The sequence below is a fragment of the Castanea sativa genome, chromosome 8 (assembly GCF_040712315.1).
Source record: "Castanea sativa cultivar Marrone di Chiusa Pesio chromosome 8, ASM4071231v1".
In the NCBI taxonomy this organism is placed as follows: Eukaryota; Viridiplantae; Streptophyta; class Magnoliopsida; order Fagales; family Fagaceae; genus Castanea; species Castanea sativa.
This window is the reverse complement of record NC_134020.1, coordinates 50,632,979-50,705,067: the sequence shown is the minus strand read 5'-3', so window position 1 is coordinate 50,705,067 and position 72,089 is coordinate 50,632,979. Positions and strand designations below refer to the sequence as shown.

General features: G+C 33.8%; 4 protein-coding genes across 6 annotated transcripts; 1 reads left to right on the top strand and 3 right to left on the bottom strand.

The window, feature by feature from the left end:
* Positions 1-5,971: 5,971 nt before the first annotated feature.
* Positions 5,972-14,445, bottom strand: LOC142606617 (dehydrogenase FPY6). Of its 2 annotated transcripts, none has more exons than XM_075777933.1 (12): positions 14,080-14,445; positions 13,240-13,380; positions 12,377-12,425; positions 12,136-12,153; positions 9,907-10,022; positions 9,720-9,833; positions 8,863-8,913; positions 7,346-7,434; positions 7,161-7,221; positions 7,005-7,082; positions 6,713-6,823; positions 5,972-6,335 (listed from the first exon to the last, which is right to left on the bottom strand). In XM_075777933.1, the coding sequence occupies exons 1-12, from the start codon at positions 14,221-14,223 to the stop codon at positions 6,207-6,209; spliced, it is 1,101 nt and encodes a 366-aa protein (XP_075634048.1). In that variant the 5' UTR covers positions 14,224-14,445; the 3' UTR covers positions 5,972-6,206. The 2 variants fall into 2 exon arrangements, with proteins under 2 accessions (XP_075634048.1, XP_075634049.1); XM_075777934.1 differs by having other exon boundaries at positions 5,972-6,332.
* A 5,222-nt stretch (positions 14,446-19,667) lies between these two features.
* Positions 19,668-22,449, bottom strand: LOC142607192 (pentatricopeptide repeat-containing protein At5g66520-like). Its single transcript, XM_075778619.1, has one exon. The coding sequence runs from the start codon at positions 22,140-22,142 to the stop codon at positions 20,268-20,270; it is 1,875 nt and encodes a 624-aa protein (XP_075634734.1). The 5' UTR covers positions 22,143-22,449; the 3' UTR covers positions 19,668-20,267.
* A 1,500-nt stretch (positions 22,450-23,949) lies between these two features.
* On the bottom strand, positions 23,950-33,489 carry LOC142608453 (DNA topoisomerase 6 subunit B). The gene is made up of 19 exons (XM_075780237.1): positions 33,103-33,489; positions 32,957-33,009; positions 32,764-32,861; positions 32,552-32,657; positions 32,282-32,419; positions 32,095-32,146; positions 31,887-31,951; positions 31,168-31,274; positions 30,876-30,978; positions 30,631-30,716; positions 30,317-30,513; positions 28,390-28,505; positions 27,974-28,059; positions 27,660-27,732; positions 26,070-26,161; positions 25,795-25,933; positions 25,628-25,722; positions 25,187-25,361; positions 23,950-24,471 (listed from the first exon to the last, which is right to left on the bottom strand). The coding sequence occupies exons 1-19, from the start codon at positions 33,200-33,202 to the stop codon at positions 24,325-24,327; spliced, it is 2,028 nt and encodes a 675-aa protein (XP_075636352.1). The 5' UTR covers positions 33,203-33,489; the 3' UTR covers positions 23,950-24,324.
* A 15,388-nt stretch (positions 33,490-48,877) lies between these two features.
* On the top strand, positions 48,878-59,841 carry LOC142606818 (linoleate 13S-lipoxygenase 2-1, chloroplastic-like). Of its 2 annotated transcripts, none has more exons than XM_075778167.1 (9): positions 48,878-49,368; positions 51,018-51,286; positions 55,049-55,289; positions 56,110-56,436; positions 56,530-56,615; positions 57,086-57,196; positions 57,274-57,575; positions 58,037-58,303; positions 58,706-59,841. In XM_075778167.1, exons 1-9 carry the CDS (start codon positions 48,993-48,995, stop codon positions 59,463-59,465), a joined length of 2,739 nt encoding a protein of 912 aa, XP_075634282.1. In that variant the 5' UTR covers positions 48,878-48,992; the 3' UTR covers positions 59,466-59,841. The 2 variants fall into 2 exon arrangements, with proteins under 2 accessions (XP_075634282.1, XP_075634283.1); XM_075778168.1 differs by having other exon boundaries at positions 48,880-49,368; positions 55,052-55,289.
* Positions 59,842-72,089: the final 12,248 nt, after the last annotated feature.

Genomic DNA, 72,089 nt, shown 5'->3' with positions numbered 1-72,089 from the left:
TTCTTTTTTAGCTCAAAATAATTTTTTTTTGTTGAAGCACATAAAATTATTTCTGGCCAAGAGCTTTTTTTTTTTTTTTTTTTTTCTCACCCCAACCTCTTTTATTGTGTGGAGACGTGCAAATTAAAGCTCCATGATGTAGAGGAAGCAATTGATTTCATTATGTAGCTAAGTACTTCTGGTCCATATATACCCAAAAATCACTATCATATGGAAGGGGGTGTTTCATGGGGGCCAATATCGAAAACAGCATGTAACTTCTTGTATACAAGTACCATCAATGGCATTCATTCATTGATAGGAAAATAGCAACACTTAGGCCCAGATATAATTAGAAAGAATTGGTGTTAGGTATGGTTGGTTTGGAACCAAGTCATCATCTTTTTCTCCTCCAATCAAAGCCCTACTATATTACTATCATTTAGTCTTAGAGTAACATGGTTTTATGCAATTCAGTGGCTTTAAAGAAACCTAAAAATTTGGCTATAAATAGTTGTACTAAAAAAAAACACCCTTCACCCAAAGATAGAATCCATTAGCTGAAAGGAAAAGACAGTTTCAGGTTTTGTAGGTTCTTTCATTGAATTGTGAATAAGAACTTGAATTAATCTCTCTCCTAAACTTCAAAACTAAGCAATACCATTCCTTAACTATTGATAATAAGTATCTAGTCACATTCTATTAAGAACTCTATTAAATTTAACGAAGAATTCAAATTTATATCAAACAAGCTTAAAAAAAATGTTTTTTTGGAATAAATTTAACAAAAATCCTAACAATCTTAATACAAAATAAAATGCTAATTATCAATAGTTAAGGGTAGCACTATTTAGTTTTGAAATGTATAAGAGCATCCACACCAATTTGTTTAAATTTTTCTGTCTATTTTACACTAAAAACCTATTTTACACTAAATTTTTCTATTTTACACCAGCACTTTTACAATATACTTACATTAGTTTATCTATTATACGCACTTTTTATTAAAATAATATTTGTCCTCCTTTTTTTTTTATAATTATTTCCCACCTAAATCAGAAAGTATCTTCCTCACTTTCCCCCTTCCCACTCACTCCACTCATGTGACTATTCTAGAGTCTTCATTTTCACTCCTCTCTAAAACTCCTCTCTATTCCAAACTCTTCTCTGAAATTTCGATCCAAGCAGGAAGCACGGCGAGAAGAACACTGATCCAAGCGATCCAAGCAAGGAGCACGGTGAGAAGAACACTGATCCAAGCATGGCGAGAAGCACGCCGATCCAAGCACTCTGATCTGAAACTCCCATCCAAGCACGATGAGAAGAACGCCGATCCAAGCACGGCGAGAAGCACGCCGATCCAAACACTCTAATCCTAGCACTCCGATTTGAAACTCCGATCCAAGCACGGCCAAAAGAATGCCGATCCAAGCACGACGAGAAGAACGCCAATCCAAGCACGCCGATCCACCACAAGTGCCGATCCACTCTCTCTATCTCCATTGGTGTGTTCGTCTGTGGGTGTATTTGGTTTTGTGGTGTCTGTGGTTGATTTTTGATTTTGTCTATGAGAGTATGTATCAGAGGAAGAAGCAAATCATGAGAGAGTTGGTTTTGCAGTTGGAGAAGAGAGAAGAAAAAAAAAAAAAACGAAATTAGAAATTATTAAAATAATGTATAAAAGAGCTACAGTAAATATATATATATATATATATATGGTTACTGTAACTCATGGAAATATTTACACAATTTTACACAGCTTTACACCCATTGATATGGATATTTTTTTGCCTAAAATATGTAAAATGTGAAAATTTTTGTATTTTAGAAAAGTTTCTATCAACTGATATAAATGCTCTAAGACATTACAATTGTATCATAATTACTTAATTAGTGGAGAAAGTCCAAGTATCTTTTTTTTTTTTTTTCCAAAATTTGATTGAGATTAGTATGTCACATCAAAGAAAATGTTGGATGGGTTTCGAGAGAAAGTTGTTCAGAGGACATATTTCTAAAGAAATAATAAATATATAAAACTAGCCGTATTTAGTACGAAATCCAGGATATTAAGTATCTTTTCGTAGACCAATCATTTTGACCAGAGATTGTTGCAGCATAAAATGTTTTTTTTTTCTTTTTCTTTTTCGGTGAATTGAAATGTGATTAAAAGTTTCTCGTTTCAGTCGGTAGTTCTTAATATGAATTTTATTAATGTGTGTTCTAAAGACACACAATAATATATTATTTTTTAATAAAATTTTATTAATTATAAAATATTTTTAAAAATAAATGATTTAATGCGTACCTTTAAGAGCATACATTAACCAAACCATCCTAATATTGATGTGAAAATTCTCAAGATGTAAATAATTGGGTTGAAAGCAATGTACCAGACATGGCACATGCATATTATCCATGCGAAGTGAATGAGTCCTAAATTACATCACTGAAAATTCTTACTGGCTCTACCTATTTTTATGAACTATTATTCTCGTAAAGTTTATTGAAAACCCCTATCAATACAATATGCTTTGTTCTTTTTCTATTTTTTGGGTGTGACTTTCTTCAGTTCTTGATTAAGCAACAAAGCACTAAATTCTTCTTCAAAACATATATATATATATATATATATATAAAGTTGACCAAATCAAAACACGGTAAAAAAAGCTATTCGCTTTATTTTTTTATATAACTAATTAATGTCCCGTACGATACGTGGATACTTTACAATTTTATTAGAAAATAATTTTTATGTTTTTAGTTTAAGAATCATATATAATATTCATTTTATTGTATATAGTATTTATGTTTTCCCAAACTATTGTCAAATGCTTTAAAGCTCCCTTTTCATATTCTAGAAGTAGTTTCAAACCTTTTTTACACCATAACATGTATTTCTATTTTTTACACATTTTTTCATCTACACGTATTTTTATAAAACTTAAACAATGTTACTAAAAATCTTTTAACAAACGAGCCTTGTCTGAAGCTTACACAACATGTATAGAATGACATGTATTATAGTAAATGATGAAGTAATTCACCAGCACCCAAAAAAAAAAAATGGTATACAATGTATGGGAGATTGTGTTTGTTCTTAATCCTAAGCTTTGCGTAGAAATGTATGTGATTCCACATTAATCAATGTGCAGAAAAGTAGTTTTGTATAACCACGTGACGTCCTACCCTGTTCTCCTTTGTCATTTTGTATGGTAGTTCAACTGAAACTCACCAATCTCAAAATTATTCACCAGAATTTAGGTCAAGGTGAAGGTTGTGACTTGTTACCTACATAGCACGACTTTACCACTTGTTTACAGCCAAGTGATCGGTAAGATTAACACGAGGCAAACTTTAGCCTACCCTTTTGTTTTGGCTAATTGATACTTTGATAGAATACCAATTTTCTCAAAACTTTAAATGGTTAACAAATACTGAATTTAATCATTAAATTATTATTGCAGAATTTTAGCATTAGTTATGTCAATCTCTGTCATTTTGATTATTCTTCAGATGTGTAGTTTCTCGTCTCACACATCTCAAGTAATTATTAAAAACAAATCCTTATGAATAATTTCAATAATGTTGACTAGATGCTTTGAATTTAATATTAGGTCACATTAACAGGTGCTTTTAAGATAATTGTTAATAAACTATATTGAAAAAGTATCGATATCATTTTCATGAGAAATATAAAAAATTGTCAAAAAAATTAATCATTTTATCATTTGTTTCATTAAATATTTCTAAACCAATATTTTTAGAGCATTCATTAACGTTTCTTGTATCATGAACATCATAAAAGGATCAGTAATACCACCCTTGGGGTTATCAATCTCTAGCTCTCTTCTTTCTCAAAAAAAAAAAAAAAAAAAAGCTCTAGCTCTTGGGAACATGCACTTAATGCACCATTCATTTAATTTAATTTAGCATTTGTAAAGATTTCCTTTTAAAAAAAAAAGCATTTGTAAATTGTAATGATTTATCTTCCTAGGATTTACATAATATATTTTTTTCTATGGGGGATATATATAATATTTAATTGTTATGACGTTAGGAAATCGAATTCTTATTCATGTTTTGTGATTTTTGTCACTACGCGCAAACAAAATTCGAGTAACCGACAGCAAAGTTTGATTGAAATTGCTGCAACCTGCAAGCAAGTTCTGAGTTGCAATTATTCTACAAGTGTAATGATGTATGATGCATCACTTACCTTTTTATGAGGCACCATTCAACAATTTAAATTTAATGCTTGTCATTAAAATGGCCCATACACATGCAATTGGTCCTGTCAGAAAAATTTGTGGGGTCCCCAAGTTTAGCTAAGATTCACATGCTTTTACTACTACTTCTTGTTATCATATTTATTTAAGAGGTAAGTAAGAATGGTCAAATTTATAAAAATGAAAGGAGTGGAATTGGGAGCAAAGTACGCTCTATACACACTTTAGGCATCTAAGTGGGTAGATGATTAGATCATAAAATAGAACTGTAACAAGGATTTTAACTGAAATTGAGCTTAGAATTTCAAGGTCTCACACTACTTAAGGGAACTGAAATTGGTTGGAGGCACTCTGAATGTGAAGTCAATGAAAGAAGTGACAATAGAGACCATGAGAAAATTGTAAAGCAGCAATAGTAAAGTGTGCTACATTTTCCCATGAAGTCGGCCGAAGGGATGTGATCATGGCTATCTAGGAATCGGCTGAGGGGATGTGATCATAGCTATTTAAGGCACCATCCCAACATTGTATAGAGAAGGCCCATATCATGCTACAATAAATGCAAAACAACAATAGGTGAGTTATAATAGATATGAATGTGATGAGTGATGGACTGATGGTCCACTGTAGGTACTCCTTTTTAGTAAAAGGTCATCAATGAAGGGATATGAAGGGAGAGGAGACTAAAAAAAAAAAAAACAGACCTTTGGAATATACCAAAATTTAGTACATTCTCTTCATTTCTATTTTTCTCTCCCCTCGTTTCCCTCTCTCTTAACATAGGGTTAGTTCAAGATGGGTTGCCTCAAGACTTTAGTTCAACCTCTTTAAGACACTGCTTGTTATGTTTGACTATCCTATCAAGAGCTTGTGCACAGTTTGAGGAGTTTGAGGTAAAACCACTTTCCCATGTGACAGAAGTAGGCCTTTTTTGCTTTAGACAAGAAGTCCGTCTCTCCCACCTTGGTTGGTCATTAGTGTCAGTGCCTCTAGCTTGACTGCTTAAACTCAAAAGTATTTCGGAGAAAACGTTTTCTGACCAATGCGGATATGCCCAGTAAGTTGAATGCCGGTTGTTCCTTTTTTTTTTTTTTTGTGGTAAATAAGAGGATAATATTAAGAATTAAGCAAGAAAACCAGATGTTGGAGGACGAATTCTCTCGTAGTACATGCCAATTTGGTTATAATACAAAAGCATAACAATATCCACAAGTGGACTATCATAAATAACAAGGTCTTGCTAAGTGACCAGGCCTTTTCTAACTAACGCATCCGCACACTTATTAGCTTCGCAGAAACAGTGCATCATCCACAGTTGAGGCACTTGAGGGCCCTGCAGTCCATAATAAGAGGAGAGTGGTTCAGATTACAGCTATGCTCATTTGATATCCACTCCAGAGTGGTTGTACCCTTTTAGCCATATAGGATGGTGGTTTGTCAAAAGGCCTTAAGAGTTAAGACAGTGACCACAGCAGACAACAAATTGAGTATTTGGCTAAACTATACTGAGATTCTTAAATTCAATATTCAGCGCAGAACACAACTCAAAGCCCTTCTAATTTTATTCACTTGAAATTGCTTCTTTTTTTTTTCTTTTTTCTTCATGTATCCAACTTCAAATGGTTGCAAATTCATAATTTCTTTTCTTTCTCCTTTCCATCAAGCAAAGCATACAATGATTCTAAACTGACCATAAATGAACCACACAAACCTCAAACACAACCTAAAATGCCAAATTATAAGATGCCATAGACCACCCCCAACCATTATGAAGAATAGTTTTCTTAAATTTGGCACAACTTTATTGATAAATCTCAAAGTTGCAAAGGAACCGACTGCTCCTTAGATCCCTTTGAATATTGCTGACTGTTTCATTTGAACTTAAACCTGTTTTTAAGTAAAAAAAAATGTGAAAATCATAAAGCATCTCAATTCTCAAATATATTTATATATACCAAGCTGTTACAATCATGTTGGTAATGAATAAATCCCATCAGTAAGCTAAAATTTTTTCACTTGAACTAGGGCCCCTTGCTTTGATCCAGATTCAAGCATTGCATCTAGAATAGCAACATCTCTGGCACCTTCCAGAAAAGATAGGCGATGCTCAACTTCATAGCCACTCCCCTTCTGCAACATAATAAATATGATCAGTGGACCATTCCCTGAATCGCAATGGATTTTATTATTTTTTTTAGTAACACAGGTTTATCAAATAAAGTTAAAGATCCAAGTAATTGAAGTAAATGATTTAAAATGAAAGAATTAGAGAGAATTTTGCAAAAGAAATCCACGAAAATGCTGTCAAGCTAGAATAACGCAGAAGTCTGATGCTATCACCACAGTCAAGAACAAAAGTTAAAAATTAGAAGATGTTGTAGCAAATCAAATACCACTAAAATAGAGGAGGAAACCCCACTTAGTACACTAAAGGCAAAATATCACCATGCATATGATAGAAAATTGAAATCATGTATAAATGCATGAAAATTAACATCTTCAACTACCTTACGCGTAGCCTGTGATACGTCATGTATAAAAGTTTTTAATTCTGCATCCACTCCACTAAATGGGTAGAAGGAGCTTTTCCGCTGCCCATCAGCACTAAAAAATAATACCTGTGATGCATCATGAAATATCATAAGTACTGAATTTTATTACAAGTTAATCTAAAAGAAAAATACAAGTCTTGATTAGAATTGAGTATTTTAAGTCTTTAAAATTAAATATCTATAAAAATAGGAAACTATGGACTTCAAAATTATACATATTCCTAAATAAAAGTTGATTCTCAAATACCAGGTAACCATGTTGTCCATCAATATGTCCACGCTCAATTTGCACTGTTCCCTTTAAGCCAACAACGCGCCAGAGTATCTAAACACAGCTAATACTATGATTAAAGAATCTTTGTAAGTTCAAAATAATACAGTAAATATATCATTTATCACATACCTGAGGGGATCTGGATGAAACAACCATCACAAAAACTCCAGAACATCCATTCTCCAGTTGACTAAGGCAAGGAAATTCCAAATATGCACCTTCAGTCTTTCGATTGTTAGGAATGAAAATTTAAAAAAAGAAAGAAAAGGAACTTCAAATTCTTGGAAAGTAAAGTCCATGCAATTGAAACTTACAAGAGAGAGGATAAGTTATCTGGTGGGGGTAAGTCTGGATCCACATGAGTTGTCATAGCTGAGACAGAGACTACCTCACATCCTACAAGCTGTTCACACGAAAACAGGAAAATCACATTTCCACTTACAATACGATTTTTGTACCAGAAATGACAAATTTCATTTAATAAGGAATTTGTTGAGTTAAACTACAATTTTTATCACAAATGCTCGTTTTGATTGTTTGAGGGGGTTTCCCACAAAAGAAAAAAGAAGGCAGCTGCTTCAATCATAAGATAGTCTGTACAGTTTAAACCAAATTAAGCACCATCATATTTTCATCCTTATCCTTTAAGAAAAAGGACTGAGGTGAAACTTTTTGAAAGCATCAACAACTTTTAGGATGTTCAAAGTACAGCATTTAAACAATCTGTGAAAGAAATACCAGCAGATGGCATAAGGAAGAAAACAAGGAGTTTGCTAATGCAAGATTATTAGATTAGTGACTGCAGTGTCGGAAAAATGAAAACATTTTCCCTTCTAGATAACAGATGGAAAATCACTGGAAAAAACTTTTGGCAAGCTGCATTAAAAAGTAAAAACTATTCTTGAAGAATTTCTTGAACTTCCTTATTCAAGATATGTCAACAAGTAGTTATCTAGGTTGTGTAAAACACAGGCCATTAACCCCTACAACAGTTCAAAAAAAAGATGCTCACAAAAAGAATACAAGAACTTGAGATGAATCATGCATTTATTTCTGCTTTCAGAATCAAAATTGGGCAGTGTTACAGTGATCACTAAAGAGCATTTAGGCTGCTTCCACGGTTCTAAGTTCTGACATAAGATTCTTCATTTCTATTCCCTACACTCCCCCCCCCCCCCCTCCCTCCCCCTTTCCCCCCCAAACTTTTTGTCCACATGCAGGAACAATTATAATTGGTTTATTTGTGGTCCAATCCCAAATCATATGATAAATAATATCACTCCTAAAATCTGTTTTCAGAACTACCTGGTTCATAATATATCAGTAGCCAAGTCAGCACTTACTTAGGTTATTCTGGCTTCTAGATGCTGATTTAGTAAAAGTGCTACGATATAGCGAAAGTATCTAAATTTCAAAATTTTAATCCTCTTCATCATTTTTTCTAAAAAAATCTAATTGAACTTTGAGAAGCCCTAGTCCATAGTCCAAAATTTCACATAACAAAGTATTTGTCAGAGATGAAAAGGAGGTTCAAAAGGGACTCTAAAGATGAAGAGTCACTGACATTGAAATTAGCATGACTATAAATAACATGAAATTCCTTTTGTTTTATTCTAACTTATTAGAGAAGAAAACAAAGGGTAGGGTGGGAAGGGGGGGAAGAAAAGGGTTGTGGCCCAAGCACACGGGTAGAGGATTTAGACGTATGACATTCAAATAATCAAATTCTTTGAATTGATATAGTATACTTCACAACAAACAGTGGACATGGTAGCAAAGCAACCAAAGCCATAAGTTATCTTCCATTTGTTATTAAAAGGTTTGAGATTACCATCCTCAATCCTGCAATGAAATGTACTCCCATATCCAGAATGAATCCCCCCTGGAATAAGAAATAAACTTGTTAAAATAAGACATATAAGAAATAGTTCAGGTATGATAATACGGGAAGATATCTGACTATGTTAACAATCAATCAGGGCATCCCTGAAAATCCAGAATTCATGAAATGAGTACATCCTTCACACTTTCAAGAAGGAATGAGAATGTGAACAATATAGTTGCCACAATTAAAATGTGAGAAGAATGAAGTCTTTATTCTATTCGCCAAAATTATGGTTAAATGATTTAATTCACCATTCCTAATTGCTTAATTTTTTGGGTAATCAGTAATTTAACATGGTATCAAAGCGGGAGATCTCAAGTTCAATTCTTGGCTTTAATTTACCTACCATTTAAAATGTTAAAAATCTTGTGTTGGGCTCCACTAATTAAAGGGGATTTTAGGTCCACACGTGAGGGGGAGTGTTAGAATTATGGTTAAATGTTTAAATTCACAATTTTTCAATAACTTAAGTTTTTGGGACAATCAGTAATTAACACTATTTGATGTTGCATCATATTGTAGTCACTTGAGAATGTTCTCAAACATAACATAATGTAGTCACATTGCAATATGGACTAGATGCTTGAGAATCTTTTGATCTCAAACTCTAAAGGGTTGTGAATCTGTTTTTTTTTTTCTCTTTTTTCTTTTTTTTTTATAATGATAAATTTCTTTCTTTGATGACTAGTGTAATTAGAAGTAGCTTGCACTAAAAGTGATCCAAAGCATATGTTTGATGGCATATCCTCTTGCGAACAAGAGAAATTGATGTATATTATTCAGCGTTATAGTAAAACACATACAGTATAGTTGCGCCTCCAAGTGCTTGAGAAGTATGGGTTTGAACTATTCATTGATCCTTCAACAATAACTTGAACGCTCATCATATCCCCAATCTCAGCAATTAGTTTCTTGCTCTGTGGAAACAACAATGAGTATCTGGCAAGCCAGAGTAATAGGAACTATTTCAAATATGGCAGAAACAAGCACCTCAACAAAAGCAGGCTCAAATCGGTAGTTTTCTGCCACAGCCCAAATGGGTTGGTCAGAAAGATTTGCACAAATAGCTTTGTAGCGTGCAAGTGCAGTTTCCAATTCACTTGCAGCTGCATTATTGAACCAATATTAAATTCTTCATAATCAAAATTTCATAATTACATTGTAGATTTCAAGTTCCATTGAAACTGAAATAATTATTTCGACATAACATTAAAGCCAAAAATATATATAAGACCGGATTTTTCAAGTTCATAATGAGAGAGCTTAATCAACACCAAATAAATATTTAAATACAATAATTAACAAAACCTACACATAAGAAATTAATTTATAAATGTGGTTGGACTCGTGGGAGATGAAGCTTCGGCCAGAACATTCTTGAGAGTTAAAGAGGATAATATAGTTAAACACAACATCATTATATGATATCAACCCAAACGAGACTCTTGACTGACAAGGTTGAGATTGGATGGATAATCAGATACAGAGATAGAATTGTTCCCTCCAGCTGAAAGCTGACTTGATTATGCAAAATGATAACTAGTACAAGTAGTTGGCATCACCAAATTTGTCTTTACCTAATAAAGATGACTCCATTTTTATTACCATTCAACCGCCATTGCACTGACACTATCGATAAAGATTCAAAATCTGCCTAAAATGATCAGCAAGTTTTCTGCCAGTTACACAAATTAAATGTTGGGAAAAAAGAGGGCCGGATGTTTTGGAGAACTATTATTTTTCATATGTTTCGGAAGGCAATGAACAACATTTGCTTGAAGATGATGTAACTTGGGCAAGCTTACAGAAGAAGGGGGGAAGCTCCTTTAGGAATGCAGAAAAGATCCACTTATAGCTTCATTTCAGTGTTCTTATATTGAGAACTTTTCTGGAGTCTGGATTTGATTTCATAAAAAGTGAGACTTATTCTTTACATGTAATATTGTCTTGGGCAATATGGTACTGACACACCTTTACTCCAGCTCCTTTCCCTACATTTAAGCTTCTTCTTTCTTATTAAATATTTCATTCAGTGAGTATAAATGTTTTCAACTGGACAGGTTTAACTCTATAAAGAATATTTGGGTTACAGACAAACCATATGGGAGGCATTCTGTTGGCAGCATAAATTTAATTGTTGAGATAAAACATTTATAAAGCTTTAGAAAATCCAAACAAGACTTTTAAAATAAATTAAGAGGGGCTGGAATAAAAACAAGAGATTTATAAGTAATAATTTTGGGCTTTTAGAGGGAGGTAAAAATGCCCAAAAAAATGCTCAAATTTGAGCTGAATATAGTTCAAAGTGCAGGCCCATGGTTGAAGAATTTCTAGCAATAAAGTAAGCTCATTGGGGACACTATTCTAAAAGTGAAGTGGGAAGTAAACTTTAGCACTTAAAAGGTAATAGATTTGGCCCCACCACAATTAGTGCATGTGAAGGATTGTTACTTTTTTAGAGTTGTAATCTGACAAGGAAAAAGTTCCATAGCCTTTGTCAATGGGCTCCACATCTTTTAAAGAAAAAAAATTTTTTTATTTTTTTTGGGTGCAGAAACAGCAAGAGTTTCTGGTGGTCTGCCTAAAAGTCTTGTTGGTTCCCAAAAAGCCTGAGAACAAAAAAAAAAAAAAAAGTATTTGAAGCGTACTCAATAGAAACCTGCAGCTATTATTACTAATCAAAAAAAAGAAACCTGCAGGTGGATTTGAAGGACACGATAAAGAATTGTGGAGACAGTTTGAGAAAAGAGAGAAGCTTTTCTATTTCTGTTATTTGATGTTCTTTTCATTGTATTCCTGAAAGTTGCATTTATAAATCTTATGATCAATGTTTTACAGGAATTTATCAAAATCAATAGAGAATATATTTTATTTAATGTTTTGTATTATGCTTTCATTCTTTTATGTATTGCTTTCTTTTGGAATTGGAGGCTGCCACTAATAATCAAGATTTTTTCTTGATTGCAAGTAGGGTCATGTCTTTATACAACATCTATGGCTGAAATTTGTTTCATTACACTCACTAATGAATATATTTGAAATTTATATCAGATATTGGCATGAGTTGATTTAGGTATGATTGGTCGCATATAAACATATTTAATCAAAAGAAAATACTAGTATGAAATGACCACAATATCCATTTGTACATATCATTGATAAGTTACACAAAAATGTATGATAACATGCTTGATTCAATTGAAAATGCATCATACTTACAAGCTGCCGCCGGTTTCTCTTCAGATACACCAAGTTAGCCAAGCAACACATACGGCATGTCCAAAAGGGAAACTTTAGTACATTGTCCAGAAGAATATATTTTGCAAATCATAAGATATATGGATTCTGTTAAATGAAACACAAAGCACTGGCCCCAAAAGTTCCCCTTTTTTTTTTTTTTCTTTTTTGTTGTCTCAAGAGAATGGTCATCCCTTAGTGGCTATTTTGAAAGATAAATTACCTTGAAGGACATGCTTCCCGGCCTTCAGCAGCCTCAGTGATATATCAACCTGAGCATATTGATTCACAAGTAAGAGTCATGTAACTAATAATTATAAATGCTAGAGCCATTGACTTTCACATCTTGCACAATAAAGAAACTGAGCAGGGGCATTCTAAAGGGTGTGCTGAAATTTTCTCTAAAAAAGGAATTACATTTAAACACTTGCATGGACTCCAATATCCATATTTGACTTAGTGATTTTTTCCCAAGTCAACTAACTTTGCTTCTTACTTTTCTGCTAAGCCATATTTTATCTACTTCATTGAGGATCAGCTTGAGATTTATTTTAGCAATTCAGATGACAGAGGAGAACGATAATACAAGCAATAGTTAAGAATAAAACAAAGGAAAAAGTCAACAGATGCCCTAAAGGCATTAGTTTAGCAAATTTTTTTAGAAATTTTTATGGGGAAAAAAAAAGAATTAACTAATTTGACAGCTTTTTATATTACCAATGAAAGTAGTGTCAAAATTTTCCTAAAATGGGTTTATTATCAATTGCCCTAAGGGCACCCATTAACATGACCCTAAAACAAATTTATTATATTTTGCATGTACCAAAAATGTTGTAACGCTCATAAAAGCAATTCCTCAGTACTACTTCTTTTCTTGCATGCACACATTAACAAAAATGTCAAGCTTGAATTTCTAAAACTTCCACTTGAAAGTAACAGTTGGCTTTGAAACCATCAGGCACTGAAAATAAAACCCAAGCGAAAAAATCAAAATCAAGGAGTCTACCATGAGCAAATATGTTTCTTGAAAAACTGATGGGCAAGCCGATTTGTGGATTTAAAAGAGAGAAATAAAGAGTAAGGTACCTGTGTATGTCCAGCCAAAACCACAGCAACCCCAGGTATTGAATCATCATGGATGATTTCATCAAGACCCTTAACCCCCCACTTACATAGCACTCCAGGAAAGTATTTACTAGCATTCTCAACAGCACGTCTCGCCGATTCCTGTACAGTAACACACATGAAAACACAGAATACCCCATTATTAACTTTCATTTTCCCAGAGCCTTTCTACAGGGAAACTAATTCCAGGAAATAAAAAATGAAGAGGGAAAAAAATAGACATCCCAATACTATATAGGATGTCGTAATAGGATCTACAATTCTGAAACACTCACACAAAACACAGATATCCCATTGTTGGTATTATCAAAGAAAAGATTTTCAAGCATAAAAAACAAAAAGTTCCCAGTGCTATAAGATTATTGGTATTATCAAAATCATAGTTATTTATGTAAGCACTGAAATCAGGTTCACAGAATTGAACCCATCTGGGAAAGTTCTGATCTTCAAGAAATAATAAATCCCAGATCCTTAATTTGAAAATCAACTTACAGTTGAAACAGAATCCTTTTTTTTTCTTGATTTAAATAAAGAAACACAGAAACAAGGCAAAATAAAAGCTTGCATTGTCTTATAATGTTCTTACAATGACAAGACAACATAATTCAAACATTAAAATTCCAAAAATAAGAGTAATAAACTTAATCCAAAGACTTTGATTAATTTAGTACTTTCCTTATATGGAGTAGATCTTTAAATACCATAGAATTAAACAAATACCAAAACTTTTAGTAATAACTAAACTAAGACTAATTATTGCATTGCACAAAAAAGGAAAGATTGCAACTTTTATGTATGTACCTCAGTGCGGCTCCAAATGGCTTTAAGGTTGAAGAGGTGAGAGATCTCAGCTAGTCTTGGAATGTACTGATTCCTCACAAAAATCCCAGCTCCAAGAATGGCTAACTGGGGTTTCTCCTTTGCCATTCCTGCAGTTCCTGCCATTTGGGTTCTTCTTCAAATGTTCAATCTCCTTGCAGCACTTCTTCAAGTCTTAATGCAAGTGGGTTTTCTGTTTTTGCCTTAAAAAACAAACCAAAAACAATGCTCTTTAAGAGAATGAAGATGTAGAATTTGAAAAAATGGGTATTGTCTGAATGTGTTTTACATGTAGATGGAGATTGAAATGGTCATAAAGAGAGTGAGAGTTTGATGGAGCTTTGGGATATTTTTAGAAAATAATTAGGTACTTTTCTGGGGTAAATAAATAAACGAATATTTTTCTTTATTTAATTTAATCAATTAAGGCGACAATGGCCTCCTCTACAGCTACAATTTTGTTTTCTGTTTGAATAAACAGTTATAAATGCTTTTATTAATAAGAATAGATGTACTTTCTCCCCCAAAAAAAAATAATAATAACAATAGATGTAATTTCTTTGTCAGAAGTGGCTATTAAGTATTAATTATTTAAATAAATGTCCCAGGACCATCTAATCAATAAATAAACCAGTTAAATTGTTGTAATTTGTTTGGAAATAATGTTTAAAATGGAAATAATTCGTACACAATATTTTCACAACAAATTATAAATAATAAATTATTATTAATTTTAATTTAACAACTTAAATTATTTTTTTTCCATTAATAACCGTCAAAAACAACCTTCAACTGAAAATTTGTCTAAAAAGTTATATGAAAATATTATTTATATACTAGTAACATTTTTCGTAGGCCTATCCATCACATACCCCTTGCCCGTATGTTCCCTCCCAACCTTGACAGTCACAGAGTTTAGGCACATTGTTCCCTTTCAACTTCAACAGTCACAAGAGCAGGTAAATATCAATAACCAGATAATGTCTTAAGCCGCTAATACTTCATACACATATATATTTAAATTAGGTTAGAGTAAATTTTTCTATCTTATATAATAAAAAAAAAAATTTTAAGGCTCATATATAATACTCATTTTGTTATATAGTATTTATGATGTTTCTTATAATATTGTTGAATGTTTTGAAACTTAATGTATTTAATTTATATTTTATAATTTTTACTTATCTTAGAAATAGTATTAGACTATTGAGTGAGTTTTCTTCACTAATCTATATATATGAGATTGGAATTGCATATATATTAGACATTTTTAAGGGTCTATACCATATTATAAATTTAATATTTAAACTAATAAAATAGCATCTAGATAGATTGTAGACTTTATTTCTAAAACGGAACACTTCCTCAACCACTTCATTCTCACTACTAAATCCCAAGACCCCAAACTCAAACACTTTGTTCATAATCTAAATTTAAAAAAAAAAAAATTTATTTGTGTACCAACATAAAGAGAATATAATCAAATAAAGAAAAATGGGCTTAATATACTTCCATTTATCAATATTTATTTGCCTCTAATAGAGCCTTTTTATCCTTTAAAAAATATATATGTGAATGCTAAGATTCAAGAAAAGTATAAGCTAAATTGGATGAACTGATATTGTATTATTGATTTTACACATGACCTTTGTCTTCATATAGAGAAGTAGCTAGAGCACACTGATTAACTTATAATCGAATATCAAAATTGTAATTAACAACAAATTAAATAATTTGAAACTAATCCTAACTAACCGCAACAACTATAATTAACAACACTAACAACTAAGTAATCAAAAAGATATAGGTGGATAAGTACTAGATGTGAATGATATATGAGAAAAAAACATAACAATTATGTGAAGAACTACTTAATTGTAGCTTTGATGGAGAAAATTAATAATATGACTGTAGTCTGTACACTGTTTGCACACTATTCTTGAATAGCTGCAACTAAAATTGAGATAATCTTTATACACAGCAAAGAAAACTGCAAAATAATCGTCATTTTTTACTTTTATGGTCGAGGCTCATAACAATACCTCACAAAATAATAGTACAAAATTACAAAGAAACTAATAAATTATGAGGGCTAAAACAAAATAAAAAAGCACCTAACCTATGACATGAAGATGAACGGCTATGGATATATATATATATATATATATATATATATATATATATATATATATATATATATATAAAAAGTAGTAGAAGTGAAGAGGTGAAAATGGTAAATAGAAGAAACACGAAAGGTTTTGTGCTTTGTGAGAGAGAAGAAAGTCTTCAAATAATGAACCAAGAAAATAGAGAGTTTTTATCTTTTAAATTTTAATTAGTCCTTGTCTCTAATGTAACACTTAAGGAATGTCATGATACAATGAATCTAAAAAAATAAAGAGTGCTTATCAATTGAATTTTAATTAGTCCTTATTTTTTATGTGACACTTAAGTAAAGAACTTATGTGAAAAAATTCTTTGTCGAAAGCAATACATGACAGAACTTCATCCTCTCACACACCTCTATTTATATATATATGATGGTTTCAAGTTAAACTAAGTGTAACTTCATAAGAATTACACATTTTTCTGACCTTAGATTGCCATTAGATCTAATGGTTAAAAAATTGTACATGCCTTATCATTAATATTCTAAATATTGCATTAATAAGTTACCAAAAACCTTCCTTTTAACTCTCCCAAAAAAAAAAAAAAAACCTTCCTTTCATTTATTCCTTTTTCTTTAAAATTATTTCCTTCTCTCTCTAATCACAAAGTACACACCTACTCTCTCTAAACTCGTCTCCTTCTTCCATGGCTTCACGCGTTCACCCTTTCCCCAACAGACACATGTTCCATCTACGAATAGTTGTTGTAGGCTTTCTTAAAATGTAAGTAGTTTATTCAATTCTAAAGAAATCAAATGTTGAGGCAGTACTTTGCAGTTTGCACAGTATGTTTAGGAGTTTTGGACTTCAGTCATTGGGATGACAAAAGATTCCGGTAAAAAGAAAAAAAATAAAGTGCTAATGATGGCTATTGCAATTTTTGAGTTTGTAGAGCATCCACATCAGTGGATGAATAAATGTGTATAAATGTGCAAAATGAAAAAAAGTCACAAATTTTACACATTTTAAGTAAAAAAGCACCCACATCAGTGGGTGTAAATTCATCTATAAAATACAAGTTGCTACAGTACCGTGTAAATTTACATGGGTACTGTATCATGTCTATCTAATATCTTAATAGTTTTTTCTCTCTCCTCTCCACTGACTCTCACCTCCCTCTCTCTCTCTCAGGCGCACAACACAGCTCTCTTTTCTCTCATCTCATCAATTTTTCTTCCTTTAGCTTCCGCTGATCACCATTGCCGTAGATGAAAACAAGGTCGAGCAAGCTGAGTCGCCGGACGAGTCCGTCGCCTACAACACGAACAGAGTTCTCTGACGGGTCCATTGTGTAGAATCTCGTGGGTTTCGATCCATTCTTGATTGAGCTTGAGGCCGGCGACCATTGCGAGGAGGTGGCGGTGCTGTGAGGCGTCGATCTTACTCAGGCTGGAGGCCTCGATCTCGCTCCGATCCGTTGGTTGTTGGGTTTTTTTTTTTTTTTGGTTTGTTGGTTGATTGTGGGTGTGGGTCGGTGGGTTTTGATCTTGATCGGCTTGGCTTTTCTGGGTGGTGATGATGGTGGTAATGGTGGTTGGGTGGTGATGATGGTGGTTGGAGTGATCGTTGGTTGTGACGGTGGGTCTGTGAGAGAGAGAGGGGCAGTGAGGGAGGGGATGATAAAAAATTGTAAAGGAATGAATATTTTTATTAAATAAATGTGTAAAATAGATAAACTGATGTGGGTGTTTTGTAAAAATGAGTGTGTAAAATAGAAAAAGTAAGTTTTTTCATGTAAAATAGACGAGAATTTTGCATCTACTGATGTAGGTGCTCTAAGCCATCAAATTGACAACTTTTCTCTTAAATGTTCTTACCTCCAAATCCTTTAGAATAAACACTTAATTTGATAAGAATTGTTGATATCCAAAAGGTGTGGTGGAACTATGGAAGCTTTCATTAAAATATCATAGCATTATTCAGCGGAAAAAAAAAAAAAATAGCATTTGTTAGTAGTCGTACCAGACTACCAATCATGTTCCAATTCAAATATTGAGGTTTTAGAGAGCGTTTGGGATGGGTTGAAATTTTCAGCTTATTTGCAATTTTAACTTATTTTTGCTACAATTCATAAGTTCCACTGCACTTTTTAGATACTATTCATAAGTTTCATTGTATTATTCAGCTTATTTTTCAACTTTTTTTTTTGTTACACTTTCAACAATTTTTTTTTAACTTTAGCTGAATAAGCTGTTCCCAAACAGACTCTTAATGTCATAAGTTGTGGAAGGTTAAGATTTCAAATTCACACCTAATTGAAAATTGCTAGATCCATAATCATAGGGGCCCGAGCCGAAAAAAAAGGGAGAGAGAGAGACTGGGTTGTCCTTTAAACGCAATCTAAACTGAATGAATTGGCTCTTGCTTAAATTTCTTCTCTTTATTATCAGGGATAAATTAATGAGAATTATGTGTCTTGTGGTGGAAAGGGTGAATCCATGGAGATGGAGATGAGATTAGAGAGAGAATGTGTGCTTTGATAAAATAAAATGGAGGTTTTTGTTAACTCATTAATGAAATATTTAGAATATTAATGACAAGACATAGAATGTTATTCACCATTAGATCTAATGCTAATCTACGGTAAAAAAAAAAAAAAAAGTATAACCCTTATAAAATTACACCAAGTGTAACTTTAACCATGCGTTGTGTATCCAAGAGCTAAACTTTTTTGGATATACATCATTGTCAGTTTTTTTGAGACCTTCTCCCTTCTTTACTCTCCCCGTGTGTGTGTTAAATACTTAATATTCTTAAAAGAAAAAACAGTGGATTAATTCCACATTGGAAATTGAGTGTAAATTAAAAAGGTTTTGAAGTTTGTGTCGTGTATCCAAGAGTTAAACCCTTATCAGTTTCTTTAATACCTTTTCTCCTTTTCTCGCGTGTGTGTGTTAAAAATACTTAGTATTCTTTAAAAAAAAAAAAAGGTGTAACTTAGACCCACCTCTCTCTCTCTCTCTCTCTCTCTCTCTCTCTCTCTCTCTCTCTCTCTCTCTCTATATATATATATATATTCATGACTCGCTAGTACTTAGGCTTGTTAGGCTTGGGTTTGAATCATCCCCATAGCCTCTCTCTCTCTCTCTCTCTCTCTCTCTCTCTCTCTCTCTATATATATATATCTATATATATATATATATATATATATATATATATATTCATGACTCACTAGTACTTAGGCTTGTTAGGCTTGGGTTTGAATTAGCTCCATAGCCGATTGTTGGTGGGCATCCACACCTGTGCGCCCTACCCTGGGGGATTACGTAGCCTAGCTACCCCCCCTTTTTTTACCAAAAAAAAAAAAGAAAAGAAAAAAAAATGTTAACGCGATGGTGCATGCAACTGTTACACAAATTGATAAATCCTCACGTCTAAACTAGTTGAAAAATCTTCATATAGTGCTGAGAAAATATTTATTCTTTTATCCCTTTTCATGAACTTAGAACCAAATCATCAGAATACAATAGATTGATGAACTTCGTACATAATCAAGCACAAAATTGACCCCTGTGCAGATAATATATGATCAAAGTTATCCTTGCAGTTGCTCCACAAATCCCATCTATCTGCTAGCACCTAATGCAGTAGCTTCATATCAATTGACTTCTGTTATGCCTCGTCTGACCCTTGTGCAGATAGTATATAATCTAAGTGATTCTTGCAGTTGCTCCACAAATCCCATCTATCTGCTGGCTCCTAAAGCAGTAGCTTCATAACAATTTATTTCTGTTATGCCTCATTTTCCTTCTAGCGAGTCCCTGTTGAATGTTTGGATGCAACATATGGTTGTCTCATTCTCTATAGCTCTGTCAAGTTCTCAGTAGCTTCTGTTTATACACTTCCCTTAATCAACACTCTAAAAGAAAGCACCATTGTATTGACAAGCGGGCAGAATGTATCACAAGGAAAGGATCCAAATTCTTGTAGATTTGGCTGTATAGAGGGAAAATAATTGCAATTTGAGATCAGCTTCAGTCCATCACAAAGCAATCTTCATGCCTACCAATAGTCTTTGCAAGAACAGATTCCATCTTTAAAATGGTGAAACCTAATCCTGTCCCTGACAATAATCTCTCTATCATAAACCTTGGATATGAACTTTGTTGCTTGGTGGCAATCTCCACAAACTCTTAAGTTCTTTACAATGCGAATTGGGGTCCCAGGTGCTGTGTTCATCAACCCAAAAGCAATAGCTAACTTCTCACTATGCTTTGACAGAGCTGTCTCTTTATCTTCCTCGTCAACAATATCAAGTAAAACTTCTCCAAATTCTGGAACATATCCTGCAATCTTCAATTTAACTGTCATCTCTTCCAGGAATGAATACAGTTGCTTAGTTTGAGGATGAGATCTATCTCCCACAAGGAATTGATGGAACACACCATTCAATTCAATGGAGCTGCAACCAGGGGTTTTCTTTCTGCCACTTACTTCAATCTTCTCTCTTACAACATTTGCTTCATTCCATCTCCCAGATGCAGAATAAATGTTAGACAATAGAACATGACAACCAATATGGTTGGAATGCAAATCTTTTAAAACTTTTCCTACTCGCTCTCCCCTTTTCATATCTTTATGAATTCTACAAGCACCAAGTAATGCCCCCCAAATGGCAGCATCTGGAGCCATTGGCATACTAGATATGACCTCTTCAGCTTCCTTCAAGAGTCCAGTGCGGCCTAGTAGATCTACCATACACCCATAGTGCTCTATCTCTGGCTCAATTCCATAAGAACTTGCCATTGATTCAAAATAACCCCTTCCCTCATGAACCATATTTCCATGGCTGCAAGCATTTAATAAGGCAATAAATGTGACCTTGTTAGGAGAAACTCTTTCGATCTTCATTTGCTCAAAAGTATCAATTGCTTCCTTGGATTTGCCATGCATTGCAAATCCACCAATCATGGCATTCCAAGGCCAAACCTTCCGCTTCAGACCACGTTCATAGTGGAATATCGTTGATGCAAATTCTATCTCTCCACACTTTGAGTACATGTCAATTAGGCTAGCTAGAACTTGCTCATTCATCTTGATCTCACCCTTGTCAAGATAAACATGGATCCACCTTCCTTGATCCAATGCCACTAGATTTGCACAGGCTGCAAGAGCACTTACCAGGGTAAACTCATTGGGTTTAGGACCCGTTTGCAGCATCTTGTGGAAGAGATCCAAAGCCTCCATGAAACAACCCACCTGGACGTAACCAGCAATGATAGTACTCCATGATACAACATCACGTTCACACATTTCCTCAAACAAATCCATAGCTCGAACCATATCACCTGTCCCCACATATCCACCAAGCATAATATTCCACGAGTACAAATCCCGATTCACACTGCAATCAAACACCCTTCTAGCCTCCTCAACCAAACCCCAATTTGCATACATCCCAATCAACGCATTTGTAACAAACACATTGTTCTCCAACCCAACCTTTATCGCATGAACCCGTATTTGCTCGCCCTCCAAAACCCCCAACCCATTACCACAAGCTTTAAACGCAAACACAAAAGTGTACCGATTAGGCACACCCGAACCCCGGATCATTGATCGAAATAAAATAAGCGAATTATGAGAAGAAGTGGGTGAGAGTGAATGAGCATTGATCATGGTATTATAGAGAAAGCAGTCAGGAAAGGGAATTTGATCAAACACTTGGTGGGCATAAGAGATAGAAGCAGAGCTTGAAAGATTGAGCGTTTTGAGGAGTTTATTTGCTGGGATAGGGTGTAGGATAAGGCCAGTGGTGATCAGCTGGGCATGGGCTTGTTTGGTTTGTTGGATTGATTTGCAGGAATCAAGAAGAGAGATGGGTGTGTGATGATTTGAATTTGACTGTCTTTTGAAAGTGGAGAAACAACGTCTCATTTTAACGGTCGAATTTTCAAAAACTGTTTGAATGGATTTTCATTTTATTTTTTCTTGAAAGATCAATTCTTTTGCCATGAAAAATCACTACTTTGAAAGCCCTGACAGAGTCACCGCCTCTCCATCTTTCTTCTTTACTCTGCTTTGGTATGTGATTGGAAGAGACTAAAAAGGCACACAATGAGAGAGGAGAGGAACCCTTAATTTAAACGGAAATTAAAGAGAGAGAGAGAGAGCGAAATCTATGTTGTCCATCCGTGTTCATCTTTCTTCTTCGCCTCGTTTTTGCACCAGTAAAAGAAGCAAACTCATATTTTCTTTGTGTTTGTCGATGTGTTTGGTTGCTAAGAAAGTGAGAGAAAAGAAAATAAGCATTTTTATTTATTTTATTTTATTTTATGTTATTAGGATTTTTTTTTAAATTCTGATAAAAACTGATATTTTTATTTAAATGCTGACATGGATTTTTAATGTTTTTATTTAAAAAATCTATTATTATTTTATTATCCATTACCTTTAATGGCTCTCGTCATGTATCACATAAGTATTTTTCGTTAATAAATTAATGGTAAGGACCAAATTGACTACAAGATAAAAATTACAGTGACAAAATTGACTGCTACTAAAATATAAGAATAGAATTGATAGTAACTCTAATATATAAGGATCAAAATAATATTTTTCTCATTTAACAAAATGTGTACATTAAATATACAGAAGTTATGTACTTTATTTGAAAGTTTGTGTATATTGATTGTACAAAATTATGAGTCTGTTTGAGATTTGCCTATTTTACTAAATTGAAAGCTTTTTACTGAAAGTATTGTAGACAAAGGTAAATATTAGTTGAAATAGTACAGTGAGACTCATGAATAGTAACAAAAATAAGCTAAATAATAAAATAAGTTGGCAAAAATAAGTTAACCAAACAGACACTTTGTACATTGTTTGAAAAAATTGTGTAAGTTAGATATATAATTGTGTACATGTTTAAATATATTGCATGTTGAATATATACAATTATGTACATTCTTTAAAAAGTTATATACTTTAAATATACAAAATTGTGTACTTTCTGTAAAAAACTGTGTATATTGAATAAACATAATTATATACATTCTTAATAATTTTTTAAGATAAATGTACACATTTGTGTCTATTGTTCAAAAAATTGTATACGGTGAATATTAAACAAAATTATTTATATTTTTTGAAAATTGTGTATGTTAAACATATAAAATTTATATATTTTAGAAAAATTGTGTTCATTGAATATATGAAATTGTGTAAATATTTTGAAGGTTTGAATATTGAATGTACAAAATTTAATCTCTTAGTAATTTAAAATGAAAAATATCCACACATAAAAAAATTGATTGTGCTAGTTGAACATACAAAATTATGCTCCTTATATTCCAATCACAACATGCAAAATGTGCATTTTCTTTTTTTTTTGTCACTAAGGCTTATTGTTTATCTAAGTACTAGGCTACTAGCCTAGGGCAGAGAAAGCAGTTGCAATTTTCAGAAAGGCTTAACCTTGCCCCTTAGTGCTCAAACAATTTAATGCAGGCTTCATTTTATTAAGGAATTTTCCACATTGACCTGATTGGATTTAGGGGAGAAGGAAAAAGAGTAGAGAGAAGTAGAGTAGAGTAGGCTATAAATAGGTTAATTCTAGGCCAAATCTACTCTATTATACTCTACTCCCTCTCTCTCCCCCCTCAATCCAAACGGACCATAATATTGTCCATCAGAAGCCAGCTCGGCTCCAAATTTACACTAGCAGAGGAAAAGCTTAGTACTAAAACATCTCAGAATTCATAAATCATAATCTGCTTTTGCTTAACATGGAAAGAACACAAACATTTTCTGAATTTGTGATACTGAGTACATTCAGCTTTGAACATTCAATTTTTATTCGTTCTTTCCTTCATTTGCTTACTTGATACAAGGAATTCCAGTAATGATAGTGACTAATGAAAACAAATTTGAATTTTCTTTGCTATGCTTTTAGCCACAAAGCATTGGTCCTAACATTTTGGGATCCACTGTGGATACTCATGAAACTTTGGGGTCGGTCTCATACTCTTTGCTATTCTATTCTATCTAAAACCATACTAGTCTTAAAAGAATTTTTTTCTTTTCTTTTAACAAATTAAAAGAATATCTAAAAAAATTACTATTGGAAGAGTCTGAAAACAAAGATGGGGCTACGTAAATCAATGAACTTAGGTTCAGTTTCCAGTGACTGTATATATATGGCTTCTTTGGGTTCTTCACTCACTCCACCGTGTGTAGCATACTCCAATGCCATCTCATAGTCCACCTGCAAATATAGGTGAAAAGGTCACCATATGTATTGGAAACAAAAAACACCCCCAACACCCCCCACCCTCTCTCTCTCTCTCTCTCTCTCTCTCTCTCTCTTATTTTCCCCATTTTCTTCTAAGAAAGCATTACTGGGTATCAATTACCTTCCCTATATGCCAAAGATCTTACCAAAAAATAGAAGCTAAGGGAACTAGGAAGCATTTAAGAACCAGTTTGGCCAACAATTCATCTAGGTCATGAAACACAAGTATTTGAATTTGATAATTTCAATGAGGTTGAAACTTGCTGGTCAAATTTGCAGCTTCCCAAAATATTAATTTATCTTAAAAAGACACAATCACTTCATTGTATGGAGCCAGATATATTCTGGATTCTTACAATGAAGTGATTGTGTTTCATTGCACATCTCTTAGCATGTGGTTTGATCCATAAAACAAGAACGTTCTGTTTCCTCCCTAATATTTGGCATGATGATGCATGTGCCAAGTGGTCAATCTATATCATTTTTATGCAAAAGTAATCTGCACTTACACTGAAGGGACCCTTCATGTATCAAATGTAAAATTTTAAAGTTCATTTTGGATTTCCTCTTAGGCAGTACCCAACGCATCCACCCAGAAGACATTGGAAAGGTGTCCAAAAAGACATTCTTTTTTATTGTTGAACATCTTCATAAGAAAATTCAGGCACCATACAAGTTGAGTGCTAACCTTTTCAACATGCTCAGCCAGCTTTTGCCTCAGTGTTTCTTTCGTAATCAACTTAGCCGATACTTTTTTTAATATTTCTGCATCCTCACCCTCATAACGTTTCTTCTTAGATGCATGTAACTGTGCCATTTCTTTCAAAACATCATACACAGCATTCGTAGCATCAGGGATATACCTGTCAAGAGATTATAATCTGATTTCAGTTCATGCAAGCACGAAGAATAATGTAATTTATGCCTGTTTTGTCTTGTTCCCAATTCAACAATAAAAAAGTCCAAACTAACTGAAGGTGTAACTCTTTTTTCAGTTTTAGGAAAATGGACTGTTTGAAAAAGCTGTATCTAGAAAAGTGACATTTAGAAAAGCTGTACTCTGAAAAAAAACACGGTTTCAAAACGGGTAGTTTACTCATTCATGGAGGAAAAGAAGTATTGGACTTACTTGCTTAAATTTCTTTTTCTCTCCTGCTGCTCACGCGCCTGTATCTTCTTCACTATTTTGGATTTTAGCTGGATGCAACATTGCTGGATAGCAGACTGGAAAAACAATGCTGTTAGTTTATTTAATTATTTTGTGATGGAGAAAAATCAAAATTCAAAACTCCCCACCTTAACAGCAGTAGCTATCTCACTTATGTCATCTCCAATATACTCTTTCCCGGTACCTTTGAAGGGGATTTTTGTGCTTACTACGCTCACAAAAACGCCAATCTTATCTTGTGTCTGGTTGATCTTGTAACTATTCCAGCTGAAAAAGATGTTTTGGGGAGATTCTGTTAAAAAATTCTGTAGCTTCCCCCCCCCCCCCCCCACCCCCCCAACAAGAGAGAGAGAGAGAGAGAGAGAGAGATCAAAGAAATATTCAACTGCTGGCTACATCTTACTTGATTCTCTTAAGGGCAGTCCTGGTGACAACATCAGCACCTTGCTCAAAAAGAAGTGGAATCCGGTTTGCAAATCGGAAGATGTTCAAACCCTGCCAATTAAAACAGATGTTATATGCTACATAAAAATGTTGAGTGATTGAAAAATGATTAACAAGTAATGATTATGACCATTTCACTAACTTCTCACTTGTACCCATTAATCGTAAAGCAATATAGCACGCTCTCAAGAAATTAGCAAGAGTTAAAAAAACAATCCCAATTTTCAGTTAATCACATCCCTAAGTTATACTCAATATGTGCATGTGTGAGTAAATGCTTCTACTTTTTACAGCTACTCCTGCTGCTTATATTGTCCAACTGCTAACAGCGGATCATCTTAAAATAATAATACAGTTCATAAGAAGCTTGCCAGGAGAACAACATTCCATGTAATTTTCTTACTTGGATAAATAGATATTCTCAAATTGTTAATTCTCTCATATAGGAAAATAATAAAGGATGGGATTGAACTAGAAACCAAACTGAATTAGTATAAAAAGCACCTGCCCTACTTGCTAATTATAGCAATATTAAATTAAAATAAGAGCATAGATCTTGTGGATTTGCTTGCTTTTTGGCAAAGGAAGTATGGACAGGTTACAAGTAGTGAAATCTGAAAGGCTATTCCATTAGGACAGAATTTTCTACCAAACTAGTTTGAAGGAATATTCCTTCAATCCACTATGTAAGAGATCAAATGATCACCCACATATATTTTTAATCATATGACTCATTAAATAGTCACGTGACTTGTTTAAATCACTTAATGAGTCATGTGATTAAAAAATGAGCGGATGGTCATCAAATCGCCACATAATGGGTTAGAAGATATTTCTCCAAAATGATTTGGAGGAAATCTTTTTCCATTCTGTTATGTCTAATGGAGAGAAAGGAATAATTGAGCCTTTAAATGAGTAGACCTCTGTAGTGAATTCCGTACCATATTCCTGAGAACTTTGTATGGTTTGATTTAAAAATTAGCCACCATTGACTTTAGTAGAATTTGGTTATCTCCTAAATTTTAGATTGTAAAATTTTTAGGAGTTGCTCTAGTATACTCCCTGTGTACTGGAGTAATCTTCTCATATCAATAAATTGATCTTTTATTTATTAAAAAAAAAAAAAAAGATGCACAAAGCAATATTTTAGAGTATTCTCACAGATGTTTAAGCTCAGATTACATTCACACTAACAATTGAACCAACCTTCTTGTCAAAGAGAAGCCAAAACTTCTACATCTATACACAATTAGTCCATTGAAAAAGAAAGACTTAAAGGAATTATTATAGTCACAAGAAAGAGAACAGCGCCTCCTTTTCCTCTTTATTTATAAATTAATTTTTATAATAAATAACTTATTCCATCTTGTTAGCAAACCAATTCCAATGAAGAATATATATACGTTTTTTTTATATGAAAATAATTTTATTATAAAAAAGAAAATTAGCCCTTTTTAAAGAATAATATCTTTATCTAACAACCTATTTGCATAACATTCACAATTTATTTATTTAATTAGTTCATTAGTCTAGAGTGTATCTCACGCACTTGCTTAACATCTTTTCCTCCCACACTGACACCAGCTTCCACAATGAATGGGTGGCCTTCAAAAACTTGAGCACTGCATGTAATGGTAAAAGAGAAACGTCACATTTACAGGGAAAAGAAAAACATCAATGAGCAGAAGAAAAATCTAACTCTAAAAGCATACAATCTAGTTCATATACAAAAAATTATATTACCATACTACATATGAGTCTAACCCTTTAAGTCTTTTACACTTATTACAAGGAAAACCCATACTACGTATGAGTCAGTTTCATAGAAGAAGCAGATCAAGCATACTGAGGTTCAAATACAACCTGCCTGAATAAGTTGCAACCATGTCTGGATGCAGCTCCTTTATAATTCCAAGACGAAGATTGTATTCACCTGCAGGGCTAAGACACTGAAAACAGATTCTAAGCAATGTGCCAAACTAGAAAATAATAGCAAAGAATTATGAAGAAAGAGGGGCAAAAGGCAAATCAAGCTATTTGAAAAGAGATTAAATTCAATAAGAATGCGGTGTAAAAGGAAATGAGCATCCAAAAAGATAATTCAAGTATCAAAATTCAATAAGCAAATCAACCTGCTCTCTATTCTTGTATTTAAACAAATCTGACATGGTATTATTTGATTGAAAGGTGTAAATATAGGTTTTTACCCTGCATCCTTATTGAATTTAATCTCATTTGAAAAACAATAGAATACTTAGGACCACAGATCAAGAACTTACATCACCACTAGGGTCATCAAACTTAGCTTGACGAAATAGCTGATTGATGCGAACTATTTGTTGAGATGTTAAAGACTTGACTGCCATTTTTGGGCTAAAATCTGGGCCCATTTCTCCTACAAAAAGTCAATAGAGCATCACTACACCATGAATCAACGTCAGAATCTAAGGAGGACAACAGTAACAGAGGCCAGAAATAGTACAAATTTTTTAGAATTGTATGGAAGGAACTGTTCAGACTTGAGCAAGATTTCAAGAGTTTAAACCATCAAATATAGCAGTAGCTGCAGTATTAAAAGGCCAGAATCCCCATCTAATAATCATATAGCTCTCATTTTTTTGGGGTGAGGGAGGTTGAACTGAGAACTGAATACCGGTTCAAAATAATGAAAAATGAACTAATGATACATATGACGTTTAAAGTTCCTTAGCTCTCTTCTTCTTTGTAATTAGTGTTTTTTTTTTTTTTTTAAATGTTTTTGCTTTTCCATCTTTTTTTGTACTTTTGATATGCTGGTGCTACTTTGCATTTAGCAATTTTTTGAACATACATCTTTCTTACCTATCAATAAAATAAAACAACTACATACTCAACTTATCAATAAATAAATAAGTAACACCACTATGTACTTAAAATGATTTTCACTTCCATCAACAATTTTAGGGAAATATCACACACATTCTTACTTCATTTGTTTGTTTGTTTGTTTTTTTTTTTTTTTCACCTTATGTTTGCGAAATCTAGTGTAGGAAAGTAATGGAGTTTGCAAAATACTCTTCCAAAATCAAACTAGGTGAATTTTTGCTAGGTAATTTCCACATGACAGTTTATGACAGCTGGCTATGTGGTTCCTTTTTATCTAGAAGTCTCCCTTCTTAAGGGTCTATAAGGTTATTTCTTTGAACTGTTTGGAATGAATAACAACTTAAACTGGTAGGGAAACAAAGCAGCTTATCAGATAGGTTTAGGATTTAGAGGCTAGATTATTGTTGTCTTGTACAAAAAAGAAGTGCTATACTGAATTTTGTCTCAGTTTAGATAACCCCAAGAACAGAAAAATGTCAGTAACTATCATAAAGTATTGAATGCAGCATGGAAGATTTAGAAAAGCTATTCACATTCATGTCACCCTAAATGGATGGAAGGTCATCAACATATTTCCTTCCCCATAAAGAACCATAAATACATTTCTTTGGGATAAAGATATTCCTGAGTAATATGTTTACACAATTTTCATGTTGATATAAGAGCTGGCATTGATGCACTCAGAGTCTAATATTGAGCCACTGTAATTATTATCAATCATGTTTAGCAGAGAGGGTTGATCTCTATGCTACCCCTTAATACTATCTCTTTTCTATTTGTTTTCCCAGCAAATCACCCCATCATTTATGATTAGTATCATCAGAGGCATCATCTGTTCATTTTTCACCATTCATGAAGTATAAGATGAATTTTATTTCTTTCTTCTCCCCCCAATCTAACATGTCTTCTTCCTCCCCCCAAATTGGGGATTTTTTTTCCTTTCATGCCAGGGTAGATAAACTCTTGATTGAGGTGTTATTATTCTATAACTTCTGCAATGTGGAGGAAACATCATAGTATACAGGACAAGTACGGGTCAATAATTAATTTTTCCTTTCTAGCTTGATATCGTTACATTAACTACAATTTCATGTTCCCCTGCCACTGAGCTAACTTTCCATTTCCCTAGTTAAAAAATACAGAATATGCTCTTCTCCACATTTATCATCAAAGTTAAACATGACTAAGCTCTTTTATAAATGCTTTTTAGCAATATAGGGGAATCTTTCATAACTTGATTGGGTATTATCTAATTCAAATCACTATCATAACATAAACAGCAAAATTATATGCAAACTTGTTTAATGAATTCACTGATAATATTTAGTTTCAAATTCTTACCAATTAATCGTTCAGCATAGGATTTTCCTATATTCACAAATTCATGCTGCAGAAACTGCAAAAGGTTCTGTTTTGAAGTTTCTGTGATCAGACGTTTGATTAGTAGCAAATCAACAGATGAGGGGTGGTGCTTTGTCTCAAGAGGAACCGGAGGCATTACATCTGTTCTCCTAGCAAATTTTATGGTGACATTCTTCCTACCAAATTAAGAAAAAAAGGTAAGATGCAGAACAGAGAGATGAAGAAGGTTATGCAGATTTGTGATGGTTCTAACACACACACACACACACACAAAGAGAAAGAGAGAGACATACTCAGGTGCATCGGAGATGAATTTAAAAAGGAATTGGGCATAAGGGGTGATAACTGCCATTTGTCGCATGTAATGCAAGATCTTGGACTGCACATGCCCATAGAAAACTTTTTAGTTAGGGAAAACATTCATGGCTTTTTTCTCAATCATCATTGTGTAACATGATGAAGATGCATTGCACCACTTAAGAGTGCTCAGCAGTTCAGGAGCTGCAATGATATAATATGACACAGGCCAATTACATACACGGTAAGTTGTCCAATTTCCTTCAATGACTATTTGAATTTCAGCTCCACGCCACTGATCTTTGAATTCCCTTTTTTCATGTACATGAATGTGGGGCATATTCCTGAAAATTTAAATGAAGCAACTTCATGATTATGAACAAGAGTTAAATCTAAGAGCACATTTTTTTAATGTTTTAAACCTTATAATAATTTCCAGAAATCACACACACACACACACAAGCTTCAATACACGTGAAATTAATAGATATTAATTGTTAAAGCTTTCTGCCTTTAAGATATTCAAGTCATACCGATGAATATCTATATCCAGCCTGCAGAATGACATATAATTTTGGTCCCTCATTGATGATGAGATCTCTATAGGAAGTCCTGTACTCATCTTAGACCAAATTAAAGCCTGCATAAATGAATATGAATCAAGTTACTAAGTGTTTTGTATCTTAATTATCATATAGAGAAACACAGCAACTGAATTATACAATTTGGCTTTTCCTTCAGCAGCATTGTAAACTAGAAGGCTTCCTTTGCATTACATTCTGTATGGTTGCATTTGGATATCCCATAAATATTGAACGACCCCTAATATCATTTTACCTATCACTTTGTGAAGAAATTTCATATTTTCATCTTTAATGGGACATTAAATAATTGCCCGCCAACAATATAACTGACAGTAGAAATTATAAAAGGTGGAGTTTTTATGTTAGACTAGAACCGGCAGCATCATTTTGGGTGTGATGAGTCATTTTTTATTCAAGGTCTCATTCAAGTTGATTGATTCAGAACTTGAAGTTCTATGAGAAATGGCGTGCAGAAATTTAATTTCCATGGTACAATTTAATGCCCCCTAAGTTATTCACAAGTGCAAAAAGGAAAGTTGAGACGACTAATTAGAGAGAAAAGCAGGCAAGTAGAACATATAAAATACTTAATAGTGTGTGTATTAACAATTCCAGCTAGAAAAGATGCAAAATCATGCATTGTGGACAAGATAATGTCAAAATACTACCATCTTTGCACCAAGACCAAACTTTCCACGTGTCTGCTTCAAACCGTATTTTGTCCCCGACAGAACTGCACAAATAAATACAGTTGCAACTAGCTTCCGTAAGAATAAAGAAGTGTCATATGCTCATCTATTCTAATAAAATATTCAAATACACGTGTAGACAAATCTGTATCAGATGTAAACTTGAGCTAGAATGTAGTAGTGAAACCTCGTCCAAACATATTTGGGATGTCATCATGTGGCATTCCTCTTCCATTATCCTACATTTAAAATCAATAAAGGACATGATTCTACAACTTCAGAGAAAAGCTTGTAATTAGTACATAGCCAGACCAATATAACCAGAAAGCCAGACAACGCAACGCAAGAAGTTCAAGATGGAATGTAGGTCAAACCTTGCATGTCACCCTGTAAAACGAAGCCTCACCTCGACCCTTCATACCCTTTGAAGCCGTATTCTCTTTGACTTTCTTCCCTAGGGCCGCATTCTTAGCTTGTATTTCTTGAGCTTTTGCTTCCTTCGCTAATCGTCTCTACACGCCACAAAACAAAAAAAAAGACAACATAACAAATTTCATAAAATTTTCAAAAACTAAAAAAAACCCACTAACACATTTAACGAAAAACGAAGATCAAAACAAATTCACATTAGAAGCATAACACACCTCTCGAGCCTTAGCTGTCTCGTGGTCATCATATAATGCCTCATCAACACGTTCGCGATCAACAAGACCAATCATAGAATTAAACTTGGTTTTCCCTATCTCTTCGCTGCAACACAACATTACATAGACTCATCACCAACCCATGATTGAAACTAACACTAGTTATAATTTGTTCATAAATAAACAAAAAAAGGGGGGGAAGGGGGGTTTACATTGTAACTTCTACAACCGGAAGCTCGGAAATGGACTCTGCAGAATCAAGTGAGTTCTCAACTAGCTCTCTAACTGTCGTGTAAAGGCATTTCCCAGGCTGAAAATCCACAAAATTTACAACCAAAAATGGAATTTAATTGCTAAAACTATTCAGTACTCACATCCAATTTGCCCAAATTTCTGAATACTTACATTATCAAATCCAGCAATATTCTTGTTCTCTGCAAAGAACTCTGCTGGAGATTCTGCAAACAGAAAACCATAAAAATTATTGATAAAATTACATACAAAAATCGCTTACATATGCAAGAGAGAGAGAGAGAGAGAGAGAGACTGACTCTGCTTGAGAACGCTATCCTTAGCCTTGGGTTTTCTGGGGGTTTTGGATTTGCCTTTCTTTGGCTCCGGCGAGCCTTCGCTGCTACTTCCGGTTTCCATTACAACTTTTTCAGCTGAGAGAGAGAGAGAGAGAGAGAAAGCTAGGGTTTTCGAATTTCGATCTCAGAAATCACGAAATGAGTTCATTTTTGTGTTTTTTTTGTAGATAAATACATATAACGGCGGAGATTCGACGAAAACGAAGAATCTCCGATCAAAGTCGATCCTGTGATTTCGAGATTTTGAGGCGAAAGAAAGAAGATTGTAGCAACGGGAAGTTTCACTAGGGCGCTCTCGTCCGCATAGCCGTTGATGTTTGATTTTAGCTCCTTATCTGTATCAAACGGCCAGGATTGTTCAGATGTTGATGGGTCGATGTGAGTCTCGGTGTTTGATTCCATGATAGATTGTTGTGATTTGTAGGTCAAAGTCAAACATTCCGTTTCTAAACTAAAATCATTGGCCAATTTTCCCGCCAGTTTCTGACTTTCTGTGCCACTTTTTTTTTTTCCTTAACTAATTTAAATTTGTGGAAAATAATTAGGAGGTGTATTGGGCCGGATTGGGTTTTGGGTTTTTTTCTTTTTCAATACAACCCAACCCATGGAGATAAGAAATCAAAGTTTTGAAAAAAAAAATGACAATCTCCTCTAAGATTTTGTGATAAATATAAGAAATATAATAATGAAGTAACTATTTTATCCTTGAGTTACCATATTTTTATGAACTAACTGACTTTTCGTTAAACAATAACATTACTAATTTTCCTAGATTTATTGTTGAAAATCCTTACTTTGGCCATTGAGTTTTATTTTATCTAACTTTTTTATTAATTTTAAAGAAGAATGTTGTAGCTTTTATTAAGATAATTTAGCCAAATTAGCTAAACGTATAATACTAAAGTATGGAAGAACATTCTCCATCTATACAGATAAACCACTAACATGTCTAATGATATTATGAGTAACATAATTACCTTGTCTCCTCATAGGAAAATTTACCTGAACAAAGGTATTTGCTTTTGTCTTCATCTATAAGGTGACTATATGAAACAAAACAGATCTCCTCACTTAACAACGATTTGATGACTACTTCAAAATCAGCCTCAAGAAAGATAGATGAGAGGCTGAGTTCCTAGGCAAAGAATAAGGGGTTGTTTGGATTTTGTGTTTCCTTCACCCATAACTCAAAATATGTGGGTCCGACGACTGAGAAGTGTGTTGGCATTGTTTCCAATTTTTGTTTTCATCACTCAATTCTCTGATTTTTGAGTGATGAGTTATGGAAACTGAAAACACATTTTAGGTGTTTTCAAGTTATAGAATTAGAGTTATGATGGCATTTTTGTAAATATATTCACATGGTGGCCCCCATTTTCTGTATCCTGTCTTTTCCTTGCTAGCTCATTGACCAACAGCTCTCTCGTCCTTCAGACCGTCTCTTTCCTTCTTCTTTTTTTCCCTCTTCTTTTCCCAAGCCACTCTCTTCTCTCCATACCCATTTGCCATTAACACAACCCATCCTTTAGACCATCTCTTTTCCTCTTTCTTTTTTGAGATCATCACAAAAATTTTTTTTCTTCTTTGTAAGATTTTTTTTTTGGAGTAAGGAGTGCTCTGCAATTTTTATGTGGGTACTGGGTATTGTGCTCAGTACTGGGCATCGAGTATTGGGAGTAAAGAGTATTGGGTATTGTGCTTTGCAATTTTTTTCACAGCCTTATTTCTACGATCCATCCTTCACCCTTCCCACGGTGACCCATCCGACGAAGAAGATCTCAAACGCCACTCAACCTCGAGCACTGTGAACTTCGGCGATGACAGGATCGATGAGTTTGGGTCTTCACGAAAGTTACTAGTGGGTCAGTTTGGCTTGGAGGACAAAGGAAGCACGGTAGTTATCGAAGTGGATATTGGAGTCGCACGTGATGTAGAGCGCCGCCGTGTCGACCTTGCACATGATGGACACCAAAGCTTACTCGCAGCCCTCGCACATCCACACACTAGAGCTTTGCTCTTTGCTTTAATTTTTTGAGTTTTGATTTTTTTAGAGCTAATAAGAGAGGAAGAGAATGGATGGGCAGAGAGGAAGAGAGAACTGTGTCTGGGTATTGGGAATATCTGAGTGAGGAGTCAGGTATGGGTTCCACAAAAAGTTGAAATATTTGAGTGATGTGAACTGAAAAAATGTGCCAAACGGGTGGGTATAAGAAATTAGGGTATTTTTAGTGATGAGTGATGAGTGACGAAAATTAAGTGAGGAGTGATGAGTGATGAAAAAAAAAAAAACCAAACAGCCCCTAAGCTCTCACTGCTGCCAATTTACCAAAAATTATGAATGCTTAATTGGGTAACTCAATGGAAAAAAAATATGTATTTCAGTGTATTTATTATGTTTATTACAAATCTAATGGTAGAGATTATCATTTTTGTTAAACTTTTGGTCACTATTGTTGGGTTCTAAGACTTTAGGTTTAAATGTATTAGAATTTCGATTTGTAATGTTGGTAAACCATTATCAAAACGCTTAGTTTTGTTTTAGACTTGCTCAAAGTATGTTTAAGTTGTAAAGTTGGAATCGAGTGTACTGCAAGATTTACTGTGTAAATTTTCCTTGTTCAATCGATCAAAAATTAGACTCGATCAATCGAAATTCGTGCAGATTATTTTTCTGTTGAATTTTCCAACTCAGCTCAAGCTCGTTTTACGTATAGGATTTTATGTTTTGCCCTAGGTATAAAAGGGAAAACCCTAGCCATGTTTTAAGGCTGCTCTCTATGTTATGCGTGTGAATCTTTTGTGAGATCTAGAGGTTTTTGTCTTCACATACACTTAGGGTTATCAAGATCTAGATTGATGTCAAGAGCTTGGTGATCAATTCAGTTGCAGATTCAAGAACTTAAAGATATACAAGCGAGAGTACTTGTGCTTGTTGGGAATCCAAGAAAAAAGTAGTCTGTGGACTCGGAGTTGTCACGTGGTCGTGGTAGTAAGTTTCCTACTCGAGGTAACAATAGGATGTTAGTGGTCTAAGTCGCTATTGTGTAAACTTTAATTCTTTCATAGTGAATTCGTTTTACCTTGAGGATAGCTAGGTTAAATCCTCTTTAGGTTTTTTACCGGTTTGGTTTTCTTGGGTTATCATATTATTGTGTTCTTTATTTTCCGCACTTTACAATGATATGATTTATATGTGTTAACCTAAATCTGCATAATTTACCTAAGTTAATCACTTGGCTAAATAACTAGGTTAATCTGGTTGTGTTTAAGGGGTCTAAAAACGTACAAGTGGCATCAGAGCAGGTTAGCTTTTGTGTTTAAATCATTTGATCTAAGAGTTGATCCTTGACCCTTGTTGTCATGGAACACGGTCACTCTCTTGTGATCCCACCTCACTTTGATGGGAATAATTATGCTTATTGGAAAGTAAAGATGAAAGCATTCCTGAAATCTATTAATGAGAGAGTTTGGAACTCTGTTGAATACGGATAAGAGAAGCCCACTACTCTAGTGAGTGAATGGAAAACTTCTCAGAAAGAAGCATCCACTTTTAATAGCAAAGTTATGAATGCAATTTTTAATGTTGTTTCTATGGAAGAATTCAAGAGAATCTCTAATGTTGAGGTTGCTCACACTGCATAGAATATTCTCCAAACTGTGCATGAAGGCACAAAGACAATTAAGATCAATAAGCCGCAGCAGTTAACAACTAGATTTGAAAGTATTAGAATGTTTGATGATGAAACTTTTGATGAATTCTATGCTAAGCTTAATGATATTGTTAATTCTGCTTATAATTTGGGTAAAATTTATGAGTAACCTAAAATAGTTAGGAAGATACTTAGATCTTTAACTGAAGATTTTAGACCTAAAGTAACTGTCATTACTGAAATTAAGGATGTGGACTTCATCCCTGTTGATAAACTTGTAGGATCTCTTCAGTCCTATGAGTTGGACCTACCTAAGACTAGCAAATTCAAATCAATGGCTCTTAAGTCTATTGATGATGTTGATGTCAGTGGATTTGATGATGAGCTTTCTGCTACAGAGGTTGCCTATCTTGCCAAGAATTGTAGAAACTTTCTTAAGAACAACAATAGAAGGGCAAGAGGTAAAAACAATGTTGAACCTAGAAATTTTAGAAGGTATGAACTCATTGAAGTGAACAATAATAAGAAACCTAAAGAAAAAGTAGGCCAACCTTTTAATAATTCTATAGGTCAACAATGTTTTGGTTGTCAAGGGTATGGTCATGTGAAATCTGAATGTCCAAGATTCTTGAGGTCTGAGGGTAAGGCTATGGCTGTAACTCTTAATGATGATGAAGTTTCTGACAATGAGTCTGGTAATGATGAGGATATAAACTTTATTACTTTCACTGCTACTGCTGTAGTTGATGAAAGAGCTGCTGTTAAGGAGAACCCTTTTGATGGGAAACTCTCTAAGGATGCAGATTTATAAGAAGCCTACAATAAGTTTTGCAAAGTTGCTGCAAAGGATGCTATGAGTGTTGATCTAGGCTTAAAGAAAATTGCATCTCTTGAACTTGATAAGAAAATTTTACTTGTGAAACTATTTGATGCCAATGAATTGTTGAATAATGTGAAGATTGAGAACATGTTTTACTTGATAAAGTTAAGAATTTGGAACATGAATTATTTGTTACTAGAGAACAAACTAATAGGTCTGTTAGTTCCAAACTTAATCATATGTTGAGTGTTCAAAAGTCTTCTTTAGATAAAACTGGCTTAGGTTTTGTAGAAAGCATCTTTGTTCCTAAAAAACACATTCCACAAACTTTTTTCCTTCTTCTGAGCCTTGTGAGTGAGGTTGTCAAACCTGTAGAAGTTACACCTCTTAGGAAGATTAGGGTTGACCTTAAAGAGTCTAAACCTAAGACTTCTAATCCTTCTAAAGGCAAGTTGCATGATAGATCTGCATGAGTTTGTCATTTTTGTGAAAAGTCTGGGCATATTCGTTCAAACTGTTTCAAATTGCAAGCTGCTAAGTGAGCAAATAAACCAAAAGTACCTGTGTCTCAAGCACAAGATCCTATGATATTTATTGGTGAATTGGTAAATGCTTTAAACCTTTATTCCAATCCTAAAGCTGCTCAGAATTCTAATGTGAATAATAACTCCAATGCTAGAGTTGCATCTAAAAGGCTTTGGATGCAAAAAGCTCGATCTAATTGATGCTTCATCGCTTTTCTCTTTGTGACTATTGTTCTTTATTGATTTTTTTTTTCTTTGTTTATCTAGGATTTGCATTGTAAGTGAGCAAATAAACCAAAAATACTTGTGCCTCAAGCACAAGATCCTATAGTATTTATTGGTGAATTGGTAAAGGCTTTAAACCTTTATTTCAATCCTAAAGTTGCTCAGAATTCTAATGTGAATAATAACTCCAATGCTAGAGTTGCATCTAAAAGGCTTTGGATGCAAAAGGCTCGATCTAATTGATGCTTCATCGCTTTTCTCTTTGTGACCATTGTTCTTTATTGATTTTTTTTTCTTTGTTTATCTAGGATTTGCATTGTATAACATTCATGCATTTCATTCTAGGTTGTTTTTGTTATTTCTTTTCTGAAACCAAAAAAAAAAAAAAAAAGGGAAAAGGGAAGCAAAATGTGTTTTGCGTTTTTTCTTGGATTTGAAATCAAGGTTGGCCAATTTATTTTTACATAACATGTTTATGTACCTTGTTTAACTTGGATGAGCTTATCTTATTGCACTTTACTAGTTTGAGCTTTGTAGTGCATGTTGTGTGGGAAGATGTTTATAGTTTTTGATCACTTTGTCTTGATCTTGGAGTCACATGTCTTTGATTGTCGGATTTGATCTTAATGAGAAAGACATAAATAACCATTTCACCATTGTTTACTAGCCAATCATGAATACTTTAGTGTATATTGTAAGATTTAGTATTCAAGAAAGTGTAGCACATGCACAAAAAGAATATAAGGTGTAGCATCGATTTAAATGATAAAATTAGTATGTTCATTATTGGACTATAATTAAATCACTTAAATAAAATTGATGTGTACATTATCCCGGTTAATTCTTAATAAGTTTCTGATCAAATAAAATTGGTGTGTACATTATGAGGCAAATCAAGAAATTTATTTGATTATAAACTTTTATTCCAAGAGATGTGAGAGTTATATGATATAACTCTTTAGGTGATAGTCTCTTTCAAAATTATGTGATGAATTTTGTAGAAATTGTGCTTAATTACTATTCACATATCATCTCACATGTATCTCAAGTTTTTACTAGTTGCACACACTACATAAGTTACTCTTTGCTAAACTTTGTACATGTTATTGTGTGTGATTTTGGTTTGGCCAACCAAGTTGTACATGTTATTCCTTGAGTTTTATGCAAAACGTATTTGAAGTTTGAGAATTTAAGGTAAATTGATTAAAAACCTTAATTTTGGAAAAACTGGGTTCAAAACAAGTGTTTTTGAAAAGTATTTCATCTCATATTCATGCATTTTATTCATATATTAATATACTTTGAGGAGTTTCTACATAAAATTGCTTTGTTTTTCAAAAAATTGGTTTTTCCAAAATTTCAATCGATCAAACCTGTTTCTCGACCGATTGAAATTGCGATTAAAGTTTTGGTTTGGTTCTGTGTGTTTCGATCGGTGCTCGATTGCTGATGGATCAATCAAAGACATTTTTGATCGATCGAATCTAATTTTCGATCAATCGAAAATCATATAGAGAGTTTTTTAAAAACTAAGTTTTTCACATGTTCAAACACTATTTCAAAGTTTTCAAAACTCTTTCTCTCTCTATTCGATCGATCTAAGAGTCAAAACAAGATTTTTGTCATTTTCTGTCAAATTTCTTCAAGGTTTTTTGTCATCTAAGGCCGATAAGACCTTTATACCCCTCATTTTTCTTTTATTTTCATGTTTACATGTATTTTTACCAAGAATTAAAGGGATATTTCAAACCTAAGGGAAATTGGGATTTTTGATGATTCAAGCTTTTTCTGTGAAATTTGATCAATGGGTTTTTGTTGTGGGATGTTATACAACTGTTCTTGATGAATTAATTTGATCGATTTGATGAATTTTGAAAACTTGAAATTTCTAGGGCTTAAAATTACCCGATTTGGGGATTTTGTTCAATTGAATTTAATTGGATGAATTTGGCTTGTTGGATTGATTAATTTGATCATTATAATGTATTATCTATATTGTTTAATGATCAATTGGTCAATTTCTTGAAAATTGTAAAAGTGGTTTTTCAAAATTTTTGGGTTTTTGATATAAACTCAATGCTCAAGCCAATTTTGTGATATAAACTCAATGCTCAAGCCAATTTTTGGGTTTTCAATATAAAATCAATGCTCAAGCCAACTTATTCTCACTGCATTAGATCATGCATCATCTGATTATACTGTTCATACATCATATAGATTGTTATTTTTCTATATTGTTTTGTGCTAACTTGCATCTGCCCTTGGTTTTTCTTTTCTTTTGGTTCCTTCAGTGTGTCTTGTCCTATCCTTAGCACCATGCCTAGGAAGATTAGAGCCAATAGGAAAGCCTCCTCTTCTTTTGTACTTTCTTTTGAGAGTGATAGGTTTCTGAGTGAGAAAAACCAGGAAACATATGAGACTTTGAACCTTTTTAGAAACATATGAGACTTTGAACCTTTTTAGAAATATTTGAGCTGAGAGAAAGGTTATTTTAGATGAACTTGACCCTGAGATTAGGAGAAACTTTGAGCGTAGGGGTTGGTTACTATTGCTAGACATTTCTCATCCCCCTCTGGCTACCTTGATTAGAGAGTTCTACTCGAACCTCTCTGTTCACTCCTATGATGCCAACACTCTTATGAGAAGCTGGATACAGGGTGACGAGTACACCACTACTCTTTCGGTAGTGGCTGATGCTCTTGGGGTGCCATTGATCCAGCATCCTGTTTATCCTTACGATGAGTCTCCTCCCCTTGATGACATCATGTTATACATCACTAATACTTCTATCCAGTGGGGTTCTGATCCTCGGATCATGTTTGTAGAGTTAATCGAGATTCATTATCTTTTCTTTTGGATTGCTTGTCATTCTTTGAGGCCTATCTTTCATTTGCACACCATCCTTATAGAAAGATGTGCGTTTTTGTATGCCCTTGTTACCGATGCTCCTATGAGCTTTCCTTATCTTTTCATTCGTTCTTTGATTAAGGTTCATTGGAGTAGTTTTGTTTCTCATGCTCTTTTCTTTTCGGCTTTTAGTTATCGGATCCTTTTACATTTGGGTTTAGAAAACTTTCTCGCGTCTGAGCCTGCTCATATAGTTGCTTCTATAGGTGCCACCTTTCTTAGGCAAATGGCTGCTTAGATGAGAGTAAGCTCTAAACGTCCTAGGGTTGAGACTTATGGCGTCGCACCTCCTCTTCCCTCCTCTACAGGTGATAGTTCTGCTGAGGCGTCTGTCGATCCTGATGCTGCTGCTGCTGTTCCTCCACCTTCTACTTCGGATGATTTAGACATTTGTTGTATGTTGGAGACTATCATGACCTTTTAGGTGGCTTATGGTCAGTTTTTGGTGGACATGCTTGATGGGCTTCATGCTTTGCGAACGGATTTGGAAAGTATTAGACGATCACCTCCGCCTCCTCCTTTTGATGATGAGTGAGTGCCCTTTGGCAATTCATCACAAAAAGGGGGAGTACATATGTAGGAGGAGATTTTATTGTTAGGGGAAGATTTTGATGTTTTGGAGCTATGGAGTTGTAGATTGTATCTAGGTGCTTCATTCTGTATTTATATTTTTGGCTCATGATGTATTGTGTATGGGTTATCCATGATAGGGAGAGATACTTTGATTATATATGTCTCTTGTTTCACATTGTTTATTGATTTATATTTATGAGGTTATTCATGATATATGTCTTTATTTTGTGTTATGTGAAATCAAGAAGTTATATTTGATTACTTGTATTTTCCACACATGTGTTTATGTGTTTGTTAAGTGTTACAAGAATATACAGGTTGACTCAATTGTACTGCTGTCTACACTTGCAATTGATGGATAGTAGTTAGGTTGAATTTGTTGTGTTGGGCTATGATTTTGTAAAGGGTTGTCTTGTTTGTAACTTTGAGCATTTTGTTTAAATTTGTGTTTTGTCATGGATTGTGAAAGGGGAAGTTTGTTGGGTTCTAAGACTTTAGGTTTAAATGTATTAGAATTTCGATTTGTAATGTTGGCAAACCATGATTAAACGTTTAGTCTTGTTTTAGACTTGCTCAAAGTATGTTTAAGTTGTAAAGTTGGAATCGAGTGTATTGCAGGATTTACTGTGTAAATTTGCCTGGCTCAATTGATCGAAAATTAGACTTAATTGATCGAAGTTAGTACAGATTGTTTTTTTGCAAAATTTTTCAATTCAGCCCAAGCCTGTTTTACGTGTAGGGTTTTATATTTTGTCCTAGGTATAAAAACGAAAACCCTAGCCACGTTTTAAGGTTGCTATTTATGCTGTGTGTGTGAATCATTTGTGAGATCTAAATGTGTTTGCCTTCACATACACTTAGGGTTATCAAGATCTAGATTGATATCAAGAGCTTTGTGATTAGTTCAGTTGCAGATTCAAGAGCTTAAAGATGTACAAGCGAAAGTGCTTGTGCTTGCTGGGAATCTAAGAAAGAAGTAGTCCGTGGACTCAGAACTGTCACGTGGTCATGGTAGTAAGTTTCCTACTCGAGGTAGCAATAGGTGTTAGTGGTCTAAGTCACTATTATGTAAAATTCAATTCTTTCATAGTGGATTCGTTTTATCTTGAGGATAGCTAGGTTAAATCCTTTTCAGGTTTTTTACCAGTTTGGTTTTCTTGGGTTATCATATTGTTGTGTTCTTTATTTTTCACACTTTACAATGATATGATTTATATGTGTTAACCTAGATCTGCATAATTTACTTAAGTTAATCACTTAGCTAAATAACTAGGTTAATCTAGTTGTGTTTAAGGGGTCTAAAAACGTACAACTATCATTTCCTCATATCTCAAGGTAGTTTGGAGTAATTTTTCCTTCAATTTTTAATGGAACATTACAATTTACGGCTTTGTAATTTTGTCATATTATAATTTAATTCACAAGATTTAACTTGCTATTTTTGATTCTCAAGGTTTGGACTAAAATGAAATCATTAGACTTTCGACAATAGTAGTTACAACACCGGTAGATAATACAGATTTGAAGATAACATTGCAGTGCTGAAGACGATAATGATTGTGATATTTATAGGTGATGACAGTGGTGATTGTGAGTTGTGACTTTTGTAAGCTTACAAGATAAATAAAGGAGTTAAAGTGAAAATAAAATAAAAATAACAACAGCTTGTATTGCGATACTCTATGTTCTTATCATAAGAAAATTTTATAAAACCCCCTCATAAATTGCTTGTTGGCTGATGCAACTTCCCAAATAATCTGAAATTGCACAGTATTATTCATTGCAGTGAATACATAGATAGTTTAGAGTTTATGCTAAGTTTTTTAAGGCTTCTTGACTCAATATGTCAGTTCCTTCAGCAAAGTCCTTTTTTTCATCAAACAGTTTCTAGGAGATAGGTACGCACAATTAGCCGGCATTAAGCCATTAGCACTTAGCAACCAGCAGGATAACAAGAGATTTGGCTAAGCCCCGACAGATTAACCGGATGAATTGGGCGAGTCATGAATATCAAAACACGGAAATGGTTTGATTACAGCATTCTTGTGCACTAGGACCCAAACTTTGCCCTTGAAACTCATGCATCCACGTATGCAACATTATTATTAATGGGTTCACATATATAATTTTATAAACAATTAGTCATTATTAATTAGTTAGTCCTTTGACAAAATTATATGCCTCAAGATTTTCTAAATAATCCCTTTACTAGTCATCTATGAAAAGTGTTAGTTTTTCAAACCTCACTCTCACAAGGGATTGAATTTTGAATTTCAGAGTAAAGGATTATGCTTTTGTACGTTATGAATTCCAGAACTGATAGTGACGATCGTTTAATTTTCACCATGAAAGGAAGAGAATTCACGAATGAGATTGCATGCCACAAGGATTACTAGTCAGTTTCCACTCTTCTTAAATCTTAACCATGTATTCTCTATCTTCTTGGCCATACTAACGAAACAATACAATAATATTAATACCCACGCGTTTGGTGTTTACACAATTTTTGTTTGCCGCGGAATCGCTAAAGTCCTAAACGTTTCAGTCAGTAGACAGCTGCCTACTGCCACTACATGCTAATTGAGGCCACTCGGAAATCTCAATGCCCTCTGATAGATCAATTGGGTCAACATGCTAGTTATATTATTGTTATAACATATATATAAATTAAGATCAATACTTTAATATTCTTGTCTCTATCAAATAACTTCCGCAAAGAGAGAAAAAGAAAAGGAAAGAAAGTAATTGATGCAAAATTTTGCGTACTTTTTTTTTTTGTTATGCACATATATTTTTCCAGTATATCATATACTCTTTCTAAATAAAAAAAAAAAAAAAAAAATTCTTCCTGTATGTTGCATGAATTTTTTATTTTAATTTTTTTTGGTTAACATAGGAGAACATATACCTCTTTTATTGATATTAAAAAATTGTTATTTTAGAGTTTATGAGAGGTTTAATGGGCATTTTAATATGAATAGTGTACAATTGTTTTTTTTGAAAATATATCCATTAAAAAAAAATCGAATTTAACGGAATTTTGTAGCCACAAGAAATAACTTGTTAATTTTCAATATTTCAAAGAGATTATTTCTGGGTTTCAAAGTTTAGAGGGGAGTACCACACAGTTAAGAGGGGAAAGTGCCATTAACCCCTAAATCTTATATATAATGAAATTTGGACGATGTTTGTAAGAATTCATGAATGGTTAGGATTGGTTGCATGTGGACAATAAGGTATGACAACACTTGGAAACTATGAGTTTTTCTTTTCTTTTTGTCGTTCTAAATGTACGTGGTCGATGTTTATGGGTGCTATCCTTGTGATATAGACTTCAAGAAAATTACAAAATCTTTTGGTTGCTTGACATGTCCAAAAGCTGCAAGTAGAAACAAAATAAAACAAAACTCCAATATTGGACCATACATGTTGATCGGGTTCATTACCTCTTGTCATTTCTAGTTTGCATCAATATAATAGAGGTACATAATTCGGCGAAAATGGGCTTTTGCCCATTTCGTGCAAAAAAATTAGCGTGTGGCCCTCTTTTCCAAGCTAATTAGGGAAATGTTTCTCTTTTGAAACTTGATTTTCTTAAAATTGAGTTGAGCCCTATAGTGGCGTTTAAAGGAGCCTAGAGTGGTGTTTTGGAACTTGAGCTCCATGAACTTGAGTTATAGGTAAAAAAAAAAAAAAAACTTGCATGGAACTTGAGTTCATGAAGCTCGAGTTCCAAAATGCCACAATAGGTTCTGAAAACGTCACTATAGGCTCCTTAAAATGCAACTATAAGGCTCTAATTTTTTTTTTAAACTCGATTTTCTCAAAATCGAGTTTCAAAAGAAGGGTATTTCCCTAATTAGTTTGAGAAAGGGAGAAAATTGCTAATTTTTTTTTGCACGAAATGGGCAAAAGCCCATTTTCGCCTACATAATTCATCGACCACACAAAATTGTTGTTTTCTTTCAACTTCAGAGAGTGTGCGTCTAAGATAGGCATTCAATTTTCAGACAAAGTTTATTGTTTTTTACCTCCCTGACTAAAATATATCAATCTTCACAGCTGCATGTGTTATTCCATAAGACAAACACAACATGTAGGACGGAGTCATAACTTTGAGGTAGGGGATGCGGTTTTATAGTTGGCTGTATGCTGCGGTTTTAATCTCTAATTATACTATTTAATTAGTTGTTGAGATTTTTTTTTTTGTGTGGGTAAGAACAAAATTATTTTTGTTTAGAATTTTGTAAAGGGCAGGGTTTATTTATTTAGGATAAAATTAGTTAATTGAGCTTAATTTTGTTTTTAGCTTTACTGGTAACTTTTGTTGTTGAGCTTTTTTTTTTTTTGGATTGTATTTTTTTTTTTATAGATTTTAGATCTTAATTTTTTTTTGGTCACTAAAATGAGGAAAATGCTAGAGTTACAAGTTTGATTTATTTATTTATAAATTGCTGTTGTGATAAGTGTTTTTTTTTAATTTTTTTTATAGAAATGTGATAAGTGGTTACTGATAATTAAAAAAACAATGTGAGCAGTGTACCCATATGCAAACCAATAAAAATTTGCCACTAAAATAGTTTGTAAAAATGTTATAAAAAAGTTTGTAAGTATAACATTACTTTTAAAAGAATCAATAATATTGTTAAAGGGAAATAAAATATAATTTTATAAAATAAAATTGCTAAAATTAGTACACATATATATAACAATATATATATATATATATATATATATATATTTTTTTTTTTAAATCTAGGGGGGCATTGCCCCCTTTCTAAGAGCATCTGCAACTGGAGGGCCAAATGTCAAATGTAAGGTAGATTTGGCATTTAGGCCCAAAATATGCTCAGCAGCTGGAAGGCTAAAAGTGGGAAAGTATAAATTTTTTTGGTATAGTGCTATAGTGCCATCTTACATGTAAGATGACACTGTAGCATTATGCCAAAAATAATATTAATATTTTATTCCACCTTTTTTGTCTCTCATCTCTCTCTATCTCTCTCTCTCTCTCTCTCTCTATCACACTTTCAGTCTGTCTCCGATGCAAGATCTAAAAACTAGACGTCATGGATTTCGGTTCGTCGCCGCTTTGAGTCCGTGCCGCTGCTGGTGTCAAAAAGCGCCGCCGAAGTGGGTTGCGATCCAGTTCTTCACCAACATAAAAATACTTTTTTTTTTTTTTTTTTTTTGGTCTGACTCACTTCTCTCACTCTTTTTACTCATCCTCTCTCTTCTCTATTTTCTCTCCATCTCCCTCTTCTCTATCTGTTGGCGTGGTGGCTTTGCTGCCATGGTTGATGGATTTCTTGATCAACAACAGTAAGATTGCTGGTGGTTTTTTGTGGGTTTTTCTTGGTGGTCATTGGCGTGGGTTTCTCTCATGGTTGTCGGCGTGGGTTTCTCTTGGTGATCGTTGGTGTGGGTTTCTCTCATGGTTGTCGGTGTGGGTTTCATTGTAGGTTGTTGGTGTGGGTTTCCCTTGGTGGTTCTTGTAGTGGTTGCTTTTTTGTGGTTTTTTTTTTTTTTAGAAACTTTTGTGGTTGTTGTTGGTAGTCGGTTTAGTGGTTTTTTAATGGGTTTTGGTGGTGGCTACTATGATTATGGTGGTGGTTGTGGTGGGTTTGCTTGGTGGTGGCTGGGTTTTTTTCCTTAGCGCTGTGGTTGGGTTTGTTTGGTGCCGTGGTGGGTTGGTGGTGGTGGTGTGGGTGGCGGGTAATTTGGTGGTGGTGTGGGTAGTGGGTTGGGTGAGGGTTTTGTAGTGGTGTGGGCAGTGGTTGTAGTGGGTTTTGTTGGTCGAGGTGGTGGTGGTGGGTTGGGTCATGTTTGGTTTTGTATTTTAGTGGATATATTATTTTATTGAGTAGAACAAGAAAATAAAAGTTGGGATGCTGGGTGTATTGTAAAATGATATTATATAGTTAATAAAGTAACTTTTTGGGATGATAAAATAGGATGTGATAGAATTCCCGGCTGTGGATGCTTTAAGAGTGGTTCCGTCAATGACAACACATATTTATTTATTTTTGTTTGTGTGATGGGCATGCGGCAAACACAATTTAAGACAAACGTATTATATATTGATTCTTGCAATATAAATGTATATAAGTTGACTAACAATGTTTCCAAGTCGTTCACGTCTTCACAGACCTTAGAGTTTATCAGTACGCAAGTGCTACTTTGACGTAATCTAGTGCAATACTGCAATCTCTACCGACCACATTCATTTTCAATACTTATTTGAAAAATGCACGGCAACGTCTATAACTTTCCTGTACTCATATGACATGTTTTGTCAATCCATATTTGGTATTTTGATTTAATTTTCTTTTTAGGTATGCACTAGGGCCTTGTAGAAAAGATTTTGTGTTATACCATTATACTTTGATCTATGTATGGTGGCAATGTGTCACACTAAGATAATAGTTGATACTAATTAGTTGATATTATACTATTTTTTTTCCATACATTTTAACACCCTTAATTATTATTAGAGAAAACTGCGAATTAAGTAATAAAGTCTCCAAAAGGGATTAAAGAGATATATAGTTATCCTTCAAAAAACGAAATTTAGACAAGTGATCTAGGAGTACAAATGTGTATATGGCCTAAAGAGAGAAATGAAAAAAAGAAAAGAAAAGAAGAAACAGCTACAAAAAATGGATGACTGAAATTATAATGTTGCATTAAAATCCATATCATGAACCTATCAAAGGCAATCAAAGCCTGATATAGTGTGGTCCTTGTGGATTGGGAACGGTTCTTGTAAACCTCCCCAAAATGGGAAGGACCATAAAGCAATAGTGACGTTTTTAGTAGTGAAGGCAAATGCCAAAATAGTCCCATTTTACATACATTATTTTCTTCCATATTCGTTCTCTCTTGAATATGGAGAAACGTCTTTTGAATTTGTTTCCTACCCCAGTCAAGATAATGCACTCTTGAGTTCCTACTAAATGAGAACAAATTTGGTTCTCATAATCAAACTAGTTAAAAATAGCGTGTTATCATCGCCATGAGATTTTTCGACGTCCCATTTCTCTCTATATATAAGTCCTTCGCCCTTCCCAATTCTTGTGAAACAATAGTGTACTTTCCTTCACTACGACTCAAATAGACAAACACTCACACACACAAAGTTCCTAAGTAAAAATGTTCATAACACAACTTCACCAGCCACATTTCACTCAAAATCCATTCCTATTGCACTCGCACAAGGCAATCATTGATGGCAATAGCAATGGGAAAGGGAATGGGAATGGGAATGCTTCACGTACAATCTCAGTGCACCACTCATTTCATAAAAAGGCCAAATATGTTGGAGTTCGATCCATGGCTAGTAACGTAAAAGCTGAAGCAAGCACTACTGACGATGAAGAGACCAGTTTTGTGAAAGCCATTGTTACTGTGAAACCTACTATTGGTGGGTTACTTTCAAACCTTGGGATAGGCCGAGGGCTAGATGATATAAAAGACTTGCTTGGTGAAACACTAGTCTTGGAGCTTGTTAGTACAGAGCTTGATCCTAGTAAGTACTGATTTGTCAATAGTATAGGAAGAATTTGTCGTTCTTCCCACATAGTTCTCTCTCTTTCTTTCTTGTAAAAAATTATCTCATGAGATGGTTTTATGGAACATCTATCTCATACATGGATTTAAGAGGTATGTAGAGCCCATTAAATATATGAGATAGGTGCTACATGAAAGGTAAAACCATCTTATGAGATACTTTTTCTTTTGACCAAGAATATCATCAATCAACTTTAATTCAAATGCTTGTGGGGTGTGGAGGGCAAGGACCAGGGTTCAAGTCTCTAGGAGGGAGCTTCACACACATACACTTAGATTAGGCTAGAATAGAAATTCTATCTTTTATATATATATATATATATATATAAAAAACTTTAATTCAAATGATATTTCCTTTTTCAATAAGAATAAATAGAAGGTAAGGTGCAGTGAGTTTAAATTTTATTGAATGAGTCATATGAGTGTATATTACTAATTAAATAAGCTTCGTCTTTAATTGGTCAAAAACACGAAAGAGGACACTTAAAGTCAAAAGCTTGTATATCACATCATTCAAAACAGCTTGAAGTAGCTAGTCCCTACTTAATTGATCTGATTCTGCAATATAAATTCTTGCATTTCTATCCCAAAGTAAGGTTTAGAACCAAATGCTTCAACTACTCTTTACTTTTGAAATTGGAATTTGCTAATTTCGCTCAACATTCCAATCATGATTTGGTCTTCTAATTACATATATTTGTTGAGAGAAACATTTTACAATCACATAGTGATTAATGCATTCAAAATGTATATGGCAACTTTTCTCCAATCTTCTTTTACAGAATCCACATAACATATTTCTACCTTATCCTAACTTTCGAGTTCATCTTTTAAGTATTAAACCAACAAATGAAACATATTAGTTTTCACCAAATGTTCATCACATATTAGAATTAACTCTACACAAACTTGACACTCTCACAAAGCTAATCCCCCAATACAGCCGGTCTTTCTTGCTTCAAATAATAGACAAACTCTCAATTCACAAACGTAGGTATTATTTAACCCCAAAAGAACTATTGAAATAAAAACTTGAGGCAATTTTTGACATAAAACACAGTACACTTAGAGTTTGTTTGGGATCGGATGAAAGTTCAGCTTATTTGAGTTTTTAGCTTCTTTTTGGTATTATTCATAGATTCTATTATATTATTCAGCTAGCTTCTTTTTGTCATACCGTGATTAAAGTTACACATTTTATTTATTCTAGAAATGCACACCAAATTTTATATAAATAGAATGTTATTTATTATATATAATAATATGTAAATTGATATTTTATGTATAATTTTAAAATAAAAAACTTGAAAATTAAAATTTTTATATATAATATAAATATTGATCATTGATCAATAACTCGAAAATTAGACATTAAATATTTTGCAAATGTGGCTTATGAAGAGTATAAGAAGATAAGGTAATTAATCCAACAATGAATTTATGAAAAAAGCTTACTATAAAATTATTAAAGGATAATGTAATATTAAAAAGACGTGTTGTAACTTAAACCTAACACACACTCGCATTGTGATATTTATGTAACTCATTCTTTGCATAACTTAGTGATATTTCCTTAAACTATATGTAATATATTTGAATGTTTTGAAGATACGGGATTAGAGAAGGATACAATTAAAGGATATGCACACAGGACTAGCCAAGAGGAGGCAGAGGTAAAATATGAGTCCAGTTTTGAAGTTCCGATAGATTTCGGGCCGATTGGGGCTGTTTTTGTAGAGAATGAGCACCACAAGGAGATGTATCTTCAAGATATTATCCTCAATGGCTTCCCTGATGGTCCCGTTCATGTGAACTGTAATTCATGGGTTCATTCAAAATATGACAATCCTCAAAAAAGGGCCTTCTTTGCAAACAAGGTCCACCTCTCTCTCTCTCTCTCTCTCTCTCTCTCTCTCATAAGCATATTTTATATGTCCATGTATACAAACATATAATTAGGATATAAACTCGAACTAAACATCATATCTACAAATTTATTCACAAATATATTATTATATTTGAATTTGTATTTGACTCTCTCTCTCTCTCTCATAAGCATATTTTATACATACATATATACAAACATATAAATAGGATATAAACTCGAAGTGAATTCCTGTTAACTTAACTGATAAAGTTTCTGATGGTTGTATAAGAGATCTGAAGTTCAATCCCTGCCTACACAAGAAACTGATAAAGAGCTATCATTAGGAGCGAACCTATAAGTTAAAACTCTCTAAAAAAAAATATATATATATATAAACTCGAACCAGGCATCATATTTACAATTTTATTCACAAATACACTATTATATTTGAATTTGATTTGTTTAATAATTGAGTTTAAATTTTAGCTTGACATTAGTTTGTTGATTAAATAAATGAGAATGAATAATTTTATGGGAAAAATACCAAGAGACCCCCTAAACTTTGAAGCAGTGGCCAAAACATCCCCTAAACTTTTATTTTGGCCAATTTTCTCCTTAAACTGTACAACCCTGCCAAATAAAGCCATCCGTTAATCTGTTTGTTGAGTGACTAACGGAGCACAACACGAACGTGCATTTCATTTATATCAAAGAAAAAAAAATCCACCACATTCTAATAGAGAGTGCATTGCCTGAGTTTATGGTTCTACCGCCGTATATATTATCTACCACCTATCATCATCTGTAAATCTGTAGCCATTATTGCCATCTATGGGTAAGAGAAAAGAGAGTATGCGAGCGTGAGAGAGAAACCCAGATTGTAGAAATCTATGGATTAATTTTAAGTGAGGGAGAGAGAGTTTGAGATGTGGAGAATTAGATTTGGGATTAGTTCTGATATCTGAAAGGCTAGAGCTTGAGAGTTTTTGGCTATGGAGGCTACAGATTGGCTAGAGAGAGAAAATTGCAAGAGAAAGAAATTGCTAATAGACTTGAGGTTTGACTGACGAGAGCTGGAGTGGCACGAGCTTTCCGTCGGAGAAGAGCTCGTCGGCGGGGAGCATGGCCACCTGATCTTCCAGCCTGAACTCGAAATCTCCGGCCGGTGCTTCCAGATCTGGTAGCTCGGAGGGAGGCGGCGATTTCGCCCGCGCCGGCTGTTTGGGAGCTGCGATCTTCAAAGATCGTCGTCGCGGCTGAAGGAGATGCGAGGGCTGAGCCAGCCGTAAGTCGCCGGAGCTAAGTCATTGAAGCTCTCTGGCGACATTCCGATGTTGTTTACACATGCTGATGCCATTTTCTGTAAACAATGTTGTTGAAGCTGTAGCTTTTCAAAAAAAAAAAAAACAGAAATGCCCGTATAAAAGAAATGCACGTGAGGTGCGTTAGTCACTTAACAGAGAGATTAACGGATGACTTTATGTGGCAGGGTTGTGTAGTTGAAGGAGTAAATTGGTCAAAATAAAAGTTTAGGGGGTGTTTTGGTCACTGTCTTAAAGTTTTGGGAGTTTCTTGGCATTTTTCTCGAATTTTATTTATAGTATTTTTATTACATTGAATACGAATGGGTTATTAATAGCCCTTTATATATATATATAGAGAGAGATATATATATATATATATATATATATATATATATTATTTACTTTCTAAATATAACATTTAATAATAATAATAATAATAATAGTAATTATTATTAGGTATTATTATAGTTGTATTAGTATATCGACCTATCTATTTTTATTATTTGAAGAAATTTTGACATGACTATTCTAGTAAAGGTTTTAAATATATATAAAATAATTTTTTTGATATATATTATAGAATTTTATTTTTAAAAAAAGAATATATATATATATATATATATTAATTAGAATAATTAATGATAATGTAACCTTGTAACAGGTAACCCTATAACAAAGTTTGTGGACTATCAATTTTCCATATACTAGATTCTAAAAAAAACAAATTCATACACTATGTAAGTGCAAGTTGTCCTTTTATTTCACACATTTTTTATATGTAAAAAAATGGTCATTATATTTACACGATTGTTTTTTAAAAAAGTGGTCCATTTCTTTTCTATGCCATCATTAATATTGAACGGTCCATTTCCAAAATTTTTCTTCATGGTTTTACTATTTTTTGAATTCAGTATTTAAAATTAACCAAGTCACATAGGTTCCAGTTAGCTCAGCTGGTAAAATTTCTAATTAATGTATAAGAGATCTAGGGTTCAATCTCCGCCTACACCAATAATGGATTGGTGTCTTGATCTGATAATAAAGAGCTGTTATCAGGAGCGGACGCTATAAGTTGAAACTCCCTCAAAAAAAAAAAATTAACCAAGTCATAGAATGATAAAAAGCCAATTAAACAACCACAATTGTTATTTTTTTCCTTAAATTTTGCATTCCAAATCTTTCTTATCTTTGTAACAAAGAAAAACATCACATCCAAATGTGTGTTTTTTCTTGGGATATGTGAATTATAAGTAAAGAGTACAAAATTTAAGATTTCCAATATCTCTTATCTAGCTAATAGTCACAAATTCATGATCCGACTTTGCAGCGTATCATCGTCAAAAATATCCACACACTTGGAACACCATGATTGAATATCATGCATAGGATCAACGAAAGAAAAAAAAGATGAATGCCAAGCATAGTTCTAATTATCATTGTTATTAATACCGTTTCGGACCCCGTTTCGGTTTGTCCAGTGGAATGAAATATTTCGGTACCGGCCGATTTCGGCGTACCGTTTTAAGGTGTTTCGGGTTCCTAAAAATTAAATTATATATATTCTTGTAAAACATCAAATTGTCAATTCTAATAAATAAATAACTAAATTTCAAATAATACAAATCATTTAGTCTTAACTCTTAAGTCTTAAACATCAATATAACATCTATTTAACATCACACAATAAGAAGATTTAGAAGACAATAACTAAATATCAAATAATACAAAACATTTAATCTTAACTCTTATGTCTTAAACCTCAATACAACATCAAATAATAAGAAGATTTATAACAAGTTATTACTCATTACATAAGCCCATAATAATTAATAACTAATAAGCCAACAAAATTTATAACATAATATTAGCCATCAAATTTTTTTTTTTTTTTTTTCCATAGGCCAAATCATGTTCCGGCCGGAATTCACATCTCGGCCGGAATTGGCCGGAATTGGCCGGAACGGCCGGAATGGACCGGAATGGTCCGAAATCTGGCCCGAGGTGGAACGATGGATATCCTGGTACCGGTTTGCATACCGGAACGAAAAATTCCGGCCGTTCCGGCCGGAACGGAACGGAATCAATAACAATGCTAATTATAACCATTTGCATTATTCTAGCGAGATGTGGTCCTACATAGAGTTTGATCCAAGACTTTTTGAGGAAATTTAAAATAAAATTTCATGCATATCATAGGTCTGTTTGGTTAGGTGTTTTGGGAGTTTAAAAGAGTATTTTTAAAACTCAAAACTTTGTTTTACAACCACAACTCCTTATAACTTTTTTTATTGACGTTCATTTTAAACTCAAATTGAACACAGTTTTTTAACAATTTATACAAACACACCCATAACGTAACAGCAATGGTAACCTAACACACACACACATGTATATATTGTGTTCTTATATTAAGACTTTCCTATTGATTTTTCTTTTGGATTGTGTCTTGTATATGTTTGGTTGAGAAGCAGTCATACTTGCCATCGCAAACACCCAGAGGATTGAGGAAGCTAAGAGAAGAAGAGCTTGGGATTTTACAAGGTAATGGCCAAGGAGAGCGCAAGAGTTTTGAGAGGGTGTATGATTATGATACGTACAATGATCTTGGAGATCCTGATACTAGTGTGGATCTTAAAAGACCGGTACTTGGTGGCAAAGAGCACCCTTATCCTAGACGTTGTAGGACTGGGCGCCCTCGGTGTGACACAGGTACCAAATTACTATATATACATTCAATTTTTACGTCTTTTTCAGGATTAATAGCCATTGAATAAGAGCTAGGGAAAACAGAAAACCTAGAAGCAAAATAATTATATACTTTGGTAAATATGTTGCACAAAAGCGTTGAGATATGGCACTTAGACATTGTCAATGTCACCTCCAATCAATGAAAAAATGATTAAGATCATTATCTTCTATGTTTCTTTTCAATCAATGACTTCGCAAAGTATGCATGGGACATATATAGTAGGTAACCTGTCATGGACTATGTTCCTCTCTGCCTCTGGCAACATATTTCTAACTAGAGTAATAAAGACAAAATAATGAAGGCCAGTCTTCTTTGTTGCCTTGGTGGCCCCCACATTTGAAAAAATTATAAAATGAGATAAAAGTAGGATTTTGGATATTATCCTATCCTAGGGTCTCAGAACAATATGAAAAAAAAAAAAAGCAAGATAGAATGAAATAGAATATTGTTATCATATAAATTTAATCATTTTTCACTTTTCTAGGTCATTACTTAATAAAGTTGTTGATCATGAATGATAGACAATCACTGCTATATAAACTCAACACTTACAATAATTTACTTTAACAAATTGTGCTAAAATTTATGTCATAGACTCACTCTTTATTTTTTGAAAGTCTCTATGTGATGTTTATATGATATTTCATTTTTTTAGGGTTCAAGAAACAAAAATAAAATATAACAAAAAAAAATAAATTAGCATAAAAGTGCAAATTTAGCCCTTTCATTCATATACTTGATCCTAACCTATATATGAACAATTGCTTTATATATACATAGATCCATTGTCTGAGAAAAGGGGGAGCAACATTTACATTCCTAAGGATGAAACCTTCTCAGAAGAAAAGCAAGTAGCATTCTTAGCGAAGACTGTACGCTCAGCGTTGCATATAGTAATACCAACCTTAGAGTCTGTAGTCATCGACGAAGACCTCGGATTCCCCAACTTCACAGCTGTGGATTCACTTTTCAAAGAAGGAGTTAAGTTGCCTAATTTGAAAAACGAAAACAAAGGGTTTCTCAAAACCCTTTTGCCTCGACTAGTCAAGGCTATAACTAATACAACAGATGATGTGTTGCGCTTTGAGGCCCCAAAAACAATGGACAGTGAGAAAACAAACTCATATATATGCTATCTTCGACAGTGCTCTTTATTTTTTTGTTACTCTTTCTCTATTTATATGGTTTTTGTGCATGTAGGAGACAAATTCTTTTGGTTTAAGGATGAGGAATTTGCTAGGCAGACTCTTGCTGGAGTCAACCCACATAGCATAAAATTGGTCACGGTATGATAAATTGACATTTACTTCCAAAGCATTGTGCATAAGCGTCCGTAATCCTATGTTATGATATGCACATACAAACATTTTTTCAACAATACAACCAAAACAAAAAATCAAAGTGTCATGTTACATTGTTAAAATGATATTTTGTGATCAATAAATAATAAAAATGGTGTTAGTGATACGTCCATATAAAAGTGATATTTTCTCTAATAATAACTTGTTACCTTAACAAATTGCATGTGAAAAAGTTGTATTTAACATTGCTTGTAAAGAAAAAAAAAAATTCAAAGTCAATTGGCCCTAAAGGGTAATGTATATATAAAAACAAAAATAGATATGATGAGTCTTTAGAATATATAATTATGAGAGCACGCATGCACACACACATATATATAAAGTTTAAAATTACAATTGAAATTAGCTAGAATGATGATCAAACATATGTAAAGCAACACATGAATATCATGCAGGAATGGCCATTGAAGAGTAAACTTGATTCTAAGATCTATGGACCGCAAGATTCAGCAGTCACTACAGAATTAGTTGAACGAGAAATGAGAGGCTTAATGACCATCAAGGAGGTAGCATATACAACTCAAAAACACTATGACCGTTTATATATTGATTTCTTTCTCACATAAATTTGTACACATGGTAGGCCATAAGTCAGAAGAAGTTGTTCATTATAGATTACCATGATCTATTTTTGCCATATGTAAGTAAAGTAAGACAAATTGAAGGCACAACTCTGTATGGGTCACGGACACTGTTCTTCCTAACCCCAGATGACACATTATGGCCCCTAGCCATTGAATTGACTCGGCCACCAATGGATGGGAAGCCACAATGGAAACAAGTTTTCACACCTTGTTGGGATTCTACAAGTGTATGGCTTTGGAGACTTGCCAAAGCTCATGTCCTTGCTCATGAGTCTAGTTATCACCAACTAGTTAGTCACTGGTATGTTCCACTTATAAATTTTGTTTACCATTTGTCATAACTTTTTACTTTTTCATCATTTTTTATTGTTATTTTATTTGAGATAAAATTTTAGTCTAACCTAATATAAATGTATATGTGTGCAAAGCTCACTCTTAGAGACTTGAACTCGAACTTTTGCCCCCTATACCTCATGCACAAGCACTTATACTTGTTGAGTAACTATTCCACTAATTAAGGAAGCGTGGTGGTTCATTATTGTTAATATAGTCTATCATGATTGGAGCAACATTATATCAACTTGAATTCACCACTGAACCACTTTTATAATGCATCAACCACAAAAACCATTTCAATATCTAATCTCATCTTTAAATGGAGATCATCATTTACCCTAAATTTAATTAGGACTTTGGCATCATCAGTCTTCATATTATCATACCATCTATACTGAAATTAAAGGACTAGAAATTATTTTGCAGGCTAAGAACTCATTGTGCTACAGAACCTTATATCATAGCAACGAATAGGCAACTTAGTGAGATGCACCCAATTTATAAACTGTTACACCCACATTTCCGGTACACTATGGATATTAATGCTCTCGCTCGAGAAATACTTATCAATGGAGGAGGGATCTTTGAGAAGTCATTCACCCTTGGCAAATACTCCATGGAGCTTAGCTCCTTCGCCTATGACCAAGAGTGGCAATTCAACCTACAGGCACTACCAGCTGACTTAATTAGCAGGTACTTTGAACTAACCTTTCATAAACAAGCAACAATTTAAGTCATGATTTCTTATGATGTTGTCCATCTAAGGTTCTTGTACAATTCCTAAGTCCTAACACTGCCAAATTGTCAACACACAATAATTCTTCTCTTTGATTGTTAAGGACTAGTATGACTTAATCATTTTCAACTCATTTGACTAAATTAAACACAGATTTTAAATTTTCATTTTTTTTCTAAATATAATTGTACTTTATCATTTTTTTTTTATTTGCTAATATGTACATACTCCCTCCTCTCACATTAGGAGTGGGTCCTATGGTGGGACCCACATGTGGAGCCAAATTCTTGTGTGAAAAGAGTGAGCATTGCCCCCCCTTATTATCTAATAATTTTCTTTTTTTCATTGCTTGAATGCAGGGGAATGGCTGTTGAGGATCCAACAGCTCCACATGGCCTAAAGCTCACAATTGAGGACTACCCTTATGCCAATGATGGCCTCCTCCTTTGGGACTCCATGAAAGAGTGGGTGAGTGACTATGTCAATCACTATTACCCTAACCCAAGTCTCATAGAATCAGATCAAGAGCTCCAAGCATGGTGGACAGAGATTAGAACAATTGGCCATGGTGATAAAAAGGATGAACCATGGTGGCCAGTCCTCAAAACCCCAAAAGACCTCATAGAGATCATCACAACAATAGTATGGGTGACATCAGGACACCATGCAGCAGTGAACTTTGGACAATACACTTACACGGGCTATTTCCCTAACCGACCTACTATTGCTAGAACTAACATGCCCACTGAAGACCCTTCAAAAGAAGCTTGGAAAACCTTTTTGAAAAAACCTGAAGGTGCACTTTTACAATGCTTCCCTTCACAAATGCAAGCAATAAGAATGATGGCTGTCATGGACATACTATCAAGTCATTCACCGGAGGAGGAGTATATAGGGGAGAAAATAGAGCCAACATGGGCTGAGAACCAGGTTATAAAAGCGGCTTTTGAACGGTTTAATGGGAGGTTGATGGAACTTGAGGGGACTATTGATGAGAGGAATGCAAACAAGGATTTGAAGAACCGAAATGGAGCTGGGGTTGTGCCATACGAGCTCTTGAAGCCATTCTCACCTCCTGGAGTGACTGGAAAGGGAGTTCCAAATAGCATTTCTGTTTGAAGTTGAAATATTGTATTGTCATAGATTACCTCAAATTCCAACACATTTCATATTGAAAATTATAAGAATAAGAGGGCCAAATAATTTTTTGTGTAACTACATTAATTTCACATATGTAGGTGGCAAACTAGAGCTTTACATCAGAGATACATTGGTGTTGTTAGAGAATTAAGGGGTTGCCCCTAGTGAGGGTCTTCTTTCAGCACAATGTTTTCTTTCATACGAGAAGTCTAGTGAGTCATGACATATTTCAGAAAAAATTTAACAAGTGTTGATGCGACAACTTATTAATATTGGATAATAAAGTGTTGTCGATGGTAAGCTTACATTGGAATAAAATTTTCAACTCAACAAATTTGAGATTTTTTGTGGAAAACAATGCACATGTACTTAATTATACAAAAACATATTTTTGGTTCCTATATTTTAAGGCTATTTCCATTTTGGTCCTTATGTTTTTAGAACATTCAATTTGATCCTAGAGTTTTTGAAAAGCTATGGAATCACTATCATTTTTTCATATCTCAAGGGAGTTTGGTGTAATTTTTCCTTAAATTATTTTTAATGGAACATTACAATTTACCGCTCGGTAATTTTGTCATACTACAATTTAACTCACAAGTTTTAAATTGCTATATTTGACCCTTAAGGTTTGGACTAAAATGAAATCATTAGACTTTCAACAATGGTGTTACAATACCGATAGGTAATACAGGGGTGAAGATAACATTGGGGTGCTGAAGAAAATGGTGATTGTGAGTTGTGACTTTTGTAACCTTACAAGATAAATAAAGGGAGTCAAAGTGAAAACAAATAACAACAGCTTGTATTGTCATGTCTCTATGTTCTTATGATCTTATCATAATATATATATATATATATATTTTTTTTTTTTTTTTTTTTTTATAAAACCCCCTTACATAAATTGCTTGTTGGCAGATGCAACTTCCCAGATAATCTATAATTGCACAATTATTATTATATTTTTTTGAGATAGTTTAAACCTATGAAATTAGCTCCTGATGATAGTTATTTATTATCAGACCAAGACATCAATCGGTTTTTGTCGTAGGCGGGGATTGAACCCCAGATCTCCAAATCATCCATCCCATACTTTACTAGTTAAGTTAACTGGAACCTACTAATTGCACAATTAATCATTGCAGTGAATACATATACAGTTTAGAGTTCATGCTAAGTTTCTTAAGGCTTCTTGACTACTATATGTCAATTCTTTTAGCAAAGTCATTTGTACGTTTTCAGACCCTTAAAACATAAGTTGTTTAACTTAATTATTTAGCCAAGTGATTACTTAGGTAAATTATTTAAATATAGGTTAGCACAAGTAAATCATATCATGTAAAACAGTGCGGAAATATAAAGAACACACGATATAATAAATCAGGAAAATCAACCGGTAAAAAACCTGGGGAGGATTTAACCTAACTATCCTCGAGGTAAAACAAATCCACTATGAAAGAATTGAAGTTTTACAATAGCGACTTATACCACTAACATCCTATTGCTTCCTTGAGTAGAAAACTTACTACTACGACCACATAACAGCTCAAAGTCCACAGACTATTTCGTTCTCAGATCCACAGCATCCACAAGTATACCACTTGTTTTTCTTTAAGCTCTTTATGCAGCAACTGAAACGATTACCAAGCTCTTGACATCAATCTCGATCTCGATAACCATAAGTTTGTATGAAGGCAAACACCTCTAGATCTCACAAGAGATTTACACATACAACATAAACAACAACCAAAAAATGTGGTTAGGGTTTTTCTATTTATATGAGACATAAAACATAAAACCCTGTTGGGAAATTTAGACCCCGGTTGATACAATTAACAAGTTTTAAATCCAAATTGTTAATTAGATTTATTATGAATAAACTTGTTAAAATAAACAAACATCAATATCATGTCAAAATCATATGCAACGGAAAAGTAAATAAGACAAGATATAATGACACAGGAAAACCAATGAAACCAATCAGTTTCACAGTAAAAAACCTGGGGGGAAACCTTTCCGAAAAGCAATCCACTATAGTAAAGAGAAGTTTTAGATTTAGTACAAAATCTTTGTCCCTGGACTTTACAATCTCCGTATATGAACTCACAGTAGAAACCTTCTACCGCTTCAGAACCTCCGAACTCTTCAATATATGAACGCCACCCTTTGATGCACGGATCCCAGTACGTGACTAATTCCTTTGCACGAATCCCAGTACGTGACTCACTCACCAACTTGAGAAAGAAGAATGTTGGCTGGAAAGTTTTTCACTTCATCAGCAATAAAGATCAAGAAGCACTTGGTTACAAAACTCTAAGGCACAAAGACGCAATAGCTTCTTTTTGAGAGAATAAGGCTTCGGTCACCTTTTGCATATGTTTTCCTTGTATTCTCTTGTGTGACGGCCTCTAAAATAAGCCTTATATATGTCTAGGGTTGTGAGAAAAGAAACCCTACACAAATACAAAAGCTTGGCCCAAAAATCAGATCTGAAAATTCTGATTTTCGTAACCTCGATAGATAGCAGGTGTCGAGCCTCATTAAACATCGATAGATAGCTATCTGTCGAGCAAGTGTCGAACAGCTGTCCACAGGTGTCCGCAAGTGTCCAGCAGGTGTCCAGCTATCTGTCCAGCTTTAGTAAACACCTTTTCTTCACTTGTTTCTTGGTCCAATCTTCATGGCTTTAATACTGGACTTGAACAACATGTTCTTTAAAGTATTAAATACATCCTAGATCAATCCAAATACAACTAAAGTGCATTTTGTCAAAGGAATAGCCAACTACATAAAATATGTCTTTAACAAACCTTACACGTCATATGGGCTTGGGTTGAGTTGAAAAAATCTGCAAAAAAATATTTAGCTCGAGTTTCGATCGATCGAGTCTAATTTTTGATCAATCTAGCCTTGCAGAAATTGAATAGTAATTTTCTGTAATTACTTGATTCCAACTTTACATAAACACACACTTTGAGTAGCTTACATCTAGACTAAATATTTTGATCATGGTTTGCCAACATATACACATTGAAATTCTGATATTAATTTCTTAGAACCTAACAATCTCTCCCTTTGACAATATGTGAAAAAACATATAATAGAACAAAATGCTCAAAGTTACAAAAACAATTCAACCTAACTATTATCTATCAGTTGCAAGTGTATACATCAGCACGACTGAATCAACCTGTATATTCTTGAAACACTTAACAAACACATAAACGCATGTGTGAAAAATACAAGTAAAACAAAATAACTTCTTGATTTCACAAAAACATAAAATAACAGACATATATCATTAATAACCTCATAATATAAATCAATAGCCAATGTAGCACAAGTGAAACAAGAAACAATAAAAGAGATAAATGTCTCCCCCTAACATATACATCCCATATCATGAGCCAAAAACAAAAATACATCATGAATCTCCTAAATACAATTTAAAGTTCCAAAGCTCAAAACCATCCAAACAACCAAAACTTCCCCTATCTCCATCAATATATACTCCCTCTTTTTGTGACAAATTGCCAATGGATAATCAAGGCTCATCATCATCAAAAGAAGGTGGTGGAGAAGATTGCCAAAGACTCGCCAAATCTGCACGCAAATCCTGAAGCTCTGTGAGCACGTCCACCAAAAGCTGTCCATGCGCTGCCTGAATGGTCACGATAGTATCCAACACACTTCGAATGGATGAATCATCAGAAGTAGTAGGTGGAGGATCACCTGCGGCAGTAGGATCAACAAACTCCTCAACAGATGGATCACCAAATGAAGGAGGCCGAGATGCATCACCTGTAGAAGGCTCTACAAGAGGGCGTTTAGAGATAACTTTCATCTAAGTCGCTCTTTGCCTAAGAAAGGTGGCATCTATGGGGGTGATGATATGAATAGGCTCGAATGTAGGAAAATTCTCTAAATTCAAATCTAACAAAATCCGATGAATGAAAACCAGAAAGAAAAGAGCATGTGACCGAGAACTACTCCTATGAACCTCAACCAAGGATCGAATAAAAAGAAATGAAAAACACATAGGAGCATCAATCACTAGGGCATACAAAAATGCACAACGCTCAAGAGGAATGGTGTGCAAGTGAGAGATAAGCCAGATAGAGTGACAAGAGATCTGGAAAAACAAGTAATGAATCTCAGTAAGCTCATGTGAGGTGATACGGGGATCAAAACCCCACTGAATGGTAGTACCAGTATTGAGTGACATGATGTTGTCCAGGAGAGGTGACTAATCATAAGGATAAACAGGTTGTTGTACTAAAGGTACACCAAAAGCAGAGGCCACTACTTGAGGAGTAATGACATATTCTTCTCCCCGTATCCAACTCTTCACAAATTGAATGTTGGATGAAGTGGAGCGAACAGAGAGGTTCGAGTAGAACTCTCTGATCAGAACAGCCGGTGGAGGATGATCTACATCTAAAAGAGGCAACCAACCCCTATGATCAAAACTCCTACATATCTTAGGATCAACCTCATCTAAAATTACTTTCTTCTCAGCCCACACCTTCCTATATTCATTTAGCTTCTCAAAGGTTTCTTGATTTTTCGGCCTAAGGAACTTATCACTCTGGAAATTAGGAGAAGAGGTGGAGGTGGTTTTCTTATTGGCTCTAGTCTTCCTAACCATGATTCTAAGGTTGGAATATGATAGACAGAAGAGAACCAAAGAAAGAAAAAAAAAAAAAAAAAAAAAACAAAACAAAGAAAACCCAAGGGCAAACTACATCAGACATGGTAAGAGCACAAAAAAAAAAAGAAAAGTAAATGATGCATGAATAGAATAAACACATGATGCATGCTCTAATGCATTGAGAACAGTCCAATTATACTTTAAAAATACTGAATTGGCTTGAACTTAGAGTTTTAGAAGAAAAACCCAAACTTTGAAAAACCCAATTTCAAAAATCCCAACAAATTGATCAATATATCATTACACAAGTTAGATAACAGTATATAATGACATAATTAATCAATTACACAAGCCAATTTCATCAAATGAATCTCAATTGAACAAAATCCCCAAATCATGAATTTCAAGCCCTAGAATTTCCAATTCTTCCCAATCCACCAAATTGATCAAAATAAACCATGAGGAACATGTTTACATCATCCAATAACAAAAAACCCATTGATCAATTGAGAAAGAAATCATCTCAAACATAAAAAACCCCATAAATTATTAGGTTCGAAAATTTCCCTAAAATGCATGAAAAAATACATGAAAAATGAGATTAAATTAAAAAAAAAAGGGTAGAATGGTCTTATCGGTGCTAGATGAAAAAAACCTTGAGAAAAATTTGAGGGAAAACGACAAAAATTTGACTTTGAATCTAGACCAGTCGAAGAGAGAGAGAGAGAGAGAGAGAGAGAGAGAGAGAGAGAATAGCTTTTTGAAAAGTTTGAAAAAGTGAAGAACACATGAAAAAACTTGTTTTAAAAAACTCTCTGAACGATTTTTGATCGGTCAAAAAATAGGTTCGATCGATCGAAAAACACATTTGATCGATCCAGCATCAATTGAGCAGCGATCGAGCAAGGCAGATTCAAACCAAATTTTTAATCGTAATTTCGATCGGTCGAGCAACAGGTTCGATCGAATGAAAATCTAGAAAAATCAAGTTTTTGAAAAACAAGCATTTTAATGCAGAAACTCCTCAAGATACAATATTTTATGAATAGAATGTATAAGTATGAGATGAAAAGTTTTTCAAAAAACCTTTGAATTTGACCTGGACCTTTCAAAAACAAGATTTTCAATAAATTTGTCCTCAAATCTCAAACTTTAAACACATTTTACATTAAAATCAAGGAACTCTAAATCTTAGATGGCCACAACAGAATCACACACAATATTATGTACTAAGTTTAGCAAAGAGTAACTTGTGTAGTGTGTGCAACTAGTAAAAGCATGAGTTACATGTGAGGTGATAAGTTAATAGAAATCAGTAACACTTTCTACAGAATTCGTCACATGAATTTGAAAATGACTATCACCTGAAGAGTTACATCATATAACTCCCACATCTCCTAGAAAACAAGCTTGCAATTATGTAAGTTTCTTGATTTACCTCATAATGTACACACCAATTTTATTTCAATTTGAATTTATTATAGCCCAATAATGTACTCACCAATTTTATTATATTTAAATTCATAATAACCAAGGTTACATCTTATGTTCTTTTTGTGCATGTGCTACACTTTCTCGAGCACAAAATCTTAAGATATGCACTAAGGTGTTCATGATTGGCTAGTAAACAGTGGTGAGATGGTTATTTATGCATTTCTCTTAGGATTTTTTAGTCTTTACAATTAAAAGTATATGACTTCAAAATTAAGATCATGTAATAAAAAATTATATAAAACTCCCACACAACATGCGCCACATAGCCAAAACTAGCAGAGTGCAATAAAATAAGCTCATCCAAGCTAAAAAAAAGGACATAAACATGTTATGTAAAAATAATATGGCCAGCCTTGATCTCAAGTTCAAGAACAATAGTGCAAAACACATTTTCCTTCCGTTTCCCATTTTTTTAAAATTTTTTTTTATATATATTGAAAAAAAAAAAACAAAAATAGCCTAACATGAAATGCATGAATGTTATGCAATGTAAATCCTAAAAATAGAAAGTAACCAAAAAAACATAAGAAGAATGGTCACAAAGAATAGAGAGATGAAGCACAAGGACAATGTCAGAAAGACTCAATTAGATTGAACCTTTTGCATCCAAAACCTCTTAGATGCAACTCTAGCATTGGAGTTATTATTCTGATTAGAATAATGAGGGATTGGAATAAAGGTTTAATGCCTTTACCAACTCACCAATAAGTACCATAGGATCTTGTGCTTGAGGCACATGTACTTTTGGCTTATTTGCTCGTTTAGTAGCTTGCAACTTGAAACAATTTGGACGAATGTGCCTAGACTTTCCACAAAAATGATAAACTTAGACCAGTCTATCATGCAACTTATCCTTAGGAGGGTGAGAAGTCTTAGGCTTAGATTCTTTGAGATCAACCATAATATTCCTAGGAGGTGTAGCTTCTACTGGTTTAATGCTCTCACTCACGGGAGGCTTAGAAAAAGGAACAAAATTTGTGAAATGAGTTTCAAACAAAGAGATGCTTTCTACAAAACCTAAACCAGTTTTGTCTAAAGGAGACTTCTGAACACTCAACATGTGATCAAGTTTAAAACTAGCAGACCTATTTGTTTTAAACTTGATCAAGCAATTCATTAGTATTAAACAGTTTCAACAACAAATTTTTCTTATCAAGTTCAAGAGAAGTAATTTTCTTTAAGCCTAAATCAACATTTATAGCATCCTTTGCAGCAACCTTGCAAAACTTATTATAGGCTTCTTGAAAATCAGTATTCTCAGAGAGTTTCCCGTCAGAAGGGTTCTCATCAACCATAACACTTTCATCAACTACAGCAGTAGTTGTGAAAGCAATGAAGTTTCCATCCTCATCACTACCAGATACATGATCAGAAACTTCATCATCACTAAGGGTTACAACCATAGCCTTACCCTTTGATCTCAGGAATGTAGGACATTCTGATTTCACATGACCATACCCTTGAAAACCAAAGCATTGTTGACCCATAGAAATGTTAGAGTTTTGATCTCCTTTCTTTTTAGGTTTTTTAGTATTGTTCACTTTAGTGGGATCATTCCTCCTAAAATTTCTAGGTTCAACATTGTTTTTACCTCTTGCCCTTCTGTTGTTATTCCTAAGAAAATTTCTAAAGTTCTTGGCAAGATATGCAATCTTTGTAGCAAAGAGTCCATCATCAAATCCATTCCCATCAACATTATTAACTGACTTAAGAGCCATTGATTTAGATTTGTTTGTTTTGGGTAGGTTTAATTCATAGGACTAGAGAGATCCTACAAGTTCATCAACAAAGATGGAATCTGCATCCTTGCTTATAGTAATGGCAGTTACTTTGAGTCTAAAGTCCTCAGTCAAGGATCTAAATATCTTCCTAACAATCTTAGGTTGATCATAGATTTCACCCAAATTATAAGCAAAATTAACAATGTCATTAAGCTTAGCATAGAATTCATCAAAACTTTCATTATCAGACATCCTAATGCTTTCAAATCTAGTTGTTAATTGTTGCAACTTATTGATCTTAACTGTCTTTGTGCCTTCATGCACAGTTTGGAGAATATTCTAAGCAGCATGAGCAACCTCAAGATTTGAGATCCTCTTGAATTCCTCCATAGAAACAATATTGAAAATAGCATTCGTGGCTTTGCTATTAAAAGCGGCTACTTCTTTCTGAGAAGTTTTCCACTCACTTATAGGAGTAGACGGCTTCTCCCATCCGTATTTAACGGAATTCCAAACCCTCTCATCAATGGATTTTAGGAATGCTTTCGTCTTTACTTTCCAGTAGGCATAGTTGTTCCCATCAAAGTGAGGTGGGATCACAAGAGAGTGACCGTGTTCCATGACAACAGGAGTCAATGATCAACTCTTAGATCAAAGGATCTAAACACTAGAGTTAACCCCTCTGATACCACTTGTACGTTTTTAGACTCCTTAAAACACAAGTTGTTTAACCTAGTTATTTAGTCCAGTGATTATTTAAGTAAATTATTTAAATCTAGGTTAACACAAGTAAATCATATCATGTAAAGCAGTACGGAAATATAAAGAACACACGATATGATAACCCAAGAAAACCAAACTGATAAAAAACTAGCTATTCTCAAGGTAAAACATATCCACTATGAAAGAATTGAAGTTTTACAATAACGACTTAGACCACTAACATCCTATTACTACATCGAGTAGAAAACTTATTATCACAACCATGTGACAATTTCGAGTCCACAGACTACTTCTTTCTCAGATCCATAGCATCCACAAGTATACCACTTGTTTTTCTTTAAGCTCTTTATGCAGTAATTGAATCGATCACCAAGCTCTTGACATTAATCTTGATCTTGATAACCCTAAGTATGTATGAAGGCAAACACTTCTAGATCTCACTAGAGATTCACACATACAACATAAACAACAACTAAAAAACATGACTAGGGTTTTTCTATTTATATGAGACATAAAATATAAAACCCTACATGTTATATGGACTTGGGCTGAGTTGGAAAATTCTGCAGAAAAACATTCTGCACGAGCTTCGATCGATCGAGTTTAATTTTCGATCGATCGAGCCTTACAAAAATTGAATAGTAATTTTCTACAATTACTCAATTCCAACTTTACATAAACACACACTTTGAGCAGTCTGAATCTAAACTAATCTTTTTTATTATGGTTTACCAACATATACACATTGAAATGCTAGTACATTAGTTCCTAATTTCTTAGAACCTAACATCCTTTTTTTCCCCCCAAAAAAAAAAAATTCTAGGAGATAGATACGCACAATTAGCAAGCATTAATTAAGCAATTAGCACTTGGCACACGACAGGATAACAAGAGATTTGGCTATGCCCCATTAGATTAACCGGGTGAATTGGGCGAGTCATGATGAAGATCAAAATATGGAATCGGTTTGAGCCTAGTATTCCTGTGCACTGAACCCAAAACTTGCCCTCAAAACTCATGCATCAACATCTGCAACAACATTACTATTAATGGGTTCACTTATATAGTTTTATAAATAAAAAAAATAGTCATTAGTTAGTCGTTTGACAAAATTAAATGCCTCAAGATTTTCTATATAATCCATTTACTATAGTCATCTATAAAAAAGTGTTAGTTTTCCAAACCCCACTCTCACAAGGGATTGCTTGATAGTGACAATCGTTTAATTTTCAACATGAAAGGAAGAATTCACTGATGAGAATGCATGCCACAAGAATTTATAGTCAGTTTCCACTCTATCTTCTTAGCCATACTAACGAAACAATACAATAATATTAATATCCACGTGTTTGGTGTTTACACAATTTTTGTTTGCCGCGGAATCGCTGAAGTCCTAAACGTTTCAGTCAATAGACAGCTGCCTATTGCCACTACATGCTAATTGAGGCCACTCCGAAATCTCAATGCCCTCTGATTGATCTATTGGGTCAATATGCTAGTTATATTATTGTTATGACATATAAATTAAGATCAATTCTTTAATATTCTTGTCTCTATAGAAAAAACTTCCAAAGAGAGAAAAGAAAAAGAAAAAAAAAGTTATTGATGCAAAATTTTGCATACCTGTTTTTGTTTTTTTAATATCTATTAATGATGTTATGCACACGTATATTTTTCCAGTATATCATATACTTTTTTTAAATAAATAAATAAAAAATTCTTCCTGTATGTTGCATGAATTTTTTACTTTATTTTTTATTTTTTGGTTAACATAGGAGAACATATACATATTTTATTGATATTAAAACATCATCGCTCACGGCTCACCTTGTTTCTTTCTTATCTCACTCGCTACACCCCTTGTCGGCGTCACACATCTTTAGATTTGGCCTCATCAACATTGCTCACCACTTTGGTGCAAAAATGAGCCAAATTTGGGCCAGCATCAAAGAGGATTCTCGATCTCCCTCCTTCAATCAGCAACCAACCCACAACATAGTGAAATTAAGTGATTCAACAACGAATATGGATAGCTAGGATTATTCGTCATTAATTTGGCCTATTTTGGTTGGCAGCAAACTAGCGCTATTTGATCTATATAGAAAAATTGGTATTTTAGAGTTTATGAGAGGTTTAATGGGCATTTTAATATGAATAGTGTACAATATTTTTTTGAAAAATATATCCATTAAAAAAAATCAAATTTAATGGAATTTCGTAGCTAGCCACAAGAAATACCTTGTTAATTTTCAATATTTCAAAGAGATTAATTATTTCTCAGTTTCAAAGTTTAGAGGGGAGTAACCTATAGTTAAGAGGGGAAAGTGCCATTAACCCCTAAATCTTATAATGAAATTTGGACGATATTTGAAAGAATTCATGAATGGTTAGGATTGGTTGCATGTGGACAATAAGGTATGACAGCACTTGGAAACTGAGTTTTTTTTTTTTTCATTTTGTTGTTCTAAACGTACGTGGTCGATGTTTATTGGTTGGTGCTATCCTTGTGATATAGAATACAAGAAAATTACAAAATCTTTTGTGCGTTTTTAGACCCCTGTAAAAACTAAATTGTTTAATCTAATTAATTAACCAAGTGAATAATTAAGTAAATTATGCAGATCTAGGTTAACACAAAACAATCATATCATGCAAAGCAGCCGAAAAATAAATAACACAATGATATGATGAACTAGGAAAACCAAACCGGTAAAAAACCTGAGGAGGATTTAATCTAGCTATCCTCAAGGTAAAACTGAATTTACTATGAAAGAATTGAAGTTTACACAATAGTGACTTAGACCACTAACATCTTATTGCTACCTCGAGTAGGAATCTTACTACCACGACCACGTGACAGCTCTGAGTCCACGAACTACTTCTTTCTTGAATTCCTAGTAAGTACAAGCACTCCCGCTTGTATATTTTTAAGCTCTTAATGCAGCAACTAAATGATCATTAAGTTTTTGACATAATCTTGATCCTTGATAACCCTAATTATGTGTGAAGGCAAACACCTCTAGATCTCACAAAAGATTCACACACACATCATAAACAACAACAAGACTCTAAAGAGCTTTGGGTACAAAACTCTAGATACAAAAAGAGGCACAAGATGCACTCTAATCAGTCTCTTAGAAGCCTTTAAACGTGCTTAGGGTTTCCTTTATATAGTGGGAGAAGTAGATCTGAAACCGTAATTCTTGATGGGCTTGAACTGCTATTTGGGCCAACTTAAAATTTTGCAAAAAATTCTTGATCCACGATTCTCAATTGGTCGAGTTTATTCTTCAATCGATCGAGCCGTGCAAAAATAGAACAGTAATTTCCTGCAACTACTCAATTCCAAACTTACATTAAACCATACTTTGAGCAAGTCTAAACCTAAACTAAATATTTTGATCATGGTTTGCCAACACAATACACATTGAAGTTCTAATACAGTAGTTCCTAAGGTCTTAGAACCTAACATCTTTTAGTTGCTTGACATGTCTAAAAGCTACAAGTAGAAACAAAATAAAACAAAACTCCAATATTGGACCATTCATGTCGATTGGGTTCATTACCCCTTGTCATTTCTAGTTGCATCAATATAATATACGTACATAATTTGTCGACCACCCAGAATTGTTGTTTTTTTTTCTAGTTGCATCAATATCATATACGTACATAATTCGTCGACCACCCAGAATTTTTGTTTTCTTTCAACTTCAGAGTGTGCATCTAAAATAGGCATCCAACTTTCGAACAAAGTTTATTGTTTTTTACCTCCCGACTAAAAAATTGATGGGAGTGGTGTAACCATATGTAAACCAATAAGAATTTGCTATCAAAATAATTTGTAAAAATGTTATAAAAAATTTTATGAGTATAACATAATTCTTAAAAGAATCAATGATATTGTTAAAGGAAAACAAAATATAATTTTATAAAATAAAATTGCTAAAATTAGTACACACATATATAATAATATCTTTGTTAAAAAAATCTAAGGGGTCATTGCCCCCTAGTCCA

Excerpts from the sequence above, each read along its gene's own strand:
- LOC142607192 (XM_075778619.1), bottom strand. The coding sequence starts at position 22,142 with ATGAGACGTTGTTTCTCCACTTTCAAAAGACAGTCAAATTCAAATCAT.
- LOC142606818 (XM_075778167.1), top strand. The coding sequence starts at position 48,993 with ATGTTCATAACACAACTTCACCAGCCACATTTCACTCAAAATCCATTC. Across the intron at positions 49,369-51,017 it reads TAGTACAGAGCTTGATCCTA|ATACGGGATTAGAGAAGGAT; the intron begins GTAAGTACTGAT and ends AATGTTTTGAAG. Across the intron at positions 58,304-58,705 it reads CCAGCTGACTTAATTAGCAG|GGGAATGGCTGTTGAGGATC; the intron begins GTACTTTGAACT and ends GCTTGAATGCAG.
- LOC142608453 (XM_075780237.1), bottom strand. The coding sequence starts at position 33,202 with ATGGAAACCGGAAGTAGCAGCGAAGGCTCGCCGGAGCCAAAGAAAGGC. Across the intron at positions 32,658-32,763 it reads CCGGTTGTAGAAGTTACAAT|CGAAGAGATAGGGAAAACCA; the intron begins GTAAACCCCCCT and ends GTTGTGTTGCAG. Across the intron at positions 27,733-27,973 it reads GTTGCAACTTATTCAGGCAG|TGCTCAAGTTTTTGAAGGCC; the intron begins GTTGTATTTGAA and ends CATTACATGCAG.
- LOC142606617 (XM_075777933.1), bottom strand. The coding sequence starts at position 14,223 with ATGGCAGGAACTGCAGGAATGGCAAAGGAGAAACCCCAGTTAGCCATT. Across the intron at positions 8,914-9,719 it reads CTTGGAGGCGCAACTATACT|GGGGGATTCATTCTGGATAT; the intron begins GTATGTGTTTTA and ends TTCTTATTCCAG. Across the intron at positions 6,336-6,712 it reads TATCACAGGCTACGCGTAAG|AAGGGGAGTGGCTATGAAGT; the intron begins GTAGTTGAAGAT and ends ATTATGTTGCAG.